General features: G+C 36.4%; 4 protein-coding genes and 1 long non-coding RNA gene across 5 annotated transcripts in view; 3 read left to right on the forward strand and 2 right to left on the reverse strand.

Moving 5' to 3' along the window:
• The first annotated feature begins 12239 nt into the window (after window positions 1-12239).
• LOC107820083 (putative serine/threonine-protein kinase PBL3) lies at window positions 12240-17072 on the forward strand. Its single transcript, XM_016646300.2, has 6 exons — window positions 12240-12538; window positions 14169-14515; window positions 14596-14731; window positions 15544-15680; window positions 15800-15923; window positions 16445-17072. Exons 1-6 carry the CDS (start codon window positions 12475-12477, stop codon window positions 16894-16896), a joined length of 1260 nt encoding a protein of 419 aa, XP_016501786.1. The 5' UTR covers window positions 12240-12474; the 3' UTR covers window positions 16897-17072.
• Window positions 17073-18964: 1892 nt separating this feature from the next.
• Window positions 18965-24205, forward strand: LOC107820082 (uncharacterized). Its single transcript, XR_001655854.2, has 2 exons — window positions 18965-19846; window positions 20084-24205. It is a non-coding gene; the product is annotated as an uncharacterized LOC107820082 (long non-coding RNA).
• Window positions 24206-47304: 23099 nt separating this feature from the next.
• On the forward strand, window positions 47305-51140 carry LOC107809953 (uncharacterized). Its single transcript, XM_075221810.1, has 4 exons — window positions 47305-47461; window positions 47575-48017; window positions 48779-49382; window positions 50547-51140. Exons 1-4 carry the CDS (start codon window positions 47372-47374, stop codon window positions 51006-51008), a joined length of 1599 nt encoding a protein of 532 aa, XP_075077911.1. The 5' UTR covers window positions 47305-47371; the 3' UTR covers window positions 51009-51140.
• A 3333-nt stretch (window positions 51141-54473) lies between these two features.
• LOC107769285 (SNF1-related protein kinase regulatory subunit gamma-1-like) lies at window positions 54474-58529 on the reverse strand. Its single transcript, XM_075221811.1, has 6 exons — window positions 58019-58529; window positions 56547-56755; window positions 56012-56454; window positions 55502-55768; window positions 55235-55407; window positions 54474-55045 (listed from the first exon to the last, which is right to left on the reverse strand). Exons 2-6 carry the CDS (start codon window positions 56710-56712, stop codon window positions 54763-54765), a joined length of 1332 nt encoding a protein of 443 aa, XP_075077912.1. The 5' UTR covers window positions 56713-56755; window positions 58019-58529; the 3' UTR covers window positions 54474-54762.
• A 12801-nt stretch (window positions 58530-71330) lies between these two features.
• The window catches only part of LOC107769286 (serine carboxypeptidase-like 46), a 10125-nt gene continuing 9366 nt past the window's right edge, over window positions 71331-72089 (reverse strand). The window contains exon 11 of the mRNA XM_075222350.1: window positions 71331-71527. Coding sequence (XP_075078451.1) covers window positions 71351-71527 — 177 coding nt within the window. The 3' untranslated portion in view covers window positions 71331-71350. The remainder of the gene's footprint in view (window positions 71528-72089) is intronic.

A 72089-nucleotide genomic window follows, 5' to 3' on the forward strand; every position in this document is an offset into this window, starting at 1 on the left:
CTTCACTTGGTACCAACACACTTAACTACATGCTTATGATTAAAAATAGTTCTTGGAAAGAAATAGCTCTAGTTAGTGACCTTTTGACTCTTGTATTGACTTAAGCAATCATCGAGTGGTTTAGTTGAACCATTAGTGATTTTCAATCTCGAATGTGGTTGTTGTGGGCCCTCGACTTTATCCTCTTGAACAATCCAGTTGTGTGAGAGGTGAGATGTTTTATTGCAAGTCTAAGTACCCGTGCGAATGGTCTAGAACTTGCCCCGAATGTGTTTCTAGGCGAAATTCTAAGCTTTGCTTGGCTTGAGAAATGATTGTAGGATCTCCTTGAACCGTTTTAAAATTTTCCATGACCCACCAATGTTGTTATCCCTAGTCAACCCTTTTGATCCTAAAACCTTTCTCATTTGATAACCATGTTACAAACCTTTACCCGTTTTGTAGTGATCCTAGTTTTGTAGTGATCCTCTCTTAGCACCAGAGGTTTCCTTAACACTCTTGAGAAATAATTGGCTAAAATATAAGTTTGGGGAAAGACGAGAAATTTGAAAGTGGTATCAAGGTACAAAAATAGAAAAGAAATGAAGAAAAGGAAAGGCAAAGAAAAAGAAAGAAAAATGCAAAAAGAAAGTGAATAAGTTGAAGGGATTCAAAGAAAAGCAAAAATGCAAAGCATGGAGAAAACAAAGAAGGAGAAAATGAATATAATGACCAAGAAAGAGTGATGTTAAGTCTCTCTAGTTCCCCTAAGGTAAAAGAAAATGACTCAAAGAGTCGGCAAAACATGAGTCAAAAAGAGAAAATGGAGTGCTTAAGTAAAGATGAACCCGTTCTATTCCAACATTTCCTACCTTAGTCCAAAAGCCTTCATTACATTCCGAAAAAACCCTACGTGATTTCAAGCCGAGTGAACTTACATCAGTGGTGATTTACATGAGGGGCAAACATATGGTACTTAGAGCCGCACTTGTGACATTCTTTTGAGAGAGATGAGCGAACTTTTCACAAATCCTTGAAGTGAGTGCAATATTATTAAGTGAGATATGCTAACGGAGAGTAGAGAAGGAGGAGTTTGGGATCCACAATGACTTATATGAAAGAGCGAACTTTCTTGATGAGTAAAGTCAACTCTTGATGCTCTAGTGTCACATTAGAACTAGTTGTGCTTCAAACTTCAAATCATTGCCTTGTTGATAATTCATATGTGTTGTGGGTAATTGTTGGTCCCAATTGATGTGTGTTTGATTTACCTTATATTAGCTGGAATAGCTCTTATCTTGTGGAGGTGGGAATTACCTTATTTGCTTGAGGACAAGCAAAACCTTTAGTTTGGGAGAGTTGATAAGTAGGAATTTTGACTACTAATTACCGCCTTTTAGCTTTCGTTTTAGTCCAAAAGTGTCTAATTATATTCCCGAAAACTGATGAAACATGCTTACCTGCAGGAGTATTGAAAAATAAGCCACTACGATGAAATCCAACTCAAGGAGGAGTGATCTGAACAAGGACAAAAATCAGACACAGAAGCTCAAAGTGCGGACCGCAGATTTCTATCTGCGGCCGCAGAATGTCAAGGAAAATCAATAGGGCCCAAGAGCAAAGTGCGAACCGCACAATTATTGTGCGGCCACAGAAGCTACATAAGAGCCAAAGTTCAGAGAGTTTCATTTCAAGCTCAAGAAGAAATGCGGACCGCACAATAATTGTGCGACCGCAGAAACAGCTATGCGACCGCACTCAGGAAATATGCGGTCCGCAGAAGAGCCCAGTGCGGCCGCACCCAGGATTGTGCGGACCGTAGAACATGAGAGATGCGGCCACAGAATCAACTCCTGTCAAGATCTGAAGAGAAGTGCGAACCGCACATATAATTGTGCGTCCGCAGAACCTTTGAAAGAGCAATTTTGTCCGAAAATTTCAGCTTTGTATAAATAGACTACTTTCATGAAATTAGGTCAAGTTTTGAATATTGAAAGTCCTGTAGCCGTTTTTCTTTACCCCTTTAGGCAACTTTAGCTTACTTTGGTGATTTAATATTGGATTTTTATCTTTTAATCTTGCAATATGAGTTTTATCATCTTTTCTTCTCTATTTTTCTCTATACCCATTATGAGTAGCTAGATTTTAAGCTAGGGTTGTGACCCAACCCTAGTGTGTGAACCTAATGGGTATTTTATTTATGAATTATTTATGGTTGGGTGTTTATTATTTAGCCTTGTTCTTGCCTTTAATTGTAGAATTAATGGTTGCAAATATTACTTTATGCCTATTTGACTTGGTCTCTACTTGAGAAAGTGAGACTTAGTTTAGAAAAACTTGGCTAACAAGAATTTGGGATAAAATCAAGAGATTGATAGTCCCAATTAAAGGGTTGAACCTAGAGATAGTAAAACCCGACTTGAGCATTTTATCAACTGTTTTGTTTAATACCCATTTGGACTTGAGAAAGCCAAATTGAGCAAAATCACTCTCTTACCGAGAGGTATTGAGTGAGTATTTGAGTGTTGATTGCTATAATATACCCGACCAACAAAACAAGCTTTAAACTTTACAACCCGTTAGGCAAACACATAGGTGAAGGTCATACCCCTAGCACTTTTTATATATTTGAAAACTATCCAAAAAATAATATACTGTAGTTTTATATCTTTAGAATTGTAATCCTTAACGTAATTTTAGAAGTAAAAATAAAATCATATTTGTGGAAGTGCAACCAAGATACTTCACGTGCTTTATCTAAATATATACCACTAATCCCATCTATGCTCTCTGTGGATTCGATCCCGACTCCTTGTTGGGTATTATTATTGCAATCGATTATTTCACAACCCCGAATAGAGGTATGACTTGGACAAGATCAGCCCATATACCCTCCATGTGAACCATTCGGATATTATATGGGTTTTGATAGAGGCATCTACAAGATGGTCACATGTGTACTTGTTGTCAATCCGAAATTTGGCATTCGCGAGGTTGTTGGCCGCATTAATACGACCGAAAGCATAAATTTTAAATTATGCAATTAAGACAATTCATCTTAATTATGTTGATGAATTTATATCCCAAAACTTTAATAATTATTGTTTATCAACTGAGATAATAATTGAGTACTCGATTACTCATGTTCATACTCAAATTGGTATAGCGGAATCATTAATCAAATGCCTCTAATTATTTGCTAGACCAATGCTTATGAGAACAAAACTTTTCATCTTGGTATAGGGTCATGCTATTTTGCGTGCAACAACTCTTGTGCGGATCAGGCTAACAAGTTATCATTAAGTCTCCTCATTACAATTGGCTTTGGCCAGGAGCCAAATATTTTTCATCTTGGAATATATTTTAGAATTTTTTGATGTATCGTATATATTTCAATTACTCCACCACAATTTTTAAAGATGGGTTTCTATTATAAAATATTTGAAACTTATGACTACAAATTTATTTATAACAAGATTTACTGAATGCCATTTTGATAAATCAATATACCCAACATTAGGGAGAGAAAATAAGCAGTTGAAAAAGAGATAGATTGGAATGCATATTATCACTATCTCTTTTTTTATCTTTTCTTTGCAAGACTTGAGGTTTTCTACCAAGGAGCCAAGTCTGTCCTTCTATATAGTTCACATTTTAGTAAGACTTATAAAATAGCTTCAAGAAAGAAAATCTTCTTGTGATTGCACTTTCGACGTCAAAAGCCCTAAAGAATGCTATAAAATAAACCTAGTCAACAAGGTAGCTAATTTGGTAATATAATTCATGACCTCGTCTTTATTCTATTGTAAGGTCAATTTCAATGTGAACGGGATTGGGAATGCTGAGAAATATTAGTTTACTTGTTAAATACTTTTTTTTCTTTTTCTTTTAGAAGGTTTGGTTACGTTGCCCCTTCAAAAAAGTTTGGTTACTTTATCCATAAGTTATCCCCTTTACCTTTGAACGCATTCTCATTTGCACCATTAACGTTACGTTTGATGGGAGATTAAGAAGTGAAACTACTAATTTAACTTTACCCGTCGTTTTTAAAAGTTTAATGCAACACTTTCTCCACATGGTTTATTCCAATTTCTGTTCCGAGTAAATATATTTCAATTTAGTTGGTATGAAAATTCAAGATCAATGGCCTCAAAAATAAATCAAATGAGTAGAATTGTTGAAACTACCACAATTTGGTGGAAAACTAGGAAGAGGATGAAGGGAACCTAATCTCACGGTTTAGGTGGTCCAGAAACAACCTTCAATGGTATCTATAATTGTCACCTCTTCGCCTTAGCCATTACACTTTGCTCCCGTTTGGCCATAGTTTGATAACTCTTTTTACTTTTTTTTGAAAACAATGTTTGTTCATAGAATATAATCAGTTTTTTTATAAAAAAAATCAAGTTCCCAAAAATTGGTTTAGGACAGTTTTGGGTGAAATTTTTTCTTTCTCTCACAAAATTTCAGCTTTTTTCAAATAAAATTCATGTTCAAACACAACTTCAACTTCCCAAAATTATTTTTCAACACAACTTTATTTTTTTAAAATTTTTTTTAACCAATTCTATGTCCAAACGTTAGCTTTATTGACGTAAAAGAATTTTAATATAATGAACAAAGAATTTCAACTTTAAAAAAGAAGAAGTAATTAATACGATTTGCACTTGCAGGCAGAATCAAGAAGAAAGCACGGGTCTAAAAATATGTATGGTTTGTATATATTGTTAATTTATAAATTAACATAGTCAGGTTCATGCACTTCTGGACATTACTGTAAGTCAACTGCCTTATAATATTTAACGTAAGAGAATGTTATTGGAGAAAAGATTCTAGCTTTTAAAATGGTCAAGAGCATAGTAATAAAAAGAATATATATTTAATTAGGTGGCCCTACTTGTTTGGTTTTGTGCCTAGACAGCTCGCATTTCGTAACAATCAAAAAGACTAGGGCACCCCCTTCTTTTCTTTTGATTTATGTTGCATCAGTCCCATAGAATGGGGTAGATAGGAGTTAATCAGTAATGGGAAGGCATTCATTTCAATATCTATAAACGGTGACAGTTGCTCAGTCTATTTGATCGAATTGATAGATATGAAAACCTCCCCATTCTTTGGATTTTATCAATCAGATGAAAAAAAAATTGGATTTGTTGTTTGGTGTATTTATTTATTTTAGATCATTGAAATCGTTGATGATTCAATTAAAAAAGAAAGACTTATCTTTTTTCCTAAGATGATCAAAAATGATCTTTAACTATCAAATTTTCTTCAAATAATGATGTCGAAAAGGGAACTTTCTAAATTTAGGAAATTTAGAAATATAAATAGTTTTAATATATATATATATATATATACTAGTCTTAGGGTACGCGCTTTTTCCCATCTCAATGAGTGATTTTTGTAAGAAAATTATATATTATTTCTAAAATTATGTTTGAGTTATAAAATAAAGTGTACGCTTCTGAAATTTATGCATATTGATCTCATATAGCTAACTCAATAAATGAAAGAAATTTATTTGTAAAACTCTTCAATCATTATTCAAAAATTTACCTTAAATTATGTCCAATATTATAAATTCATATGTTCAGTTTCACAAATTAACGTGCTTTCTTGTTAGTTTCAGTGAAAATATATAGCCCTGGAAGATTTAAGATTTAGAATTTTTCTGATACACATAAGCTTTTATTACAATTTTTAAAGATTATCAAATTTATGTCTTCTCAGTTTATCTCTTTTTAAAGGTTTCAATATTACCCATGTAATGAAATTTTAGTTGTTGAAATAAATAAATAAAAATGATGATTTACATAACTTTGTCGAAATGTGCGTAAGCAACGAAAACATTACTAAAACATGAAAATTTAATAGGGCGAACAAATTTCTATAAAAGTTATTAAATTAACTAACTCTATGTAATCATATTAATTTGAATTTTTTATATATGTAATTCATTTTAAAGTCCTAAATATTTGCACTTCTTGCATAGTTCAAATACAACAACAACAACAACAACAACCCAGTATAATCCCACTAATGGGGTCTGGGGAGGGTAGTGTGTACGCAGACCTTACCCCTACCATGAGGTAGAGAGCCTGTTTCCAATAGACCCTCGACATCCTTCCCTCCAATAACTCTCCACCTTGCTCTTGGGGTGACTCGAACTCACAACCTCTTGGTTGGAAGTGGAGGTTGCTTACCATCAGAGCAAAAAAATAATTGATTTTAAAATCTTGAATATTAGTAAAATATTTACACAACATTTTTATTCAATATAAAAATGATTTTTAAAGAATATAAAACCGATTGGCATTTCGTGTAGAGGTTTCGTGCTTTTATAATATAAATTTAGGCTTGTACGGTTTATTATAACTAAATATGACATCAAATAATTATTTTGGATGCCTAATTAAACATGGATTAATTACTTTGTATGATTAAAATAAGAACTTTTAAAGTGCATATATTGTTTCACATTAAAATATTTTTAATTTAGACGTTATTGTATTAAAAATTTTAATTGAATATGTGATTTTATTAGAAATCAAGTGAAGTCGCCATTGTTCTCATCCTGATTCCATCAGTAATTGCATGAAGGATGTATTGTCAATTAGCACAATCTATATAAGGCAAAATATTTTTTGATTTTGATTTCCTACATATTATGACTTTTTCCCTATTTTAATAAGGAAAGATTTAATATGCAAATTTTTAATTGATTTCAAAATCCTAAATAATAGGAAACTAACTTAAATTATAAATTTATCCCTTGTAAAAGTATTTTTAAATAGTAAAAAAGCGAATGACATTCGCTAAAAGTTTTCGTGATTTTAATATAGTACTAGTTTTAGTATACGTGCGTTGCACATAAATTTTGCGTCTATTAATAAAAGTGCATAGAATATTGAACAAAAAATAAATTTTGAATATAGACTTGAACTCATAATAAGTAATTGTTTTTCACCTCATAATAAGAATTAAACATTTAGAAAAATTTATTAGTTTATACATCAACATTACAATATACAGTAATTAGTTCACATGAGTTGGACAACATACCCCATTATTCTTCAAAGTTTACATGATATTTAAGTGCAGTTTATTTATAAAATTTTTTATAATACCAAACAAAAGTTTATTTATAGATTTACATATTAATATCAAATATAGATTCAAAAAAAATTGAATTAAAAATAAGGATTGTGCATATTAGAAAATTTTATTTCCTAACGACATGGTATACGTAAAAATAAATTATGAGTAGTTTATTTACTGTTGTCTAAATTTAATAAATGGGATATAACTTTCAAAACACAATATTATAAATTATTTTCATGCGCAAGGTAATTATATTAATTAGCAAATTTTTATATTACAAGTGAGACAACAAAATCTTGCACCACACCTTAAAAATAATATTCCGTGAAATAGTTATGATGATGAATGGGAAATAGTCCAAACGGGAATAATCATTTTTCATGAGATAATGAAAATTATTTGCCTAAATGGATGAATTTGTAAAAAATCTGGCTAGATGTAAGGACGTCAATTGCCAATCTCTATTCTTCGATTAACACGATTATTAATAAGATCTTTAATTGAGAGCTAAAATGCCTAATCAATTTTTTTGTTACAGAATGCAATTACTCTAACAATCTCTGTAAAATTTATAAATACGTCAACCTTTAAACTAATAAAAGTATATGAGATATGATAAACAAAAATCACAATTGACAACTTTTTAATTCACAAATGTCTATCAAAAATAAATATACGTATGTTATTATACAACTTCAAGAAAAAACTAAAGATTAGAAAATTTACCTCAAATCACAAGCAACTTCAAATAATGATACTATTAAAAGTTTACTACAAGAATAATAAATGCTTGCTCTTTTACAAAAGTATTCAACTCCTAATTCTGAATTATTTTAGTTTTAAATTCTAGATTAATTGTTGAATCCTAAACCTATAGAATCTAATTCTTCTGCTTTTTTTTAATCCAAAAACATTACATTAATTATGAATTCTAAACCAAAAATGATAATTTGAATTGAAAGTTTTAAATAAAATATTTATAAATAATTAATTGGTTAAAGTTTAAACAAAAAACTCCTAAACCTAAAAGGAGCTGAAAGTGCTCCAAAGTTTCCTAACAGGAAACCAACGTGATTTACTGTATAAGGAAAACTAACGTGTTACTATTTTCCTTTTACAAATCTGGTATATTACCAACTTCTAATAAGGAAAACTTTAATAACTCAAATTTTAGTTAATTTTAAAAACTTAAATATTAAAAAAATAATTAAATGACTATTTTATCTAGTGTGAACTTTATTTTTAAAGGGTAAAAAAAGCCAACGACATTTCGCTAAGGGCCTTCGTGCTTTTAATTTAATATATATATATATATATATATATATATATATAACCTAGACCAACAAGGCTGCAACAACAGTATAACAGTAACTCAATTGACTTGCATTTTAATACCAATTGTTTTCTAAATTTTTGTTTTCAATAAGATAAAGTATTAAATCAAGTGTGCGCGCGCGTATATATATATATATATATATATATATATATATATATATATATATATATATATATATATATATATATATATATATTATTTTTCACTTCCCCTCCCCTGAATTCCCTTCGAACCCCTTTGCTGGGGTTGTAAATTAGAAAATATTTTTTTTACTTCCCCAACCCTTCTTGCCGTGGAGCGCTGTAAATTAAATCGTCGAATCATAAGTGAATGAAATCTTCTGTTGTGCCTGTTTGCCTTGGTTATAATTGCTTAAGCAGCCTACATCCATGAGAAATATTTATAACTTTTATTTGGTATATGCACTAAACCACGTTAGATTATCATGATCATAATTCATAAGGAAAAAGATTGACAAACACAACGGTTGAAGAAAAAAAAAGAATGAGTACCAAATCAATATTACTGGAAAATCAAGTCGACTAGAATGTTTTTTAAAATTACTTGAAGATTTGACAGGTAGAATGGATGAGCATCAAAGGAGAATCATTCTTTTTAAATTTGATTGAATACCAAATTAAATCTTAACGAATGCAATTAAGGACCTTGATAGATCTATGGTTCCATTTGTTTACACTTTTAACATCAACTAATTTGGTGACCAGAACTGCCAGGTTTTGCATACTTGAAAGACTTTTCATGTTGAATGTAATATATAACGGTAAAGGGTCAAATATATTCCTGTACTTTCGAAAATGATCTAAGAATAACTCTCGTTAAACTATTGGGTTATCTATACCCTGCAGTCATACTTTGGGTTCAAATATACCCCTTATTTAAACGGAGGGACACGTGTCATCGTCCTGTTGGCCAATTCTAAATATCTTCTAATTAATTAAAAAAATTCATTACCCATACCCGAAAAGTAATTTTCTAAAGCTTTTTGTTTTTGTTTGCAAAAACTAAAAAAAACTGATTTTTTTTTACTAAAACTGAAAAAAACGAAAATATTTTTTTTTCCAGTTTTTACAAAAAAACTGCTTTAAACAAAAAATTAAAAAATATTTTCTAAAATAATATTTTTGTAAAAACTGAAAACAAAAACTGAAAAATAATTTTCTAAAGCAATTAAAAACAGGAAAAAACTGAAATTTTTTAAACTAAAAACTGAAAAAAAAAATATTTGTTTTTTTAGTTTTTACAAAAATATTGCTTTAGAAAATTATTTTTCAGTTTTTTTAAAGCAATATTTTTCTAAAAACTGGAAAATAATATTTTCAATTTTTTCAGTTTATAGTAAAAAAAACATTCAGTTTTTACAAAAATATTACTTTATAAAATTGCTTTTCAGTTTTCTTTTTTCAGTTTTTACAAAAATATAGTTTTAGAAATTATTTTTCAGTTTTTTTTAAAGCAGTTTTTTTTTTTGTAAAAACTGGAAAAAAAATATTTTCGTTTTTTTTTTAGTTTTTAGTAAAAAAAAAATTCAGTTTTTTTCCAGTTTTTACAAAAAACAAATTGCTTTAGAAAATTACTTTTCGGGTATGAGTAATGTGTCTTTTTAATTAATTAGGAGATATTTAGAATTAACCAAAATGACGATAACATGTGTCCCTCCATTTAAATGAGGTGTATATTTGAACCAAAAGTATGACTGCAAGGGTATAAATAACCCAATAGTATAACGGGATATTCTTAAATCATTTTCGAAAGTATATGATTATATTTGGCCCTTTGCCTAATATATAAAGGGCAAAATTAATCCAATTCATAAATACATCCTCTATCTTTCTTCTTATTCTGCACTACAAGAAACACCTTTTCTTGGAGCGCATTTCATTTTTTATTCCCATCCTGAAAAAGGAAATACCAACATAAGCATGTCTTCTTTTTTTACTTTTTTTTTTTTTTTATATTTATAATTTATCTGAAATTTACTAGGGATCAAATGGTTTTATTGGTCTTTACAAACTTATTTTTAACTTTATGACCTTATTTTTTGTTACATATGAAACATTTGATTTTACGTATAAAGGATTTATCTTTTATAAAAAAAATATTTTCTTAATTTCAATATGGTAAAAGACATAAAGGCCCATTCCTTAGTAGTATACCATCTCTTTTTTGAATGAAATACTCATTCTCGCAACTGGCCAGGCCCTTCAATAATGGGGAAACTTGTTGAAAGATACTGTATTCAGCTGGAGAGTTCGTCGGTCGGTACGATATATTATTTAAATATTTTAATTTGGTATTTTTGGTATTCGGTTTCGTAAAATACTATATCAATATCGTACCTAATTAAATTCTTTATGATTTGGTTTTTCTACTTTCGATTTCGGTTTATTCGATTTGGTAATTTCGGTTTATTCGATTTGAATACTAACTAGTGCATAGAGTCATAGACGGTAATATTCTTAATTAAAGTACTCAAAAATACAAAACTAAAAACGTTTGTTGATAAAAGTTTTATCAAAAACCAGTAAATACCAACCTAGAGAGAGAAAAATATCTTGTTACTTGCTTAGAATTAATTAATGAACTTAGAGAATAAAGAAAAGTAAAATTTTAGATTTCTTATATTTATGTAATAAATAATAAAATGTGTATTGTGTAATATAATATATATTTTGGTATGGCCTCGGTATTTCGGTATTTCATTTTAAAATATCAAATACCATATCTAATACTAATTTTTTTTAAAACTTAAACCAAATACCATACCGAATAACAAAATATCGAATATCGAATACCAAAATTTTCGATTTCGATAACACTAGTATTCAGGTAATAAACGCACGTTTGACAATGGATTAAAAAGCATTTTTGGAAGTATAGAGAAAAGGTCATTAAAGAACAGGGGTATTTGAGTATTTTCAAGAAGTAGTTAGGAGATATTATGGGTTGACAGGTTCAGACGGTAGGGGCAATTTAGGTAATTAGTGTTGTGACCCACACGTTATCATCATGGACACGAGTTTGTCGTTTTCTGGACAATAGTTTAATTTCAATAAAGACATTATTATTATTCTTATAAGTTTAAAAAGCACGGTACTGACTTATAACTATTTTGCGGCATACTAATGAATTATCAATTTTGATATTATTTATTGTATAAAAACACTTTTTATATAATGTAATATTATTCTTTTTTAATCAAACTCGTACTTGATCAGTCAGTGTAGATGATCAAGCTTCTATCAATCACCAAATAATAAACATCTCTTTCCCTTTTTCATTTATCGTCCTAGTGCATATATATCTTAGTTGCCCAGCTATTTTTTGATTGGTCAATTACTTATGATATATTTTTATAGATTTAATTGATTTTTTCTAATAATCGAATTATAAGTTAAATAATACTTTTTGTTTTCAAAATATCTCTACAACTTATGTACATCTCACTTTTTTCTTATCACATTTTAGTTTGAAATTTTGTTGGTACAACTACAACACAAGATTAATTTAATATTTGTACTAACGGAAAATAAAATTACTAGTATCTATAGTAATAGACAACCACACTTATGCCAGGTAACATATTCACAGTTTTTACATCAAATTATTTTAATTTATTATGATTAAGATATAGATTAAGGTGAGAATATGCTTTAATTAGGAATATAATTTAGTAAGAAGAGTATATATGAAAATGTTTGTCAAATATAGCAAATGTTTTCCTTTAAATTGTGTTATTCGAGATAGGTACAACTACAAGTCGTCCATGAACATTATCTTTATCATCAAAAGAACAATAAAAAATAGGGAAGTAGTCCATTTCTCTGTCTTCACATTCTCTTCCTTTATATAGAATCAAATTTTCGTCTAGCTTTTCCATTTACCAACTTTTACCCCTTTTCTTTTATTTTATTTTTCCTTTTTTTTTCTTCCATTGAAACATATCGATCTATATTTCTTGACATTCGAAGTATTTAAGGAAAGTCTGATTTTTTTTCAGACTTGTTTTTGGTCTGTATATTTTTTCAGATTGTTGTCTGATGGGTAATTGTTTAGGTTCATCAGCTAGAGTTGATGCCACTCTCAGTTCTCAAAACATTTCTGGTACTTTCCCTTTTTATTGTGTTCTTGTTCTTGCTATGCTCTTATCTGTGTTAAAGATTTTTTTTTTTTTGCATATCGTTATCTGCTTTAAGATGGGGGTGTGATTTAGTTTTTTCCCTTTTTATTGTTTGTGATATAATCTTGAATGGTTTTTAATTAATTTATGAGCAGCAGCAGCAGCTACTATTCCTCAAGGAGTCTATTATATGAATCCTCAATATTCATTCATTTTCATTTGAACCCGTTTTAATTTTCATACTCTTGGGTAAATTAGAGTTCTATGATCTGTACATGTTGTACTGATGTCAGTACATTTCTCTAAACAAACTAAAAAGACTCCTAAATGAAAGCTCGAATTTAGTAAGTACTCATTTAATCCCTCTTTATTGTGACTTTGGTTTAATAACTGGGAACTCAATGTTTTGGTGTATAAAGCACATATTTTTTGACTTATTTTGATTTGGGAAGATAATTAGGTACGGGATACTCTTAGGATTTTGATTGTTCATTGCCAACATTTGTTTGAATTTTGTATAATACCATTATTTGTGTTGGCTACTTGTGTGTTTCGGTTTAAACAAGACTGGGTTTTCTGTTAGCTATTTTGAGCTTCTTTTTTCGCTCTGTTTGTTTTTGGAACTTGTAGATGGCTTCATTTATTAGATGATTGCTTGAGGTGAACAATGAGGCTTTATAACGAGTTCTTACCTGCAAGATTGCGATAATATTGCCAATCATTAAAGCTGGGTGCTTTTTCTAGGTTATGTCAAGTTAAAATAAAGTACTTGTAGCTTTGAATGTTAACTGAAACTGATATGATGACGAATTCTCTGGTCTGTCGTCCCGTGTACTACCATAGAATATGGAAAGGGAGATTTTACTGCAGTTTTTGTTGCTACAAGAAAGTCTCAGTTGAGATTGTTAATGACATGTTCAAGTGAAGCTTTTAGAATAAAACTTAAAGACTTGACTGAATTTACAAGGAGATGGTCGGCAATTGTCAAAGATGAAAGCTTAAAGGAAAGGGAGAATTCACATTTGCTGCTTAAGTTGATAAATGCCAATTGAAAGCCCTTAACTTGGAAACTTTTAACTATCAGAAATGGGCTATGCTGCATATGTAGATGCTTGTGGAATAAGATGATTCTTTTTTAAGGTTACAGATGATTAGCTTTTCACTTTTATGGAACGAGTGATTCTCTGACTTTTGCATTTGCTCATGTTACATTTGATTACCGTGAATATATGTGACTTTATATGTCAGTCATAGTATCTTTGTTGATGAACACATAACTGCGGCCAGGCAAATTGTTTTCTCAATCTTTACAGTTATATGAATATCTCTTATCAAGAGATAGTTATATGGGAATCTTTCTTCCAGTTGCTAATTTTTGTTACACGTATGACATTTTACTACTATATAGACAAGATGCTTGTTGATAAATTACATAAACTAGCTTCAGTTGATTAGTGTGTAACTGTTGGCAAGCACACCTTTTGTCCAATCTATATAGTTTTATGAGTGTACTTTCTTCTGGTTACAAGTTTGAGGTTTTTCTGGGTTAAATCATGATTAGATTGTTACCACATGTGACTGAGCAATGCTATTTTCTGCTATTCTATCTTGCAGCTTCTGGAGCCTCTAGGATTCCCAGCAGAACCAGCAATTCCTCTGTTTTATCAAGTCTAAGTATTCCATCTTATAGTCGGAAAAGCAGTGTTGATACACTTTCTACTCCAAGATCTGAAGGCGAAATTTTGTTTTCCCCCAATGTTAAGTCCTTCTCATTTAATGATTTGAAAAGTGCAACAAGGAACTTTAGACCTGACAGTCTTCTTGGCGAAGGAGGTTTTGGTTATGTTTTCAAAGGATGGATTGATGAACACACTCTTACTGCTGCAAAGCCTGGTTCTGGAATGGTCATTGCGGTCAAGAAGCTGAAGCCAGAGGGTTTTCAGGGTCACAAGGAGTGGGTGGTATGTTTCCTCTGCAGATTTCCAACTTAAATAACTTATTACTCTTGTTGGCCTAGTAATTGACGGCAAATGCTTTGCAGACTGAAGTTAATTACCTCGGGCAACTTCGTCATCCAAACCTGGTTAAACTCATTGGGTATTGTATAGAGGGAGACGACCGACTATTGGTGTATGAGTTCATGCCTAAAGGAAGCTTGGAGAACCATTTATTTAGAAGTATGTGTGCTCACTACCTAAGCTTTCCCCCTTCCTTTTCTTTGGGTTTTCCGGGCTATAGCAGTTTCAAGTATGTTGATCTCTCTTTACTACCTTATTGCTGGATCTCCCTTTTCACTGAATCGATCCTTTGCTGCCAGCTTTCTTGGTTTTTCCTTAATTTATTTTGCCCTAGTCCTGGGTGGAGGGAGAAGTTCTCTTGGACAAGATTAACAAATGTAGGTTCGTCGTGTTTGATTAATTTTCTTTCGAAAGCTCAGGATTGTTTCATATATCATAAATTCGTTATACAAAGTCTTCTGAATTAGTATAGGAAGAGCTGTAACCTTTTCCCTCACAAGATTAAGATTTGGTCCTTCTGAATACCTTTTCCCTCCTGAGACTGTTTTTATCTACTGCTGCCTGTTTTAGGGCCGTAGGAGCTGTTTGCTATTAATCAAATGAGAGGCAAAAGTAAGAAACCATAAACTAAAAGAAAACCAAATATCTAATTCCATGTCTAGGACACTTTCTGTATTCCAACTCTTTAAAGTAGTGACGTTACAGGGAAATTGCCTCAAACCGTATTTTGATTTTGTTAAATTGGCTCCATTATTTCTTTCCGATGAATCCTTTTGTTGGTCTTCTTTGTGATATAAGTAGTCAAACAGTGTTGAGGAAACTTGGTTAACTCTGTGATGATTGTTGGTTCAATCCATGTGGTGTAAGTTACAGCTCTTGCATGAAATGGATAATATTGAATATCCAAGTGAAAACTTGTATTATATGTGGATATATGAGTTGGTGGTAATTCTTGGAATCTTGTTCAACAGGAGGGCCTCAGCCTCTGACTTGGTCAACAAGAATTAAGGTGGCTATTGGTGCTGCGAGAGGCCTTGCTTTCTTACATGACGCTAAAGAACAAGTTATATATCGGGATTTTAAGGCTTCTAATATTCTTCTAGATGCGGTAGGCATTAAGCTTTGAGATAAGCTCATAAATCCAGTTGCCTTTCTTTAAAATTAAATGTGTTAGGCGCGTTTAGAACTAGTAAAAGCTTAATATCATTCTGTGTTCTGTGATTGCAGGAATTTAATGCAAAGTTGTCTGATTTTGGTTTGGCCAAGGCAGGCCCAACTGGTGATCGCACTCATGTATCCACTCAAGTGATTGGTACACAGGGCTATGCCGCTCCAGAATATGTTGCTACAGGTTAATATTTTTGCTATTTTCTTAGCTATATTGAACATGAGAACATCACAATTTGATTGTCCTTGAGAGAGATAAAATTTTACAGGATTTTTTGTCTAAATCGTTGAAAAAACAGTGAACGTTTAATCTACATGGTTTTGGCAACTTCTACAAATTCAATGAAGGTAATGTTTTGCCAGTTAGGTGTCCCTCACAAATTAGTGGGGAAAAAAAATGCTATCCTCCCTTTTTTATGTCATTTTCAACTTGAATATTGAGAAAGGTAATATTGTTGGACATATATTGTAAACCTTTTTTGTGTGGAAGTACTAAGAAGTCCCCAATTTTACTAGTCCTTAACAAGTTATAAGAATGCTCCATATTCACAGAGGAGAACGATTGGTTTCTTGTCCAAAGTGAGCATAACTTTATGTAGTCACTTTGCAGGACTAAGCATGATGATTATATTCTTCAATAAATCTGACTGCTGGAATTCTGTTCTTGATATTGTTGGTTATGATTTTGTACTTGCTGTTCGCTAGGTCGATTGACATCAAGAAGTGATGTATATAGCTTCGGGGTTGTATTGCTTGAACTATTATCAGGACGTCGTGCTCTCGATAAAACAAAGGTTGGTGTAGAGCAAAATCTTGTGGATTGGGCAAAGCCATATCTAGGGGACAAGAGGAAGTTGTTTCGAATTATGGACACCAAACTAGGGGGCCAGTATCCTCAGAAAGGAGCATATACAGCTGCTAACCTTGCTTGGCAATGTCTAAGCAATGAGCCGAAGCTAAGGCCACGTATGTCTGAGGTGTTGGCTTCTCTTGAAGAGCTTCAAGCACCAAAAGGTGCTAACAACATCTCTCGGATTGAGCATCGATCCACTTCTAGCTCTGTTCCAGTTTCTCCATTTAGACATCGTTCATCACTCAGCATGACACCTTCTGCCTCTCCATTACAGGCCTATCACAAGTCTCCACGCGGAAGGTGACTCCAAGAGAATAAACTTGTATTTGGTTGTCATTGTAAATGTTTCCTATATGTAACAAATTTTGTTTTCTAGATGCTTTCACCTGTATAACTAACAGATTTTTCCATGTAAAATGTGGTTATCATCACTCTGTGACCTACTGATCCATAGAAGTTAGCTCTTGTGCTCTTTGGCTGCAACGGGTCTTGCTTTCAATGTGGCATATCACCTTCTCTGCCGACATGGAACTATGCAAACATTATGAGTTTGTTTACAGAACTATCTTATCCTCCTCCTATCCTACTAATCTGTACTTGAGAGCCCCTTGTTAGACACATTTTCAACTCTTTATTCACTTATAATAGGAACTAGCTGTTTTACTACCAAAATATGCTTGCCAGGAGCAGTTTTTCAAAATTGACGAGGTACACTGTCCTTAATAAAGTTTGAGGCGTGAAATGTAATATGCCCTTTAGAATATTGGGATCGAAATAACAAGGTGTTATGTAGAAGCTAACAAATCATACTTTAAATGACATAAATAAGATGACAAAACTGAAATATACCAAAAGAAAAGTTTATAATGTCATTTATTAAAACCTACTAATATAAATGAGAGTACAAAACTATCGAGAGAAAATTCTCCCCTTATACATAACTCTGAAAACTAAATATTGTGAATGATGCTGTATTGTTGTGTGAGAAGAAAAAATTCTCAATTTTTAAAAGCGTAAAAACTTTTCCTTTAAAAATTATATTCCAACAAGAGAACTTTTTCTACCTAGAAAAGTAATTTTAATTATAGTAAAATATAAGGACAAACACTAACAAATCTCACCTTGGCCGAAATTTTCTGTCAAAATTTGATCCGCCTTACTCACATAATCTTCTACATATGATTGTTGCTTACCATGCTTAAAAATATGGTTAAGAATAATATGGATTAAAAATAGTTAAAAATTGGTATTGGTTTAAAAATACCATTTCTTGGGTTTGTAATAATAAAGCGTCATGTGAAAGCTAACAAAGTAAATTTTGAATGACGATAAATAAGATAGATAAAATTTAAATATACCAAAAGAGAATTTTATAACGTAGTTTGGTCAATTGACCTACATTCATAAAAGCCTACTAATATAAAAGAGATAACAAAATATCAATAGATTTTTTCCCGCTAAATATGATTCTCAAATCCCTAAAAGGCTATGATGTAGATGTTGTTATGTTATTATGTGAGATGGAATAATCCTCAATTTACAGAAGTGTAAAACTTGTTTTCCAAGAAAAGAATTAGTCAAATATAAAAGACACCTATTTCACCAAGAATTCTAATAATGGTAGAAAGTCAAAGCAAACCCCAACATAGATAATATAGGGCAAATTACAAAATTGATCGGGCAGTCAAAACTAATTACATTCGCTAGCCAAAAAGTATGTGTATATATATAATACACATATACAAAAAAGATAAACTTTGTCGACTATTATTTTTGGGAGCGGCTAAAAGTATATATTTCACGATAATATATGACTGTCTCGATCATATGAAACTTCAAGTTGCTAATAGGACCTAATAGACAATCCATGTTTTAAAAAAAAAAATAATTTTCAACAATTTTCTATATACTCCATTTATTTCAATTTATGTGGCGTAATTTTGACTGGACATAAATTTTATTTTTTTTAAAAAAACTTGTTTGAAAAAATCTCTATGTCTATAAAAATGTGTCACTAATGGTAAAATAAAAAGTTTAATATTTTTAAATTATTTTCAAATATAAAATTATATTATTATTTTTGAAACAAACTAATTAGAAAGTATGGGTGAAGGGAGTTTTTATCCATATAAAAAAGATTCATAAATATCTTTAAATAAATAAATCTACTTCACCTTTTAATTTTCCTACTATCCCACGCATTAAGTGAATTGTGAAATCTTTTAGGCAGTATTCTTATTCCTAACTAATAAATTAATATATCCTTAATTTTTTGAAGTCTCTTCTGTGTTTTATTAGGACTATCATTCCTAGCTGCTAACATTGAACGAAATATCAAGGAAATAAAATACTTGTGTCGCACCAAAATTAATGGGCAAAAGATAATTCCTTCTTCAAATCTTCTAAGGAAAGACAAAGCATACATTAGGTCGGTGAGCATCGTAGGCCGTACTTCTCTCTCATGTTCTCGTTGCACGTTAGCTAACGTACGCTGGTGCAGCTGGCATGGGAGAGGTCAAGGTCGCGGACGAGGAAGGCCAAAAAAATCATCAATTATTGCTTTCGGCAGCTCAGTAAGTACTAGTTCTCAACCTAGGAAGATAATTTCATCTCAATCAAAAGAGGCGATACTACCGGAGCAACAAATGACAGAGATGATTACGAGTGAAGAAGGATCATCTTCAATTGCTATTGGAGTGAGCAGGAAATTGAACCTTAGTGCAGTGGTAATAGCAGGGCAAACGGATAATGTTGTTGCATCTAGATATGGGAAGAAAGCCAATGGAACAGTAGCCATGGCTAACCCTAATCAGAGTATTGACGACAGTGACTTAGCAAAGGTAAAGGGAAAATGCAAAGGAGTTGAACACAGATAAAAATAAACCAGTAGATCCTAAAATTGATACTGTGAATCCTAAGGAGCAGACTAATGTTACAAATAGAATTGAGCAAACAGTGTTACTGAAAAACTCTAGGAACAGACTAATCCAGCAGTACTACCCACACATAACAGAGAAGGGCCAAAAGCTTGGGTGAATTTGTTTCAGCAGAATCGAGTAGCTACGCATGGCATGACACTTCGATCATACCTCCTCAAATTCTTGATGGGCAATCAGTAATGCAACTAGAGCTTCAAGATATGGTGGAAGAAGAGGAGAAATGGAGTGCGGCTATGATTGCGTATATAATGAGGAGATATATTACACAACATTGGCTAGTTATTGCTGAGCCGGATTTGTTCTTACATGATGAAGGTAATTATTTGATTAAGTTTCAATCATTGGTGGATATGCACAAAGTTTTCTATGATGCACACACCATTAACAATAGATCAATAATCCTACAGCCATGAATACCTAACTTTGGTTTAAGCCAGGAATTCCTAGCTGAGATCCCTCTATGGGTTATATTTCCTAAACTACCTATGAGTTGATGGGGTAGTGAATCACTAAGCAAGATGGCCAGTGCAATTGAAAAATCTTTGTTTGCAGATAAATGCACTACCAAGCAAACAAGAATTTCTTATGCAAGGATGTCGATAGAAGTCAATGTAACAAAGACTCTACCTACAGATAGCTGTTATGGACCCTAGAAGCAGAAAATTCCAACAGCAATTGGTGTATGAGTGGAAGCCTAACTATTGTGACAAGTGCCAGATGATTGGTCACACATGCGCTTCTCAACAAGATCCTAGAATGCAATATAATGAATAACCAAAACGAAGAAGAGAGCCAAAGAAAGTCACATATGAATGGAGATATAAAGGGACAATGGTGAGAGAAAATACCAACAAAGTGAATCAGCCACAAGCTACCACAACACAAGAACAAGAGCAGGTTAGCTTATCAGTGGTGACACAGGAAGCTAACTTGTCATTGGTGACACAAGAGACTAGACAGATTCATGAGGCTACTGGATATGAGGCTACAAGAATAAGATCAATAGGAAAAGGCAAGGGGGTGGAAAGCCTAGTGATGAACTTTACTATCACCTCTTGTTAACATGAATAGCCTCCATAAAGGTTCAATGGGTACCAATGTGAGATCCTCCCTACCTCATGACATAGGTGGGGGCACTCACAAGACTCCATGACTTGGCTAATTTGGAATGTCAGGGGCATCAATAAGTGGTACAAGCAGAAAGAGCTTAAGAACTATTTAAAATCCAAAAACATAAAGCTTGCAGGTATCATTGAAACTAGAGTTAAGGAACATAATATAATGAAAGTGTGCTCCCACATTGCCCCTAACAGAGAAGTTTTGCACAATTATACCGGTGAAACTAATGGGAGAATTTGGCTAATGTGGGATCCCAACTATTATAAGGTTACTCTAATTAGAGAAGAAGCACAAGTTATTCATTGTCTAGTCAAAGGGATCATAGGATATCAGGAGTGTCTATTTATAATAGTCTATGGATACAACACTATTGAGCAGAGAAAACATTTGTGGGATAACCTGATTGAGATTGGACAAGGGATCAACAAACCATGGATCCTTGTGGGAGATTTCAACTCTGTACTGCAGCTTCAAGACAGGGTGAATGAAAATCCAGTAAGCCTCACTGAGGTTCAAGGCTTTACAAAATGTGTTCAAGACTTAGATATCAATGAGTTGGCATGGGAAGGAGCATACTACACTTAGTCTAACAAACAAGCTGGAGTGGATAGAATTTGAAGCAGAATTGATAGAATGTTTGAAAACTATGAATGGATGATGCAATGGGGACATATCACTACTGTCTATGATGTCCTTTTCATATCTGATCATGCTCCTATGAGCTTGAATTTCACAGTAGACCAGGGCAGCAGGAGAATACCTTTTAAGGTTTTTAATATGTGGGTTGAACATGAATCCTTCCCAAATATTGGTCAGCAAGTTTGGAATCAGAGAGTGTACAAGTGAAAAATGTAGGACATCTGGGTGAAATTGAATAAACTCAGACCATTGATCAGGAAACTTAATATTGAGGAGTTTAAATTTATCAGACAGAAGATTGATGCAACTAGGAATGAGCTTCTCATAGTCCAAAAGAACATGAATTCAAACTATACTGATGAGCTGACTGAGAAGGAGAACAACCTTATCCAAAGCCTAGAAAAATGAGATATGCTAGAAGAAGGAGCTCTAAGACAAAAAGCTAGGGAAAAATGGATAAAATTAGGTGACTCTAATACAAGGTATTTTACAACTGTGATAAAGAAAAGGAATCATAGGAAGCGGATTCAGGAACTTCATTCACTTGCAGGTTGCAGACTAACTGAACCTGAAGCTATAAAAGTGAAGATTGCTGATTTCTATAAATCACTGATGGGGACTGTTGATCATTCACTACCTGCAATAGGCTAGTTGGTGATGTAAAAGGGACAAAGACTTTCACAACAACAGAGAAGGTTTCTTTGTAAGGATGTAACCGAGGAAGAGATTTATGAAGGACTATGCTCCATTGGAGAAGATAAAGTACCTGGTGTTGATGGATACAATGCATGTTTTTTCAAGAAGGCATGGCCTGTTATCAAAGAGGAAATTATAGAAGTTGTGTTAGATTTCTTTGCTACTAGCAGGATATACAGAGCTATCAACTGCACTTCCATTACATTAATACCCAAGACTGCCAAGCCTAAAACTATAAAGGAGTTTCGACCAATTGCCCGCTGCACTGTACTCTACAAGTTCATCTCTAAGATTCTGACATCTTGACTAGAAGCTGTCATCACCACTATTATCAATGAAGCTCAAGTTGGATTCATTCCAAGGAGAAGAATTGCAGACAATATAATCTTAGCACATGAACTAGTGAAGGCCTATGCTAGAAAACACATCTCACTTCGATACATGATCAAGATAGACCTTCAGAAAGAATATGATTCTGTAGAATGGCCGTATATAAGACAAGTCATGGAAGAGATGAGGTTTCCTTAGTTATTTACCTCATGGATAATGAAATGTATTCAAATTGTTACTTACTCCATCATTGTTAATGGGGAGCCAACAACTCCCTTTAATGCTGCTAAATGATTAAGACAAGGTGAGCCAATATTACCTTTCTTATTTGCTATTGTAATGGAGTTCCTGAGCAGAAATCTTAATGGTCTTAAGTCAGTTAGAGATTTCAAATATCACCCTAGGTGTGCCAAGCTTGAGATAACTCATCTTAGCTTTGCTGATGATCTACTGTTGTTTACTAGAGGTGATATCAAATATGTAAAGGCAATACAGAAGTTTCTACAATTCACTCAGGTGTCTGGACTGTAGGCTAACATGAACAAGAGTGAAGTCTATTTTGGTGAAGTTCCTACAGAGCACAGGCATAAGATATTGTAACATCTAGGATTCACAGGTGGAGAATTACCCTTCAAGTATCTTGGAGTTCCATTGTCTACAAAGAAACTCAGTATACTGTAGTGGTAACCCCTTATAGACAAAATGACTGCAAGGATCACCTCTTGGACTACAAAGACACTGTCCTATGCAGGGAGGGTGCAGTTAGTTCAGAGTGTATTGTTTGGTATCTAGGCTTTCTGGGCTCTGCTGTTTGTGATACCTACCAAGGTGGTTAAGCTGATTGAAGGACTATGAAGATCATATATCTGGTCATGTGCCAATGTAATCACCAAAAAAATATTGGTTGTATGGGATAGTATTTGTCTGCCCAAAGCTGGAGGTGGACTCAATCTCACTAACCGAAGACTTTGGAATCGTGCAGCAATAGCCAAAACTTGCTGGGATTTGGCACAATGACAGGACAAACTGTGGATTCGATGGATTCACACATACTATATTAAAGGACAGCAGTTCACCAACTGAAAAATACCACAACAAGTTTGTTGGATGGTTAGGAAAGTCTTTGAGGCCAAGGAAGTTCTAGAGAATCAACAGTATATGCAGTCGCACAAGAAAATCTTAATCAAACAAATATACTTCACTCTGCTTGGTGATTACACTCGCGTGGAATGGAAAAGTTTACTGTTTAGCAATGCAGCCCGACCAAAAGCAAAATTACAATGTGGCTCATGATGCATGAAAAGCTATTAACCTCTGATAGGTCGTGTAAATGGGGACTCAATGTAGATACACAATGTGTACTTTGCCAATTGCAGGAGAAAAATAGAGAACACGTGTTTATGAAGTGTGAGTACACTAAAAAAATTTGGAACAAACTATTTCAATGGCTGCAAATGCAATGCCCAAGAGCCCGAGATGGGGAACAACATAACCAGTGGATCATCACATGCTCTAAAGGCAAATCTCAACAGGCACAAGTGTTCAAGATAGTATTTGCAGAAGTTGTGTATCAGATTTGGAATGAAAGGAATCTGAGAGTTTTTGAACAAAGAAGTAGACAGTGGAAAATTATTGCGAAGGAGATAACTTATATATGCAGTGCATGAGCTCTACCTGTATCCAGGACCTATCTGCATAGTCTCCAGTTTGTATAGGTTATTTCGTCCTTTTGTCATTTCTTTAATAGATAGATGTATGAGTTTAGTTGGGAATGGTTGTGTAGTATCCTTTAACCACTTAATGAGATAGCTAGTTGTGTGAGCTTAGCTATGGGATTGTAAATATTTTTTGGTGATTAATAAAATTATGTTAGTTACCAAATAAAAAAAATATACATTATATATATTTAGTTGGGAACATACTAAGAGGATAACATCAAAAGAAAGTTTTTATATCTTCTTTTCAATTTTTAAAGATGGAGAATTTCCAGCAAACTCACTCTATATATTGTTTGTATCGCAAAGCTTTCAAGCAAACTAAATATCCCCATCAAAACCCTACTTTACCATTTCATTATAATATAATCATTCAAATTCATTATTATTTCACAGACGTATATTACAACAGCCAGATGTTGATCAAGACGTATATAATTTCATAATTTCATCAAGATGGAAAAAGGTCCAACACAATACGCTGAAGTTTTTCTCGAGTCAGAGTACATGCTTGTGTCCGATATCATTTGTCGTCACAAAAGCATTTGTCGCTTTGAGATCAACGGTGATTTCAAAATTAGATTGTGTTCTTGTGCTGTATTATCCTTTGAATCTACAATTTTAGTTCTTTGTTAGTTATCCTTAGTATCCTAAGATGGGTGAGTGTAACAGCCCACCAACCGCTAACAATTGAATTCGAATTGGGGAAACGCTGTGAATCTTGCCTTAGGATATCCCAGATCAGACTTTGAGTGAAAAGTTAGAAGCCATAAACAGTGTATATAGCATTCAAGTGCCGTGGTGCCTTTTGAAGTTAAAGCCCAAGGAAGCAAAATTGTCAAGCCCAAAAGATTCGGTCAGAGTGGACAACACCTTGACAATTGAGTCTGGACCATTACACTCATTGCAAGCAAGGAGATGAAGTATAAATTTAAGTGAATTTAAAGATTCAAAATAAGAAGAAGCATACATACTCAAGCAAGAAAAATCAAAGCAAAAACCTTCTTGTACTTAGAAAATTCTAAGAGTTCACTGTGCTGATAGCTAGGGGCTGCAAATGGGCGTGTCGGGTAGGATATGGACGGGTCGAAAATGAGTAATATAAAGAAAGATAAATTTTTCGACCCGACCCATATTTAATACGGATAAAAAATAGATTAACTAACAGATAATATGGATATCCATGACTTCTTAAATATGATCACTTTTGGGAGAATTCATAGTCTCTCAAATTTGAGAAACCCCCAATTTGAGGCTTTACAAATGTAAAAGTTAAACTCATTAGTTATCCATTTTCTAAGTGGATAATATGGTTCTTATCCATATTTGATCCGTTTTTAAAAAGTTCATTATCCAACCCAATTTTTAATGAATAATATAGGTGGATAACTGTTTTCTTTTAACTATTTTGCCACCACTACTTATAGCCTATCTGGCTATCTACTTTTAAATTAGAGTTTACACTGTACTGAAAATAAGTGCTACTATACATGGTCCCCTTATTTGTTAGAAGAAAATTCCTAGATTTCTAGTGTGAGTAAGGTTAGACAATGATTGTTTATGGGGAGCAAGTTGAAAACTGTTTACCCATAAAATGGTACAATTGAATTTATATATGGTTTCTAGACAAGTGAACTAATTTGATCCTGAAATAATGCAATAATTAAAAAAATATATAATACTTAGCCTTCAAATGTAGATGAAACAACAGAGATGACAGTTCCGGGAACAAGGTTTCCGGGCACGGCAATGATGAGATCAAAAAGCGAAAAAGTAAGATTGTATTAAGCTTTGTATAGATGTAGTGTAAGTTTAACTAGAAAATTTGTATCCTTTACAATGATAACTGAGCTCACTATTTATAGCTATGTCTAGGAAATGAGGTCCTAGGATCGTGCCCTCCTTTAATGTCAATTATGAGGGTCATTAATGAAGATGTAACGGTGAATATAAATGCAAAATCTAGACGCCCGAAACTTATTTGTGGAAAGAACTGGCCCTTAAATATGTGTGGAAGGCCAAAAATCATGGTAATTTTAACTTACCTTGCTTCCATATTTTTTTGTACATGGAGAACTTGGTTGAACCCTTCTGACTTGTTCACGAAATTAGGTCTACCTGAGGGCTTTGTTGCTGTCCTCGAAGAGGACGTCTTGGCTGACCCTGCTAATGCAACAAGGCTACTTCAGGAGGCACTTACTCGAACATGTATCTATGGGCCTGTTTCGGGCGCAAATACTTATTTATGGAGTCCCTGGCTGGAGGATAAATAACTAAAGAGAAGACGTTCCTCCGCGGCCGAGGAAAAGAATAAGAGAGTAAAGATTGATGCCCCTGAGTCATCTTCGGTGGCGATGGTGACTGGTCCTCCTTCCGAGCTGGTCATAGACACCGTGATGGTTGATTATGATGAAGAAGCTTCTTTACATATAAGACAATGATCCTCATCATCTCAACAGGATGCTCGACTTGTTGAGAGAGTTACACCAACCGAGGACGATGCCTCGGCACTTTGGGGAGAGTTTAATTTGTTAGATAATGTCAACTCCCGTTTTTGGGCCCTAATTGCTATGCCCGGTACTTCAGGGCTGAGTACCGGGTCTTTTCCGTCTTTGGTTGGCGAGCATCCAACAACCAACACCGCATTTAATGCAGCTGTTTCTCACTCTTCAACTCCATCAGCTTCATCTCCATCTTCACCAATACGAGCAACTGCTACATCACTTCCATTTTCATCCACTCTTCCACCAGCAGTTGTTACATCACCTCCACCGGCCGTACCTGACCATAAAGAGGGTGTTCCTCTTCCACAATCCCCAATTCATGGGAATTTGGGGAAAAATTATGTTGCCCCTTCTGAAGATCCACAAAGGAGGAGGAACATTACTCTTTCGGTCTCTACCGGATGCAACTTGCTATCTCGGCCGGTGGAGCTTGCTAATTATCTTAAGACTTTGGCTTCAGAGAAAGACTGGGAAAAGATTCAGGTACTCTCGGGAGAGTGTTTGTTGAACAACTCCATGCACGACGCCGAATCAGTACGTTCCTTTCTTCCTTTGTTATTTCTTCTAATTTTTTATGAATGTGTTCTAAGTTTTACTTCTTCTTTTTTTGTAGGCCAACTTTCTTGCTTCTGAGGGTCTTCAGAGGTTGATTCATGGGAATGAGGAACTTACTTCTGAACAAAATTAGCTTTTGGGGGAACGAGATCGAAATGTTCTCCGCCTCTCGGAACTGGAAACCAAAGCTACTGAGGTTGTTATTTTGGAGGCTCATTTGTAGCAAAGCGGGCAAGAAGTGGTAACCCTTAGCCAAGAAATTAGTGCGCTGAGGCTTAGATTTGATGAAGCCAAGGCCAAATGGGCTGAAGTCCAGGACGCCGTTCTTGTTACAACCGAGTGCGAGGGTGCCTCCGCTGAAAGAGTGATTAACTTAGAGGCAGCCTTGAACTCCAAAATTGAAGAGCTTGCTGCCGTGGGGGCGAAACACGCCCAGCTAGAAGAGAAGTACATGAAAACTATCGAGCATAATAGGCTCTTTAGTTCAACTGTGCGCGACCTTGATGTCAGCCTCAAATCTGCTAGGTTCGCCCGGGAAAACCTTTTTGCCGAAGTAACCCAACTCAAAGAAGAACTCAAGCGCTGAGAGGCTTCCCTCATTGTTAAAAAAACTTACGCCATATACATCATAAGGAGAAAAACCTTAGAAGAGGCCAAAACTGGTGTCATTGACTTTGATGTCGAAATTGCCAAAGCACGTGAGCTTGAGTTAGTTGCTAAAAGTGGACTCCCATTGAGGTATGATGTACATGGCCCTTCTGGTTCTGGTTCTGAGTTTTCAGGAACTGAGGAAGAATCAGAAGATGATGATGTCGAAGGCCAAATTGATGAAAATATTGAGCCACCGGTGGACCCACCTACTTCTCCCATGGATGCAGACACTTTTCTTCCTCCTGGTTCCGGAGGCACTGCAGTTTAGCTTTTTTTTTCTTTTTCCCATTTTGTACTTTTACCGTTTTTGCACGTTCTTGTAAATAAAGACATTTTTGCTCAAGTATTGTTTGAGTCTTACTTTCGTTTGAATATTTGCTTAAGAATTATGCGAACGTTTTTCTGTTCGCGCTTTACTATGTGTAGTCTCGGATGCATTTTCCTCGAAGTACTTTGGTTCCAAGCATTATCCTTTTTATGTGAGGGTTTATACAAGTATTTGCGCAAGTTTACTTTTTGCGTCCTTTCGTGTATGTCTTCGGGTGCATTTTTCCTCGAAGGCATTTTGATTTCGGACATAAAATCTTCTGAAACCAACCCTTTAACGTGAGGGTTTTAATAAGAGAGGCCCCTCTTATGTTTACGGTGCTCTTGAAGAGGACGTCTCATGTTCATTACGGCACTAACATTTGAAGTACTTGTTTAACTTTCAAATAACAAAGTTATTTCATCGTTCAGACAAGAAACAAGATAAAAATAAAAGGATTTCTTTTCATATAATTCCTTCTATTTTCAAAAGTACACAAGCAACTATTATGCTAATAAATTGCCATTACTTGTGGCTAGCATTTATTATGATAAAAAGAAATTGCCATTACTTGTGGCTATCTTGTATAACTTATTTCTACGGGGCTGGCTGCGCAGTCCCCGGTCTCGGTGATGCATTTGGTTTCCGAATTTTCATTTCCCAGTTGATGTGGCAGTCAATGTTGCCGTATCCTCATATCATTTCCCCCCCCTCCCAGTGTTCGAATGCGAAGAATGCGAATTGGAACAATGGGAGTCTTGTGTCTTCAAAGAGCCCACCAATGAATTGCTAGATAATCCTTAACTCGGCAACATACCTTACTTCTCCTTAGGAATCCATGCCATCGAGCGAAAGAATATCTAACAATCCTCTAGCGGTTTGTGCTCGTGAACGGTCGGGTAACCTTTGTTCGGTAGCAAACTTAACTTCCCAGTGGTAATATACTATCTAACCAAAGATTATCTAACCGTCCCCGAGTGGAAACTTGTTTTTTTGCCTTGCTATCAAAGGTCTTATTGCTGCTATCTTCGTAGTATGCTTTCTATCGCTGCCTCATTAAAAACCTTGCCAGAAAAAATCAATTGGGACAAAAACTAAACGAAGGGAAAAAGAGTACATCACATATTTTTCGCTTGAGTAATGTTCATCAGCAATAATATCGTTTGAGGTATGACACGTTCCAGTTGCTAGGCAACTTGTCTCCATTCTGGTTCTCCAACTCGTATGAACCTTTTCCGGTGATAGCTGAAATCCAGTAGGGACCTTCCCACGTTGGATCTAGCTTCCCCGCGTTGAGCTCCCGGGTATTTTGGGTTACTTTCCTTAGAACAAAATCTCCTACTTTGAAATAACAGAGGTTGGCTCTTCGATTATAATATTGCTCCATTCTCTGATTTTGAGCTACCATTCTTACATGCGCTAAGTCCCTGCGTTCCTCGAGAAGTTCCAAGTTGATTAACATTGCTTCGTTGTTCGATTCTTCATTTGCCCGAAAATATCTCAAAGTGGGTTCACCCATTTCCACCGGGATTAGGGCTTCAACACCATACACAAGGGAAAAAGGAGTTTCTCCTGTGCTCGATTTGGCCATTGTTCGGTAGGCCCATAGAACTCCAAAAAAATTTTCGGGCCATTTGCTTTTTGCTGCTTCCAACCTTTTCTTGAGGTTTTGAATATTCACTTTGTTTGTTGACTCAGCTTGACCGTTTGCGCTCGGATGATAAGGAGAAGATGTGATTATCTTTATCTTAAAATCTTCGAGGAACTTTGTAACTTTTACACCGATAAACTGTGGCCCATTGTTGCATGCTATCTCTTTTGGTATTCCAAACCTACAAATTATATTTTCCCATAGGAAATCCAGCACTTCGCATTCTCCGATCTTCTGATAAGGACCTGCTTCCACCCATTTAGAAAAATAGTCAGTCAGAATTAAAAGATTCCTCACCTTTCTGGGAGCCGGTGGTAGTTGTCCGAGGATGTCCCTCCCCCATTTCATGAACGACCATGGGGACAGAACCGAATGTAAGGGTTCTGCCGGTTGGTGTACTAGTGGTGCGTAGTGTTGGCACTTATCACATTTTCGTACGAAGTCTTTGGCATCTTGTTCCATGCGAGGCCAGTAATATCCTGCCCGTACCAACTTCAGCACCAAAGAATCTGTGCCCGAATGATTGTCGCATATCCCTTCGTGAACTTCTCTCATGACATAATTAGCTTCTGACGCTCCTAAGCACTGGGCCAGCGGGCCTTGGAAGAATTTTCTATACAATTGGCCTCTCTTGAAGCAATAATGTGCAGCTTTTGTGCATAACGCACGTGATGCTTTGGGGTCTTCGGGAACCTTTCCTTGCTTGAGATAGTCGATTATTTCGTTTCTCCAGTCCCAGACCAGACTAGTCGAATTTACCTCATAGTAACCATCCGTATCCGGACTGAGTTCATCAGTTGCACTATCATCTCGGACTCCGATCCCTTTATTTCTGTCGACGATCCTAAGTTTGCTAATGCATCCGCTTCTGCGTTATTCTCCCTCGGGATATGAGTAATTGACCATTCCCGGAATCGTGCCAAAAGAGCCTGGACTTTTACCACGTATTGTTGCATACGTTCTTCTTTGGTATCAAAGATCTCGTAGACCTGATTTACTACCAGCTGCGAGTCACATTTGATTTCCATAACCTCGGAATCAAGTCCCCGGGCTAATTCGAGCCCTACAATTAAAGCTTCGTACTCTGCTTCATTGTTAGTTAAAGGGATCGTTCTGATGGCTTACCTTAAGGTTTCCCCCGAAGGCGTGATTAAGACTACTCTGAGTCCGAGCCCTTTTATGTTGGAAGCTCCATCCGTAAATAAGGTCCAAACCCCCGATGTTGATTCCGACACCATTACTGCCTCATTGGTTGCCAGAGGCAGTAGTCCCAGACTGAAATCGGCCACGAAGTCAGCCAAGACTTGCGACTTAATTGTAGTCCTTGGTTTATATTCTATGTCGAACTCACTCATTTCGACGGCCCATTTGGCCAATCTGCCTGAGATCTCGGGTTTATGGAGGATCTTCCACAAAGGGAAAGTAGTCACCACAACTATCGGGTGGCATTGGAAGTAGGGCCTCAGCTTCCGAGCGGTGACTACGAGAGCTAAGGCTAGTTTTTCCAAATGCGAGTAGCGAGTTTCTGCTCCCGTTAAAATTTTGCTAACGTAATAAATGGGAAATTGCGTACCTTTATCCTCCCGGACTAAAATTGCACTTACCGTAACTTTTGAAACCGCGAGGTAGGCTAGAAATGTTTCACCTTCTTTTGGTTTTGAGAGCAATGAAGGGCTTGATAAGTACTTCTTCAGGTCCCTCATAGCTTGTTGGCACTCCGGTGTCCATTCAAAATTATTTTTCTTTTTGAGCAGTGTGAAGAAGCGATGACATTTTTTCGACGACCGGGAAATGAACCTTCTCAAAGCTGTTAATCTTCCTGTGAGCCTTTAGACTTCCTTTATGTTTGACAATTGATCCGGGATATCCTCTATGACCTTGATTGTATCGGGGTTTACCTCAATTTCCCTTCGTGAGACCAAAAATCCCAGAAACTTACCAGAACTGACTCGAACGCGCACTTCTCGGGGTTAAGTTTCATGTTATGCTTCCTCAGGATGTCGAATGTTTCTTTCAAATGCGTAAGGTGGTCACCTGCATTCAAAGACTTAACGAGCATATCGTCTATATAGACTTTCATAGTCTTTCCTATTTTCTTTTCAAACATCTCATTTACGAGCCGTTGATAAGTGGCTCCGACGTTTTTCAACCCGAAGAGCATCACACTGTAACAATATGTACCGAAATTCGTTATAAATGAAGTCTTTTCCTGATCTTCCGGGTTCATCTTGATTTAGTTGTACCCGGAATAAGCATCGAGGAAACTCATTAACTCGTGCCCGGCTGTGGCATCGATCATTTGATCGATATTTGGCAGTGGGAACAAGTCTTTTGGGCACGCCTTATTAAGGTCTTAATATTCTACACACATGCAAAATTTATTGTTCTTCTTAGGAACTACTACTACATTGGCTAGCCAGTTCGGATATCGTACCTCTTGGATCGAACCGATATTAAGAAAGTGGGTTACCTCTTTTTTGACAAATTTATTCATGGCCTTGGTAATAAGGCATTTCTTTTGTCTTACCGGAGGTACGTTAGGATCCAAACTCAGCTTGTGCACGGCTACTTCCGTCGGGATACCTGTCATATCCTTGTGCGACCATACAAAACAATCGACATTAAATTTAAGGAATTCAATAAAACCAGACCTGAGCTCCGGGTGCAGTCCTATCCCCAAATGGAATTTTCTTTCTAGGAATTCTTCGAACAATGCAACTTGCTCCAGTTCCTCCGTCGTGGACTTCGTTGCGTCCGTCTCTTTTGGAACTTGGAAATATATCAGCACCTGATAATGTTCTGACGACTCTGTTCCCGGACTAACTTCTTCTAGCTTGGGAGTAAGTGTCGGCTCCTGTAATTGCTATGCCGCGTGCGCCTTCCCTTTGCTACTAGAAACCAAAATTACATTCATCTCCCTTGCTGCCCGTTGATCACCTTTTATTTGTTTGATTCCTTCGGGCGTTGGAAACTTCAACAATTGGTGATATATTGAGGATACAACTTTCATCTCGTGTAACCATGGCCTTCCTAGGATGATATTGTATCCCATGTCACCATCTACTACTTCGTAGAGATTTGTTTTCATTACTCCTTCAATGCTCGTGAGCAGCAAAATCTCTCCCCGGGTTGTCACGCTCGCAAGGTTGAATCTAGCGAGGAGCTTTGTTGCCAGAATAATTCTTCCGGTGAGTTTAGCTTGCTCTAACACTCTCCATTGTATGATATTAGCCAAACTTCCTAAATCCACTAGAACATCTTAAAATCCAACACATTTAAAGAAATTACCAGTGCATCGTTGTGTGGTAACAACAATCCGTCTACGTCCTCCTCCGTGAAAGTGATATCGTCTTCCCGGAGTCTTTTACTATGAGTTATTGATACTTTCATCTTCTTCGTTGCCGAAAAGGTGACCCCGTTAATCTCATTCCCTTCGAAGATCATATTGATCATTTGGCGTAGGGGTTCTTCTCCTGCTTTTGAAGGTTCCGCGTTGTCTATGTTACGACCATAATTGTTCTTAGCTCGGTAACTCAAGAATTCTCTGAGGTGACTATTCTTCAATAGTGTTTTCACTTCTTCCTGGAGGTGTCAGCAGTCCCCTATTCGGTGGCCGTTTGTCCCATGGTATTCACACTATAAGTTGGGATCCCTCTGGCTGGAATCAGATCTCATAGGCCTCGGGAATTGTGCCTCTTTAATGTTTCTCATGGATAACACCAACTCCACTATACTTACGTTGAAATTATATTCCGATAACTTGGGTTAAGAAGGAACCCGAGACCCCGACGTCTCTTTATCCTGAAGTGATCTATTGTTTCGACTACGATCGGTCCCTCTGTCAACAGTGAACTTGTTTTCTGCCCGGAAGCTTCTGCCACGGCCTTCGGTTCGTTCATAAGGCAAAAATTGGCCCCTTGAAGTCCGTTTGCCCGCGTTGTAGTCATCTTTTGATTTTTCTTTGCTCTTCTCCCATCCTTTGGCCGATGATGTAGAACTGACCTGTTCGTCTTTGATCCTTATCTTTGACTCGTACCGGTTGTAGACATCTGCCCAAGTTGTTGCTTGAAACTCAAGCATGCTCTCCTTCAGCTTCCGGGAAGCGTCTGAGCTTCTCGGATTCAATCCTTTGGTGAATGCTTCAGCTGCCCATTCATCCGGGACAACCGAGAGCAACATTCTTTCTTTCTGGAATCGGGTAAGGAACTCTCGTAATAATTCAGATTCTCCCTGTGCGATCCTGAATATGTCGGTCTTCCGGGCTTGTACTTTTCTGGCCCCGGCATGAGCCTTGATGAAAGAATCTGCGAGCATCTCAAAGGAATCTATGGAATGCTCGGGTAATAATGAATACCACGTTAGATCTCCCCTCGTGAGAGTTTCTCCAAATTTTTTTAACAACACAGATTCAATTTCGTGAGGAGCTAAATCATTTCCTTTTATCGCCGTTGTGTAGGTAGTAATATGCTCATGTGGGTCTGAAGTCCCGTCATACTTTGGCATTTCAGGCATTTTGAACCGCTTTGGGATTAGTTCTGATGCCGCACTCGGTTTGTACGGCAGTTGAGTAATCTTCTTCGAGTCCGGGCCTTTCAATACTGGTGGTGCGCTCAGGATCTAGTCCATACGGGTGTTTACTTCCCTCATAAATCGTAAAAGTTCATTCTTGAACGGGTCGTCCTCGTTGTTGAGACCAGATCCGTTCTCCCCAGCCTCGTCAGAGCCAACTTCACCCCTGGGAGTGTTGTTGTCGACTCTCTGCGTTGTTTGGTTTGCGGGAACACCGGGAGGAATTGGATCTCGTATGTTTGCATTATTTGAAGCCCCCGATAGCGCCTGCTTTAGCTCCTGTCATAACCTTATCTTGCCGCATGAGATGGTCTAGAATAATCGCATGTTGCTCTTGCAGGACCCTCACCGCATCCATGACATGCTTCTCATCAGCATCATCGGGAATTGTCTCCCGAACATGTCGAGGGTTCTGCCTGTCATGCACCAGCGTGGCGTTATTTCCCTCATTACGGGTGTCACTGATTGAATCCTCGAAATGAGGCTGATCCCCTCGAATTTCAGGGTTGTATGTGTTGTTAACGGTGTTATCTGCCATTTTTTGTGATTTTTTCTAAGACAAAATAATCAAATCACGTTAGTAAGAAAGGCAAGGATCAATTTAATTGCACGGCTGTCTAGGACCCATGGTGGGCGCCAAACTATTTACCCATAAAATGGTATAGTTGAATTTATACGTAGTTTCTAGACAAGTGAACTAATTTGATCCTCAAATAATGCAATAATTGAAGAAATGTACAATACTTAGCCTTAGAATATAGATGAAACAACAGAGATACCAGTTCCGGGAACAAGGTTTCCGGGCACGGCAATGTTGAGATCAAAAAGCGGAAAAATAAGATTGTATTAAGCTTTATATAGAATGTAGTGTAAGTTTAGCCAGAAAATTTGTATCCTTTACAATGATAAATGAGCTCACTATTTATAGTTGTGTCTAGAGAAGGAGATCCTAGCTAGGATTATGCCCTCCTTTAATGTCAATTATGAGGGTCATTGATGAAGATGTAACGGTGAATATAAATGTCAAATTCTCTAAAACGGGTCATCGCTCTTAAGGCTGCAGAATATTCCTTATTAAATGTTACCAGGCGCAGAGCATTTAATACACCTTTATGAACGTTATCTCTTTCGGTGACAAGCGGAATGACTGCGTTCGATCTTCGGACATCCCCATCAGGGTTCCACGTGTCTTTCCTTTAAATGACATATCATATTTCACCCTATACAAAAACCCATAGCGTAAGCCGGTCATGGTGATGAAAAGACAAAACCGCACGTTCCTGGTGCACGTGTAAGATCACTTGTTACTTGAGTTTGAGAAATGTAAAGGAATTTGGACGTATATGTCACATTGATCGAGCGAATATAAATTTGGAAGTGTTGTTCTTTCCATTTTTTAATTTCTGCACAGATTTTTCCAATTTAATTTTTACAGTTTAAACTATCTGATTCTTCACTTGTACATGTAAAAAAAAAAATTGTAGTAACTATTCTTTTTTACAAACTTATATCGAACACTTTCAGTAACGAAGTTAAGGTTTATAAGAAAACAACATTTTTATGAAAACTTAACTATTGGCCTACTAAAAGTTTGTGAAATTCGGAATTCTTTTTTATATAGGAAACACTTCAATTCACGCACTCTTGTGTGTTTTATCAGTTACATGACAAAGCTTAAAGTACATATGGCTCTAACAGTTTAGTCACTCTATGTTCTAATTTATCCTATACTGAGGGTCTGCTTGAACAAGTTTCCGGAATCTACTTTGTGTGAAATGACATATTTTCAAATACTCTAAGAAGAAGTACTTCGACAGAATAACAGTCACTGTGAATTAGCAAATCTTTGAGAAACACTTTTATTGTTAATATATAAATAATTTTTGTTTGGTTAATTTTTTTCAAGTAATGCTTTAATTAGATTGTCAAATTACAAAAAAGGACATGAAATGATTCGCATTACAAAATACAGAACTTTAAATATTTATTATGAGAGACTTTAATTAAGTTTTAAAATTTGATATAATTCAAGGCAATAAAGAGGAGTGAGAGAAAGACACCTTAAATGAATTAAAGAAAGATTATTTGACAAAGTTTTTGTTCAAGTAATTTCATCGTGAAAAATTATTGTTTTGCTTCTATTTTTGCATCCAAAGAGGATTTATAAATTTCTTCTTCTTAAAAACACCTTTTGTTACTATTCAGAGTCAAATTTTCTCCAAGAATTCAGTAAAATACTTTAACTTTATGAATAAGTAATTTTTTTCTTTAAAATAAGCATTTATACTTGTCAACAAAAACTTGGTTACTAATAAAAACTAGAAAGGTTGCCTTCCAAAAGAAGGCTTTTAGAGATGCCAAACAATAGTAGTGCAATTCCAGTCCTATTTCTAGCGACTCTATCCAAGCTATGTGATGTACGGACATTAGGCAATAGAGTTGCTCTTAGCATTATTCTCTAGTTGACATTTTTATGTGACTCTACATATAGACAAGATCGAGTAAGGTTAGTTGTTATTCAAGTCTGCTTGAAGTGTGAATTATCCTAGCGTCCTATATAATTTTGAGAAACCTTTTATTATTATTATTATTATTATAATTATAAAATACCTTGTGTTTGGTCAATCTTCTTGGAAGGTGGTTCTGAGTGGCATACAAAAAAGGACATGCAAGTTAAGTTAAAGAGAGATAATTTGATAAATATACATTGTTAGTAAGGACAATTTTCAGCTTCCGAGGAGGCATTACAAATTTCTGTTACTTTTCACAAATAGAAAAACTACTCCTATTTCTATTCGGATCCTTTTTTCTTTAAAGTTTAGTCAAACAGCTTAACTCTTCAAAATAAGCACTTTTTTTGAATATTAAGTATCTATTGTTCTAGAATAATATAAAAACTTGCGGTAAGTAATTAAAGTCTTCAATAGGAAGCTAGTCCAACCTCCGCAACTTGATGCAATTTGCGAGGTTACTATTGACCTCCAAATAAAATGTAATGACCTAATCGGTCATTTTAACTTTTAGAATCTCGTTCCCTAAAATAAAACTCTCCGAACATGCTTTTATTATTTTATGACTTGCGGGGATGGTTGGTTCGAGATTTGGAAGCGTTTGGGTTGAAATCGGAACACTTGGTTCCTTAAGTTAGCTTTAAATGGACAAGTTTGACTTCGGTCAACATTTTGAGAAAACGACCCCGGAATCAGGATTTGACGGTTCCAATAAGTTCGTATGATAATTTTGGACTTAGGCGTATATCCGAATCGGGTTTTGAATAACCCGGGAGCATTTTGACGCTTAATAGTAAAAATCAACTATTTGAAGGTTTAAAGATATTTTAAAATTGGTTTGGAGTAGGTTTGTGAGAAATTGAAATCCGTTTAGAATTCCGAGTGTGAAAATAATTCTGTATAGTGATTTAAGACTTGCACGCAAAATTTCGTGTCATTCTGGATAGTTTAAGTACGTTTCGACGTATTGGAGGTAATTTGAAAAATTTGAAGTTCTTAAGTTTGATTCAATTTGGTTTGGGGTGTGATTCTTAGATTTGATGTTGTTTTACGCGTTCCGAGAGTTCGAGCGAGTCTGTTTTATGATTTCAAACCTGTTGGTATGTTCGGGCGGGACTTCGGGGGCCCCGAGTGTTAACCGGACGAGGCTTGGATCAATTTTGGAATTTTGAAGAAGAGCTGAAGCTTCCAGCTTCTGGTATGATCGCATCTGCGCATGGTCAACCGCAGGTGCGAGCTCACAGGTGCGAGCCACCAGCCGTATGTGCGAAGGGGGAGGATCTGCCCGGCCATCGCAGATGCGAAGAATTGGGCGCAGAAGCGGATGCGCAGGTGCGGTCCTTTGGGCACAGGTGCGGAACCAGTCCAAGAAGAAAATCTCGCACCCGCAAGACTATTCCGCAGGTGCGAAAAACCTGTCTAGGCAGAATGGTTAAAAAGTCGGGGCTCTGACATTTTGAGCCCATTTTTTCTCCATTTTCGGGCGATTTCAGAGCTTTTGAGAAGGGGGTTTCAACTAGCAATTAAAAGGTAAGTTAATTCTACATCCCTTGAGTTAAATACATAGATTATAAGTAGATTATAACTAGCAAATCTTAGAAATCAAAGGTTTAGGTGAAAAATCTAGATTTTTATAAAAATGAGATTTTAACCACGAAAATAGTTATGGAATTGGGTAGAAATTATATATTTGAGTTCTTGAGATTATGGGTAATGTTTTCATCCGAAAATTTTCAGAATTCTGGCACATGGGCCCGGGGTGAATTTAAGAATTTTACCATTTTGGATAAGGTAATTTATTTAATAGATGAATTTTAAAATATTGAACATATATTAATTATTTTATATAACTTTTGAATAGTTTCGGATTTTTCGGTGTTGAATCGAGAATTTTACGCAACACGATAATCAGAGAGTGGACTTTGAGACGAGGTAAGTCTCTTGTCTAATCTTGTGAGGGAGAAATTATCCCATATGGATTAAATTGAATAATTATTGATAATTACGGGGGCTACGTACGCACAAGGTGACGAGAGTCCTGGCGTAGCTACTATTAATGCTAAAGTCCGGGTAGTTTAGGACTCAAAGTGTGAATTACTTGTGTAAATTATATTCCTTATTTAATTAATATTATTTGATATATATATATATATATATATATATATATATATATATATATATATTGTGAATTGTTAGATAAAAATATTAAAGAATGGAAAATTTTATATGCTTGATTTTCTGTTTAAAACAATTAATTGTTAAAAGAAATTGTTCTCCTCTCGAAATTATCTCATAATAAATATACTCTCCTTCCGGAGGTACATGAGAAAATGTCCTCCTTTCTTGTGGAGCGGGCCGAACGCCTCGGCAGGATATATACATCTATGGATCGCGTCGCACGTCCCTCGGCAGTGTACACGACACTCTGAATCGAGCCGTACGTCCTCGACAGAAATCGTGCTTAATAATAATAATTACACGATACCTTAATAATTTATTTCAGCTTGCGAAGCTAATTGATAAATTAAAAAATTCTTGGAATTTAATAAATTATTATTCTTGCTTGTTAAAGAATTAATTGTTATTCCTGTAAATGATATTTAATTGATAAATTGGAAATTATTTAAATTGGAGGAATTTAATTAATATATTGAGAATTGTTGCATGTGAAGGAATTTGATTATTTTCGTTGATTAAATAAAAATGATTTTAAACTCTGTAAATCATGATGATTTAAATATCCTAATTGTATTTGAATTATTATTATTGCCCCATAGTGAGTGTCAAAGTCGGCCATCTCGTCTCTACCACTTCGAGATTAGGCTTGATACTTACTGGGTACACGTTATTTACGTACTCATACTACACTTGCTGCACTTTTGTGCAGGGACTGATGCAAGTACTAGTGGGGGACCTATCGTCTTGCACCCACATTATCCAGGGACTTAGTGGTGAGCTGTTTCTCTGATCCGTTCTGCAGCTACGAGTGTCTCTCTTTGTATTTTAATACTGTCTATTTTTATTTCGGATATCATTTGAGGTTTTGTATAATCTACTAGATGCTCATATACTTGTGACACCAGGTCTTGGTACACACATTGGTAGAGTTTGGATTTTATTATATTTTTTTGGTTTTAAATTTTATTAATGTATGCTTAATTTGTTAGTTGGCTTGCCTAGCTGTAGTGTTGTGCGCCATCTAGACTTATAGGTGAAATTGAATCGTGACATAAAATACCACAAATTTACCTTTTTTTGTGTGTGTGTGTGTAGAGTAAAAAAGTACTTAGGGATGCCAAACAAATGTAGTACGATTCTAGTCTTTTTCTAGCAACTCTACTATTTAAGCTCTTTGTGACGTTAAAAAAAATATTAAAAAATGGTAATAAGTTGCTGTTTGCATTATTTTTTCTGTTTTCAATGAGGTGTCTGATATTTTTCCTTCCTTCCAGAGAAGAAAAACTTCAGTCACTACTCAAATCACTTGTTTTCTAGCCAAATACCTTAAAAAGGAATAATTTTGTAGAAAAATTAGTACTCGTTATAATTTTTCAAAAACTTACCCAAACAAGCTACTCCTATTACTTATTTGGCGAGCAAAAGCTTCGATAAGAAGGTTTTTAGGGAGCCAAACATATGTAGTACAATTCTAGTCCTTTTATTAGCGACTCTACTCAAGCTATTTGATATAAGGATATTAGAGAAGATAAAATATTTTACATTCGATTGACAACAAAATATCATGTATTTAGGATCTGGTCTTGCCATTGCCACACAAACATTAAAACTTTTTTGTTGAAAGTCTCGTTCTTGGAAGGTACATATCTGTATATGAAATACAATATAATGTCATCCGAAAGATAAGTACAAATAATTATTCATAAAAAGTGAAATTAATAACTTAAAAACAAAGCGAAAAATTCTTGTACTCTTGGTCTATATAAGTTAATCGTAAAGCACTATTGAGAATTATCAGCATGAGAGTAACCTAAGAATCGTAGTTATTGATCTGACGCCAAAGCCAAAGGCAACTTTTACGGAAAACACAGGCTACGAGGTATGATATTTGAATTCTGGATACAACTTGTAGATCAGCACTTAAAAGAAAACGCCTCTTCAGATTATGGGTTCAAGTTATGACCGTATAGAAAGAAATTGGGTAACACAAATAGGGAGTCCAGAACCCATTTCTGGTTCTTTTGGACAAGTGTGACGAAAATGTTTGTTTAAAAAAAAGAGTGACATTTTTATATATAGTAAGAGCGCTATATATATATATATAACGCCACTGTAAACCGCGCTATACAGGGCTGATAAGACAGTTATGCATAGCGCAGTATATAACAACGCTATATAAGCGCAGTTATATACCGCGCTATACATAGATAAATAAACGGCCCCCCTCCTTCTTCCCCATATTCGAACCAGAAGATCCCCTCCCCCTCCCCCCCCCCCCCCAAATTTCCTTTTAAAAATATTGTAGTGGACCCCATCCGTCACACAAAAAGATAAGATTGTAGGTTCCACATCCTAGCCAAGCCTTCTATTGTTGTGATCTCCTCGTTTCGGGCTCAAATTTTTAATTAATCGACTTCCCAAAAAATATAAACCGAGGTATTCCGATTTAGTTTATGTCGAAACTCGTATAATAATGCATATTAGTTGTTTTGAATGTGTTTTCATATTGTTTTGTATTTTTTTTTGCGATTAAACTAGTATATTATTTTTATCCGGACTAAGATATTAGTGTTTTGTGTTTGTTTTGTGATTAAAATGTATTTGTTGTTTTTATCTAGTTTAGATTATTTATTTGCTTAAAGACTAGTGCCCTTTTAGCGTAGTAAAATGTAGAGCCTTTTAGCGTAGAATCCCTGTAGTTTAAGTATCTTTTATACTGATAGATCAAACACAAACTCTGTCCAATTTACAAAAATTAATTATTTAATTTACAAAACAAACATACAAAATTATAAAAATATTAAAATTGACACACATAAGAATTCGGGATAGCTTGGTGCTACTGGGCCTCAAATATCGAGCCTGAAACCCATAGGTATATACTCTGTCTAATTAAATATGATAAAAATTAATTATTTAATTTACAAAACAAACATACAAAATTATAAAAATATTAAAATTGACACACATAAGAATTCAGGATAACTTGGTGCTACTAGGTCTCAAATATCGAGCCTGGAACCGATAGGTATATACTCTGTCCAATTAAATATGATAATAATTAATTATTTAATTTACAAAACAAACATACAAAATTATGAAAATATTAAAATTGACACACATAAGAATTCGGGATAGCTTGGTGCTACTGGGTCTCAAATATCGAGCCTGGAACCCATAGGTATATACTCTGTGCAATTAAATATTGTATAATTATAAAAAATAATTATTTAATTTACAGATCAAACATACAAAATTACGAAAATAATAAAATTGACACATACAAGAACTCAGGATAGCTTGGTGCTACTGGGCATCAAATATCGAACCTGGAACCCATAGATATATACTCTATCCAATTAAATATTGTATAATTATAAAAAATAATTATTTAATTTACAGATCAAACATACAATTAATGTTGTTTAATTTACAGTAGACAACATGAACATGCCGCCTATGCATCCTGAACCTGTCTCCGATGAGCTATTAGTGTTACAGGGCGATCATAAGTCCGCCTACGTTTGGGAGGGAGAGTTAGTGGCCCAGACTCTCCGCGTCAGGAGAGTAGACGACATGTGGGATTTTATGAAGGACAGAAATCTCCATCCCCGTGTAGTCCAGCACCTGCGGGATACGTGCTTCTATAGGATTTTGGAGATCGAGCGGCTGCAGCAATAGAGCGGTGGCGACCGGAGACGCACACTTTCCACCTGCCCATTGGCGAGGCTACCATCACGCTGCAGGACGTGGAGGTTTTATATGGGATGCTTGTTCATGGACTGCCCGTTGCACTGCCTCAGGCCATGAGAGAGATGACGCGTGGGCAGCATTTGGACATGCTGTAGCAGCTCCCTGGTTTCAGGCCACAGGATGAGACTGCACACTCAGGGGCTAGTCACATGAGCATGACAGCTATTCGACAACATTTAGAGATATTGCACCCCGACATCATCGAGGAGACAGATGATCTGCATATTCACCGGTATACGAGGTTGCTGCTGCTCCTTCTGTTTGGGGGGGGGGGTCGTCTTGTTCCCGAAAACTTCGGGGAACCTAGTCAGCTTGCGATTTCTTCATCATCTTCAGCTGCTAGATAATTTATCCCAGTACAACTGGGGTGCTGTTGTTCTCGCCTACTTGTACAGGCATCTGTGCCGGGCGAGCATGGGCACCCAACATGACGTATGTGGATTTTTGTCGCTTCTACAGGTGACAACATATTCGAATACTCTGCTCATTCCTTCCAATTCTATCTAGTCAAAATTTATCTTAAACTTTACGTCAACTTTGTATGTTAGGTTTGGGCCTGGGAGCAGTTCCTGCAGTTGCAGCCACCTCTACCACCATTACCTCCGGATATACCACCTCTGTTTCTCCCTCTAGCTAGGAGGTGGGTTCTCCGGCGTGGATATGTACGAGATTACGAGACTCGGCATAATCTTCCCCTTTGCAGGGATGTGTTGGATATGCTGGAGGGCGCACAAGTAAATGTGTACCTAAACTTACTTGGTATAGCTTCACATGTGTTGCGCATACTCACGTTTTCTGTTGTTATTTGATAGTTCATCTGGACGCCATACAGCGACGACTTGATTGGTGGCCTGCCCGATTATTGCTCGGCCGACCGACTGATTTGGAGCACTTTCGTCCCGCTGATGTGCCTCGATAGTTGGGCACATTAGAAGAACACTCACTACGAGCTTGATTACCACCGCTACCCAAACCAGCCGAAGAACATTTTCGACGGTCGTGTCCTGTTTGCGAGCATATACCACATTTGCGTGCATAAACGGTATCGCTAACATCCATTTGGTTTCGTATACGCTTTCTCTTCTGCACCTGTATTCGACGCAAATAGTCCTTGTTACACACCATTTTAAATGGTTCTGGCGGCCAATAATGCTCAGCACCCACTGGTTGCAACTGCCCACTATAGGTGTTTAAGTAAGCAGCAACACTATATTGTTTATCAACGTAGTTGGTTGACCCTAAACCTGTATGTTGAAAGTACCTGATGGCATGTGAGCACGGCATGTGGTAGATGGACCATTTCCCACAAAAGCATAACCTTCTAGATTCATTTATGGTATGTACATTATTCTCCTGGTTTTGATGGATAGCGGTGCAAACTTCAAAAACATTTCTATCGTGATCAAACTACAAAAATGAATGCCAATATGTTTGCCGCCTGCATTTCTCAAATCTCTTCATCGGCAGTGATATAAATTCAACACCCCTTTCCATCAATGACGTTGCAGCTGCAACCCTTTCAACAAACCTCTCTGCCATCTGCTTGAACGACATCCGCACCATGGCAGTGACAGGCAATCCTCTTGCCGACTTCAATAACCCGTTGAAAGACTCTGACACATTTGTAGTCAGAATTCCCCATCTTCTTCCACCATCAGCATGCAAAGTCCACTTGTGAAACTCATGTCGCATCAACCAATGATAGGCTCTCTCATCTTCCTGCCTGATAGATTCCATGTGCCTCCGAAATTTATGCTCTTGGTGGTCTGTTGCTGCCATCCACATCAAATCATGCAGATCCTTGTTGGGATGTGCCTTCTGGAAATTGGCCTTAAAGTGCCTCACACAGTAACGGTGGTAGGAATAAGGTTCTTGCCATGCAGGCAAGTTCTCTACAGAACTTAAGATACCACCATGCCGATCAGATATTAGACAAATGTCGGAATGCTGTTTGACAACTTGCTCTTTCAAATGGTTCAAAAATAGCGTTTGCGTCTCTTGGCTTTCATTGGCACAAATAGCAAAAGCTAGAGGAAATATTTATCCATTAGTATCCACTGCAACGGCTATCAATAACTTGATATCATACTTTCCATAGACATGAGTGCCGTCTATGGATATTACCGGCCGGCAATGCGAAAAACCATCAATTGCTGGTTTAAATGCCCAGAACATGTAATTGAATATATTTTCTGGTTTTTCTGGACTCCGCTCAAGCTTCCATTCAACAACTATTCAGGGGTTAAAGTGTTGCAGTGCGGCTATGTACTTGGGTAGAGCTGCAAATGACTTATCCCAGTTACCATAAATAATTTCAAATGCACGTTTGCACCCGAGAAATGCCTTTCTTTTGGTAATGGTATGGCTATATTCCTGGTGGACTGATATAATGCACTCTTTGATTTTATACCTTATGCACGCTTCAAGGTGTGGAATAAGGACAAGAGAAATCAAGTCAATATCCAAGTTGTAGTGATTCCCATTGAATGTGTCCATTTCACATATGTGGGTGGGAATGTATTTACCCACTTGCCACAAACCTGTTTTCTTCTTGCTCGCACGCAGCATCCAATGACAACCCGTAATCTATCTGCGGCAAACAACCTTGTACACCTCCGGAGTTGACTCCCATACCGTCATCTCACGACACTCTTTTACGTTATGCATTTTCGCCGCCCTGCTTAGGCACACTTTATCAGGAAAAAGCATGCCCTATGCCAGCACCGTTGGTCTAGAATCATCCCACATTGCTGTCCGAATTTCATCAAAATCCCTTGTGAGAGCATTCACATCCGGCATACTTGGCAAGTTATCAAGGTAGGAATCTTTCTTGAATGAAATGACACTTGGGACTCGTACACTCTTGGTCTAACGGGGGGTGGAGCATACTCCCTCGTCAAATCAGGTCCTTTATTCTCTTCCTCCTCATCACCATCCTCACGAGGGAAGGGTGTGTCGTCTCTGGAATCATCGACATTGTTGTCATAATCACTGTTCTCTTCCTCACTCTGTGAATCTGCCAGATCCCGATTTAATATGTCGTCTTCGGGCAATTGAGTGAGGACAGATGGTTCAACTTGCTCGTTTTCACTACACAAACAACAAAATAATAAGCTACTGAAATTAATAAATACTTTCCATATAGTTGTATCACTTCACTTACAAGTCATAACGTGTTGACATTCCTTGATGGACATTATCCTGTTGGTGATGACTCCCGGATGGACCACCATGATCCAACACACCAGAACTACGCATATTCAAACTGGGCGTGGGTTCATAACTTGTAAAAGTCATATCTGGCTGGTACTCCCTGTGAAATATATGAGTGTTAATACAAATTCAATACAACAAAAATATACATCGTAACACTAAGAAAAATTGAAGTTTACCACTCATCTTGTGGATTATGTAAAGCAAGAGAGAAATTATTTCCTCACTCCTCATTCGCCCGTGGTGATAAGTTTAAATCAGGGCAAACTCTTTCATCTGGAACCTGTCCGGCAAAAACTGCTCCAGAATAACCACCCGATGACTGAGGGTTATCCCTACTACGCGCAACCTCATTATTGCGAACATCTTCGACCTTGACGTACATTTCTAATATTTTTATCACAAGAAATTTTCGGTATTCATTTGGAGTCCTCAAAAAATCCCTCAAAGTTTCATCATCGTCGATGTTAAACTCAGCGTAACAAGCAACCTCTTGCGGAGTGACGGAATACGGATATCTTCAGGTTACTTTAAGGTTCACCGAACGTTTTCTCATACTCATTTTATTACATAATAACGATACCAATCTATCGTACTCTATTGTAAGTGGCAATTTAACATGACATTGTGGAGATAAACTATAGCTCACAGAGTTATTCGCCACCACAACCTCACCCCCTAACCCCCCCCCCCCCCCAATATAATGAAACCCTTACTTTTCGCTCTTCAGACATTATGAAAAAATGCTTGAGATTTTAACAAGAAAAATTTGAACGAGAGTTAGGAATATTTTTGAATGGATTTTTGTAAAATCCTAACGCCTTTAAATAAGGCAGTGCCTAGCTCGGTGGGCTGAATGTTTTTAGGTATAGCGCTCTTTTAAAGAGCGCTATGCCCATTTGAATTATTGTTATGTCAGTTAAACGCATGAGATTTATTGTGGGCCCACAAAACAGGTATAGCGTGGTTATATACCGCGCTATGCATAGTTGTATAGCGCGACCGTTAAAGTATAGCGCTTTTTAAAAGAGCGTTATACATAGAAATGTCACTCTTTTTTTTAAACACACATTTCCGTCACAGTTATCCAAAAGAACCACAAATGGGTTCTAAACTCTTCAAGTTATGACAGTACATTACCAATTGTTGTAACTGTATGCCTCTTCAGATTATGGGTTCAAGTTATGACAGTACACTTGCCAATTGTTGTAACTGTCTTACCTGATAGCGACACACATCTCAATCACTTTAGTCTAATAGATTTTCCTTTGAAACAAGAGAAAAAGAACAAACTTTTTTTGCATACATCATTTTCTAAATTAGTACTACAATAAGACAAAAACTGCCCCCTAAACAAGGTAAAAGGAGAATGATATGCTATAAATACTTCACGCATTCCTTTAAATTATACTAGTACGTAGTTTCTTGATCATTCACCTCTTATAAGCCTATGGCTTCAAGTTATTGGGGAGTCAACCATGGAAAACTTGTTTTCCTAATCATCACATTTTGCTTTATTATAGATAGTACAGCTGCCGAAGTATGTAGAAAATCATTTAATCTCTACCTTTTCTCTCTTTTTTGGTAATTTTTTTAATAGTCATTTTCATGACAATTTGCTTTTCAACTGTGTGTGCATGCTTGAAAATTCAGTGGTTGAACCACGGCGGAGACAGAAGAAACAGAAGGTCAGCTGTTGGGGAGGTTTTGATAAGTCCAAGAACAATAAACAGATTGAAACTAAGGTGGAAATTCTTGGCTGGATTTGACATTACAGCAACCCCAGCAGTGGCCAATGGAGTAGTTTATTTCCCTTCATGGAATGGGAATTTGTATGCAGTGAATGCATTAACTGGACAACTCATATGGCAACAGAATCTTACAAGACTCACTGGCTTGCCTGTAACAAGGACAACCGTGAATGTGACAGTGTCAAGATCAACTCCAGTGGTGGCTGATGATCTTCTACTTGTGGGAATTTATGGACCTGCTGTTGTGATTGCAGTGAGACGCTTAACAGGAACACTTGTTTGGTCCACTCTGCTAGATCCCAGGCCTCTGGCTCTTATCACTCAATCAGGAACAGTTTCCTTGGGGTTAGCTATTTCATTTTTGCTATGTTAATTGTTTTCAGAGAGCATAGATATTACTCGCTCCTTTCTATCTTATGTGATACTATTTCCATATTAATCCATTCCAAAAGAATGAACCTTTCTATATTTGGAAAGATCTTAACTTTAAACTTTTTATTTTGCCCTTAATGACATGCTTTTACAGCCACAGATATGTCATGGTATATTTAAGACCACAAGTTACAAAAGTCTATTTCTTTCTTAAATTTCATGCTCAGTCGAACTACGGCACATAAATTTAATCATAGTGAGCAGCTATCTGTTTCTCACTAGTATAAGTATCAACTAATTCCAAGGATTGTCCCAAAAAATGATGATGGAGCTATTAAAATAACTTATCAGCTTTATGTTTTTCAACATTTAGATAAATTTAGCCTTCTTAGTGATCTGTTTTAGATAAATTTATCCTTCTTACTGATCTGTTTGCATATGAAAAATTAGGTAGTTTTTTGAGCTACTAAACTAACTTATCAGCTAATATCTGGTTATGCCAGTAAGATTTAGTAAGTTGTAGCCATTTTAGCTAGATAAAGAATAAGCAATAATATAAATAGTATCCAAAATGTAGCACTATTTTGGATCCTTATCTTTTATCTTCTAAGTAATTACACTGCACATAAGAAGGTAACTTGAATAACTGAATAGGAAAAAACTGTCATGTCTATGTCATTGACCATAAATTAAGTAGCAACAAGACACTAAACTGGTTTCCAATTTTTTAACAGTGGATATTATGTGGGAGTATCATCACTGGAGGAACTACTACCAGCTACACAATGTTGTACTTTTAGAGGCAGTCTAGTAAAGCTAAATGTTCGAACTGGTGCAATTCTATGGCAAACATATACACTCCCAGACAATGGTGGAAGACTCGGAGGTTATTCAGGAGCAGCAATATGGGGAAGCAGCCCTGCTATTGACATAGCCAGAGGATTTGTCTACGTAGGAACTGGAAATCTATACTTAGCTCCACCAGAGGTGCTGAGATGTCAAGCAGCACAGAATAATCGAACAACGCCACCAACTAACCCTGATCAGTGTTTTGGTGAAGATGTTCATTTTAATTCCATTCTTGCATTTGATGTAGATTCTGGAGAAATTGCTTGGGCAACACAGCTTGGAGGCTACGACGTTTTCTATTTCACTTGTTTAGTTCCTAATAATCCAGATTGCCCACCAGGGCCTAACTTGGATGCAGATTTTGGAGAGGCGCCTATGTTGCTAACTATATTCTCAAATGGAAGACTGCGTGATATTGTGGTAGCTGTCCAGAAAAGTGGCTTCGCCTGGGCTCTTGATCGCAACACTGGCCATATTGTTTGGGTTAAGGTAAGTCTTTATAACCAGAATTTTCATCTTTCAAGTACTCTTCACATCATCAATAATGTGCTTCAGAAAGTATAGTATAGTATATATATATATATATATATATATATATATATATATATATATATATATATATATATATATATATATATAGAGAGAATAGGTAGAAACATTTTAACAATTTCTACTCTGCTTTTGCGAGAAGCAGAGTAGAAATCAAAGAAGTAATACTAATCAGATTGTTGTAACTAGAACAGACGAGTAATAACTTTTCAACGAGTTTAACTTTGGAAGGGATATTAGTAACTTAAGAAAGAATAGGAGTAACTTTACTGTGAACAAGCTGTTTTAATGTTGCAGCTGCATGTTTATTTGATTTTATTGTTCCGTACATCTGTCTTGCACACTTGCACATATATAGATACAATGGTGACCTTTTGTTCCCCCATACTCTAGAGTATTAAATAGACTCGTCAATTTTGAAACATCCATTTAATTAACACAAGAGCAAACTAATTTTGACAAGAGAAAGGATGCGTAGCGTTTGTTTGCTGGTAAATTTGACAAATAATATTTTAATGATTTCTATACTGAGTAAGAATTTTGTGAACCAAGAGCTTAATTAGCATGATGTAGCATTTTGCTTTTGGTTATTTAACTTTTGAACACTAACAATATTACATAGTCGTTTTACGCCATCGGGTTGAGCAGGGTTAGGGAGGACTAGGTTAAATCCCCTTCGCTGGAATATTATACTGTGTATAGGGTAAAAACAAACACTTCTGTTATATATTAACTGTTGAATCCCTTTACGTAGGAAGATTCTAGTGTAGTGGCTAAGCGGGTTAAAAAATGGCTTTTAAGTCATAAGTTCAAATCTATGTGCGACATTTTTGTACATTTTGTGCATCCCCTTTTGTCGCAACTGAGGTTAAGTGACATGCAACCGACATGCAACAACATGTAAAACCTATATTAAACTTAACTTGGTAACATACGAACAAAAGAAAATAATCTGCTATAACTAATTAAAATACACTATGGGCTAAAAACACTTCTTTAAGTTAAATCTATTGATCATTTAAAGTCGATGTCTTGATGAATCAACTTTGTGAACGTGAAATATTAGTACAAATTTGCTAATCTAAGAATTTTTGTGCGATGTAGAAAGCAGGACCAGGGAGCTTGGAGGGAGGAGGAGTATGGGGTGCAGCCACAGATGGGAGGCGAGTTTACACAAACATAGTCAATGGAAATAGAGTTCCTTTCACCTTAGCACCTTCGAATCAAACAACAACAGCTGGTGGATGGGTAGCATTGGATGCAAACACGGGCCAAATCCTTTGGACCACTGCAGACCCTAGCAACGACACGGCCCACGGGCCGGTCACCATAGTTAATGGACTTCTTTTTGCAGGATCTGTGGCTCCTAATGGCCCTCTCTATGCCATGGATGCCAGTAATGGTAAAATCTTGTGGACATTTAACACTGGTGCTACTATCTATGGGGGTGTATCAGTTAGCTATGGTTGTGTTTATGTTGGCCATGGATATTCAATTAGTTTGGCTAAGTTCCATCCAACTTGGACCAGTGGCACTTCACTCTTTGCCTTTTGCATTGATGTATGAAGAGTAAGCTGTGTCTTGGTAATAAACTGAAGAGTTCACTTTCTGATAAGAATTGTAATACTAATAAGTTTCCATACCTAAAAGATCATGTAAGATTGAATCAGTATATTTTAAGTAGAAAAATCTTGGAGGTAACTTGTTCAAGCTTTCTTCATGCTTATAAGGGAGATGGAAAAGTTGATAAGATGAAGTTAGCTCTAGTACACTATTTGGAAATGGAATAAAAGCAACAGCAATCTAAAGAAAATATATTAACCAGCTGAATGGCATATGCTAACTCATTTAACTATCAACATAACATAGGCTCACTCATTTAACTATCAATGCAACTTTAAAAAAGAAGAAGAAGAAAGAAACCACTTTTTATTAAAGCAAAAGCAAAGTACAAACTCATAGATCGAGGGGGATTAGGCCGATACCCCTGCAGATCAAACTTGGTAGAAACTGGCAAATCCTAAATTCTATACAATGGCTTTCTAGTTCCAATATTGCTCTTATAACCATGCAAAACAAGAATTTTCTATCTAGAAAGAGTCATTCCCTGCCTTAATTTTTCTTCGGTATCCAACTAGGAATTCCTTTTTCTTGTTCACCAAAGAATCCAAATTTAAATCCTAAAACATCTTTTGTTTTCTTTTCTTGAGGAGTTTGTTCTCTATTCTACTTGAAAAATATCCATATTCATCTCTATGTCATCGTCTGAATCATCTTCCTCAGATATAGAATCAAAATCTACTCCATAACCATTGGTGGGGTTTATCCTGAAGGAACTAACACATTTAAGGTCGATTTAGAGGATCCAGGAGTGTATTGAACTTCATCATTTGACTGTACTAAACAACTGCCAGGAGCTAATGGTGGAAATTTATTTTTTGAAGAAGGAAACTCTACCCATAACTGGACTTGATTAGTATCGTCACCTCTAGCTTCACCCGTATTTGTCATCTATATGATCTTCATCTTCCATATTATCATCATAAAAGATGGTAATATTATGCAAAGGATCGAAATAGTGTTGATTATGATGCTCATGATTCAAAGATTCTACAACCCCATAATCATAATCGTGAAATAACACCATATTATGTATGGAATTGAAGTGGCACATTATATCCTCTGAATGAGTGAATCATGTCTAACAAGAGAAGTGGAGAAAATTCTAGGAATCCCATATGGCTGCTCTCTAGTTATGCTCTATTGCATTTCTACAAACATCACATCTTCAGAGCTAACTATAGAGCTTTGATGCTCTAGGGTTCAATCAATTATGTGCCATTAGTAGATTTAAGACTCCCCGTGGTAATAACAACACTATTCACATCCTCAACTCCATTAGCTCTATTTTCAAACATCTAATTCAACACAAAAGGTGGAATTTTTGAAAAAGATTCATAAACTTGTTTAAGTTTAGCGATGTTACCTCTCTGAGAATTGAAACTCCGATTTGCAACTCTATATATGCATCCAAAAATTCGTGGTCTTTGACTGACTGAAGCATACCTGTTTGTGTTAATCTTCAAAATGGATGCAAATTAAGGATGGTATCATGGATCATTCATATGTGCAGTTGTGTTGATAGTGTCCAAGTGCTATAGCCATTGCCCTCGCGTTAGTCGTGGTTCAATGGAGTTCCTGTGCATTTGGAGATTTATTGCTTCCTCTCTCTCTCTCTCTCTCTCTCTCTCTCTCTCTCTCTCTCTCTCTCTCTCTCTCTCTCTCTCTCTCTCTCTCTCTCTCTCTCTCTCTATATATATATATATATATATATATATATATATATATATATATATATATATATATATATATATATATATATAAATTAAATATGTTTTAATCACAGTGATTTTCATATTTACATATAACGTGCGTTGTAGACTGGGAATACAAAAAAAAATCGATAAACTGCACCGAATCGATAATCCGAGTCAAACCGGGAAAAAAACTCGATTGTGGTTTGATTTGATTTGGTTTGGTATTGGAAAAGAAAACCCGACCATAACTGGTTTGGTTTGGTTTTAACTAAAAAAAGTCAAACTGAAACCAAACCAACCCGATAGTACATTTATATAATTTTTAAAAATATTTTATACATATAAATATTTATTGTAATGTAATTTATAAATATTTCTTAAACTTTTTCACAGTTTTATCTTTTAACATATTATTTCAAGTTTGGACTTAACATTCTTGAATGGTAAGTAAATTTTATAGCCCATAAATGTAGTAACTCAAACAAAGTTCAAATCAATACTAATGCTAACAAAAGAAACTCAATTCAACACTAAGAATGATGATAGTGTTGGATATCTATTTTTTAGTTTTACATTGGTTTATACTGAAAAGACATAACTTAGTTTATCTTTTTCTTTAGTGCTTAATTATGTAATTAGTAGTACTTATTAGCTAGACTTATTTTAGCATGACATATATATATAGTATATTTAGATTATATTAATTTTTATTATGACTTATTAATTAGCAATATTTGCTTTATGTAATTTTATTATCTTTATTATTGAATATTTTAGTATAATGCTATGACTGATCTCATATTGTGTTATTGTTTTGGAAAATGTAATATATAGTTGTATCTTAATAGGACTAAAGAAATATTTGGAGTACAATTTACATATTTTGTGCTATAAAGACTTTGTCGGAAAAAAACCCGAAAATCCGAAAGAAACCGAAAAATCCGAGATTGAAAAACCCGATTTTGTTGGTTTGGTTTGGTTTATAGATTTAAAAACCCGACACCATTGATTCGGTTTGGTAATTGAAAAATTTGAATCAACCCGACCTATATACAGCCTTAGTTGTAGACAACAATGTTGTAGTGACCTTTCAAGTAAGGTCCTTAAATTCCTGTTCTATTTCATGCCTTTTTGCTACTTCACTCCCAGCTTGTTTAGATGGTTGTTACTTGTTGTATTGTATTGTTACTTTAAATGTAATATTTATATTTATTTTAGTTGTTACTTAAATTTTATTATATGGTATCATTAACAACGTAATGACGAAAAGTGTTACTGTATGAAACGTGAAATTTGATGAGGTAGCGTCGTTACCTTACTTTTTTCTCTCATCTTACTCTTCCTTATTATTAAATAATCATATTTTATCCTTTACCCTACTCTTTTATATAATAATTCTACTTCATATCCTATTTTTTCTTAGTAATATTGCAAGTTTATTCTTCATATTGTTAGTGCTCATCATGAAACGACGGCAAACAATATAGTCTATCCAAACGTTGTATTCATCAAACAATACAATACAATACGATACATTATGAAACTGACATGTAACAACAATCCAAACAAACTGTGCTGAAATCACAAGCTTTAACAAAACAAACCAATTAATTTGAAGATATAGCAAGTGCAATACTCGGAAGAAACTCTTGTAACCAAGGAAATATGAAAAGACAACAGGCACACCAGCAATTATTTTGTAACTCGAGGCATATTCTAACATCACAGTTGAGCATTATTTAAACAAGATGAAATTTTGGATTCAATTTATCACTATCGATCCCTATTTGTAGTTAGGTAGTAAGACCGAATGACCTTAAATGAACTGGAGAAACAAAAAAACTCAAAAAACTACCAAGCGATAATGCTGCACGAGTCGCATAAAAGGAACATCTTGTACATGTTAAAGCGGTACACGAGACTGTTTCTTTGATCTTATGCCAAAGACCTTGTGCTGGTTCTTTTGACATCCCCCATATCCTGCTTATTCACCAACAGGAGTATTATTGCCCTAGCATTTCTTGTGCTGAAAATCCAAAATAGTTATCAAAGAAGTTTGGTGGTTCAAATATGAAGCAAGAAATGACATCTCTGAGTGTAATAACACCAATGACTTCATCGTCTTCCCCAGCCGTCACGTAGATCCTGTGAACCAACTTGGATGCAAGAGTGTCTATCACATTACCAAGAGTTGACTCATGCTTGCATGTTATTGGTGTAGAAACCTTTGTGGCATCATGAGTTGCCGAAGCAACTGTGTTCATGAAGCCCGTGACTGTCAGCTGCCTGCAATTCGGACGGGCAAAATTAAGTACTGATTCACATATTGAATTCAACTGTCATATATCAAAAATGGTGTTTTCTGATTTTCATGCATATGTTCAACCATGAGAAGGTCTCTAGAATTGAAACCCTATCTTGAAAGTTATCAAATATTCAGATCCCAGAGGAAGAAGCAAGTTATCTGTACTATACCTGAAATTGGAGAAGAGTTCAGGCTTGAGTAACAAGAATCTGATGTCTCTTATGCTTACATTGCCAACTATCTTCTTCTTTGTCCCTTCCACAACTGGAAGACCTCCAATATTGTTGTCTCTCATTTTCTTGAATGCTTCCAAAATCAGTTCATCGTTTTGAACGCAAATAACCTGTGTGTATGTGGAAAGACAGAGACTTGGCATCACCAAACTTCTGTAATATCAGAAGAATATCTAAAAGTGTCAGGAGCTACAAATTTCTGACCTCATCAGGGGACATGTAAGGGAGGCCAAGCTCTGATATAGGATGAGCAGAGATGCAGTCAAACCAATCCCTCCCTTTGCATCCTTCAAGACCCCGTATAACAGCCGATTGTGTTATGAAGTTCTTAAGGAATGGATTTCCTCTTTCAATCACCGGTACGTTCCGCATCCTATATTTTGATAGTAGCAGCAAGACACTCAACATAGAACTGTCTGTTGCTACTGGAACAAATGGTGCCCACCGATAGGATTTTATGATGGAGCTCACCTACAAATAAAATTAGTGGACCTCATCATGTGTATTCATGTCAAATTCTCTGAATACAGTTTAGTCTAGCTTCTGGTGTCCTCCAACTTGGTCATTTTATTTCATGTTTGAGAGTTTTTAAGACTAGATGACAAATATCGTAGACACAAACACCATGAAAAGGTAAAGTCTCTCTTGATCAATCAAACCGCTAGGGTGACTTGGAAGAAGCTTAAAGGCCAATCCTTTAGAAGGCCTGCCTACCTTCGTCGACTTAAAGGGCTCTTCTTGAAGGATAACCTTGTAGAAATCCTCACCCAACTTATCAGCTGCAGTTGGAGCATCCTTTCCTGCTCCTCGATCCGCAGCCACTCCACCTGCCACAGCTGCACCGACTGCAGCCACCGTTAGACCTGCAACTGCAGCAGGACCTGTTGCACCCAATGCCAGTGCTCCAAGAGCACCAACAGCACCTGCTCCAACTCCTGCCGCTGCTGCCGAACTTGCTGATAAGGCAGCTGCTGCTGCATCTGCGCCCTCCAGCACCCAAAGAACAATAGCTGAGTAATCTAGGATGCCTAAATATATTTCTCGCCAATCCTTACTATTCTGAGCAGCTGGATTCCTCACAGGAGCTGATAGGATGTTGGATTCAGAAAGAATCTTGACAGCGTCGCCTATGGAAGTGTCGGCATCTATTTCAATCACTGGAATGAGGTGTAAGTTAGCCGTTTAGGATTCAGCACTGGACATCAAACTACTTAGTACAACAGTTTAAAAACTTATCTAATTTAGATACCTTTGCCTCCTGGGACTTGAGGGAAGGATGAAACTGGAATTTTCGCAAATGCATCAGTCAAAGTTTCCTGTAAATTACGGGGCAACTTTTTTCTGCTCTGGACCATCTCAAAGTAAGCATCATAATTTGCAAGTTTCAAAGTCTTTTCTGTTTTTGCTTGTGCCATTTACTTCAATACTCAAAGAAGACGTGGCTGTAAGATTCTATTCCTGAGTAGCAGCAATACAACCATCAGATCAATAAATTTGAAACAAGATAGCCACTAGAATCTCCTACCAGATCAATAAGGAAACTTCACTGCTGCACTTAATTGAAGGATCTCGTGACTCATCCGAAACCTATTACAAATGTTTGTAACCCTGTAGCCCCATGTACCGAACATGTTTGGACTCGTAAGTAGCTATTCCACTTCCTTCAAAAAGCTGATTTTCTGTACTAAAAGCTCATACTTGCTAATTAAGAATAACTCGTAAGATTATTTTTTGGAAACTAATGTTAACACTAAAATTTTCTGCTAGGTACCACCATCTCTGAGAGAAGCATCATAGCATAAAACAGTTTGTTCCTTTAATTTATGGTTGTACTATAAACGTGGGCGTATAGTCAGAGATTCTCTTTCGGAGTAGCTCGTGGCTCCCAACCATAATCAATTTGACTACTTAGAAATTGGACAGTTATTACAATTTTATGCAGATTTCAATCCAGAATTTGTTGATACATCGAGTATAGAATAGGTTTAGTACTAACGAAAACATTTGGACGAAATTATGTTCTGATATTAGTTCTCTTCCATTATTAAAAATATTTTTCAGCAAATCAGAAATAACAACTGCCTTATCTCTATTAAAACAATCTCAACTTCTATTTATAATACCTTTTATGCGTACCAATATTGCCAGTCTTTACGACTGGCCAGATCGCAACTGTTCTACTCTCACCTACTTAAAATGCTTCCTATAAAATTCTCCCATTAATCCCAACTCAGATGACAATTTTCTCTTCTGTGATGTTCTAAACCATCCACTAATAATAAGTTTTGTACATTTTTTTCACAACTTTCAAAAATTCAAATTCTTTAATCATTCCAATCAACCCCTTAATATAATCACCTTTTTCTATTAAGCTAACTAGCCTAGATACCACGGTTATCAAAAAAAAAAAACCGCTAGATCATGTTATAAATTTTAACCTTCTAATCAACTAAACACCATCACATAAAATAGGTAAAAAAAAAAAATTCCTTTATACTATATCAAACACAGATGACGGAACACACCAAAAGCCGATATTCCTCACATCCACAGCAAAGTGAAAGACCGAATAAAAAAAACCCATCGAAGAGTTGGAGTAACAAGATTGCCGTAATTATATATATACTGATGGAAGAGGACTAGTTGAAGCGCACATAGATGAACCCTAAGGTCCCTAACAATGGATATAAAAAAAATACTACTTGTACTATAGATATGTACCTGTGCGCCTCTGCAATAGTTTACCGTGAAAAATGGAAGATCCAAGGGGAAGAATAAACAGAGAATTCTGTACAGTTTGAAGGGATTAGGAGTGGGAACTGATGGGTGTCTTTGTTGGTGAGAAGAACAGCAAAAGTTGGTTACTTTCTGGTTTCGGTGGCGCTGCCATGTGTTATAGTTCGTACCCTCCACTTGTCACTTGATTTACTCAGCACCGAGTGAGTGAACGATAAGCTCCTCTACTTTCTGCATATATTTTTGGTGTATGTAGAGGTCATCATAGAGATTACTTGCCTACTTCGCATCAACACCATAGGTGGATCTAGAGCTACCCGTTCATTTTTATCGGTTCGTCGATTTTAATTGAACTGCTTTGGCGTGACCTGAAGCTGTTTGAACCCATTTTTTGAGAATTGTCAAAGTTTTACATGTACTTTTGTTTTCTCCCTTCTTGTAAAAAGAATGAATTTGAAAATTATGTCATTCTTTGGGGAAAAAAGAATTGTGTCACGTAAAATGGAACATATGAGGTCCTATTTACTTTCAATTTTGCTAAAAATACTTGTCATTTTGACAAATTAAAGAAGAATCAATTGCAAAAATAATTGTATTTTTTTGGTAAACTGGATCCTAATATATATAAACAAAATAGTTACACCACAATTTGAGAGGCTATACTCTCAACAGTTTCATTGTAATTGTTTTGCACTACATTAGGATTACAACCCGTGACATTTCTTACAAATACAGTTCCTAGGATGTCTGTCCACAATGCCTTATTAACAAACACGGGAGAAACTGCCAAAACTTCTGTCCTTCCAAAAAAAAAAAATTCCTTGCTCCTTCCTTTGCGAGGAGGTGCGCTGCCTGATTATGCTCCCTGAAATTATGTCCTAGTGCTGGATTCCCCAACTGCTCCATAAATGATTTGCATTAAAAAACAATGAAGTTATAGTGGAGGTTTCCCTGTTTTATCAACTTAATAATTTGTTCAGAATTAGTGCTAATTTCTAGAAGGATGAAATTTTGGTCAAGCGCTATTTTTAGTCCCTGCCAAAGAGCATGGAGTTCAGCCTCAACACTGGTGGTATGTGGGATCCCCTTCATGTAGCCTAGCACCCAGTCACTTTTATTGTTCCTGAAAACACCCCCACCCCCTTCAACTTTTGTTTTTGGACAAACAACCACATATGTGCACTTGGTGGTGGTTCCCATTTGATGTAGATTACAGTTGTGTTTTTTCTGTCACTATATTGGATGCAACATGGTAGTACTCTGTAGCTCTAGCAATGGTTTGGGCAACAAGGGTGAAGTTTTTATCAAAGACGTTGTTCCTAGTGAACCAAATGCTCCAAAAACAGAAAGGCAAGAGTGTTTTTCAGTCAATTGAATCACTGAAATGTATGTTCTTAACCTTATTCCATATTTGTTCCCAATTGTTCATTGTAAAAGCAAGGTGGGGGTGGCAAGCATGGTTTGTACACTCTTGTTACAGTGTTATCTAGAAGGTTTTAGCATTGATGCATTCAAAGAAAATGTGGTTAGTGTCCTCCACTCCAGAGTTGCAAAAATAGCATATGGGGCTTACATTTAAGCCAATGTTGTTTAGATGTTTGCCAATTGGCAGCTTGTTGTGATGCAGAAGCTATATGAACATTTTTATTTTATTTGGAACGTTTAGTTTCTAAATCCAACCAAAATGATCATTCTGGCCATTACTGAAGTCCAGTTCAGATCTAATATGGTTGTAGGCTGACTTAGTGCTAAATATTCTATTATTAGTGAGGTTCCAGATAATCTTATCTTCAGTATTGCTTATAGCAGGGATGAATGTGGATTGGATAACACGTGTAATATCCATGGGAATGGGGTAATGAATGGCATTAAGGTTCCATTCCCTATTGAAAATGATGGAGTTGATTTTTAGGGCCAGGTCGGAGTTATGCCAAGGTCCATAAAGGATAGAGTTAAGAGGTTGCATATTGGGGATCCAGTTATTAGAAAGAAAGTTGATTCTATCCCCTTTATGGACAACCCATCTAGATGCTTTGATGCATACCTTCCATTCCTCTTGTATGCATTGCCAAGTCCTGGTCTTGGCTTTTTCCTTGCATTGCTTTCCACTACAGTGCTTCCCCATTAAGACCCTAGTCCAAATTGTGTCAGTGTTTTGATACAATCTCCATGCTAGGGTGATAAGACTGGCTCTATTTTTCATCTAGGTTGGGTTTGCTGCAAGCCAAGACCCCCCCCTGTTCTTTGGCTTAGTTACAATATCCCATTTGATCAGGTGCATTTTTTATTTCTGTTGTGGTGCTCCATATAAAAATTTTTTGAATTCTGTCAATTTGGTTGGTGATGTGTGAAGGCAGTTTTATATATTACATAACATGGCTGGGGATACTTCAGAGTCTTATCTTTGCCAAGGTTGTACGGCCAGCCATGTTTAACAACTTTGTTTTCCAGCTAGCCAGGTTAGTGTTCATGTTATTAATGATGAATTAGAAGTCTCTATTTGTAGGCCTTCTATGGAATATAGGGAATCTTAGGTACTTACCAAATTTATTATTTTTCTTAACTCCTAACCTTGGGCTATACTGGTTTGCCCAGTCCTTATTACAGTTAGCAGAAAAGATAACCTTTGATTTTTGGAAGTTAACCTTCTGGTCTGAACTATCATTGAAGCCCTCTAAAGTGGCCAATATAGCATCACATTTTTTCTTATTAGATCTACCAAACAAGGTAAGATCATCAGCAAAGAAAAGGTCGGAAATATTTAGGCCATTCTTACCTATACTAATGGGTATCCAGTCCTTCCTCAGGACCTCTTGGTCAATAGTCCTTGAAAGCCTTTCCATACAAATAATGAATAGATGGGGGGGATAGGGTCTCCCTGCCTGATTCCTCTAGTAGGGTGGAAAGACTTTGTTTGGCTTCCATTAACTAGAATAGAGATGGAGCTAGAAGAGATACACGAGAGTACCAGGTTGGTCAGGTTGGTTGGGAACTTAAAAAATAGTAGGGAGTCCCTAAGAAGGACCACTCAAGTATGTCAAAGGCTTTTTCTAGATCAATCTTTAAGACCATGTTGGCATTCTTACCTTTCATCTTTTGAAAGTGGGTGATATATTCCTGAACAATAATGGCATTATCAACAGCTCTCCTATTACAAAGGAAACTGGCCTAGGTGGGGCCAATTATGTTATGGAGAAAGGGTTTAATCTTGTTCACTATGATCATTGTGTCAAGCTCGTGCATTGTATTACACAACCCAATTGGTCTAAAGTTCTTTAACATGGTAGCATTGGGGCATTTAGGTATTAAGCAAAGTAGAGTCCTATTTACTTCAGGGGGCATTGTGGATGTGGAAAATACATTCTGACAGAGTTGGTAACCTGGGTAGAGAGGTTGTGCCAGTATTTTTGGTAGAAAAATGGGTGTAGTCCATCAGGCGTAGGGGCCTTAAAAGGTTTGAAGCAGTTAATGGCTTTCTTAATTTAAGAAGATCTAAGAGGGAGGGCCAAGGATGCCCTTATGCTATCAGATAGGACTAGTGATGTATCATCATTGTATTGGTTCCTGTAGCCAGATGAAAATGGGATATGGTAAAAAGGTTGCCAAAGTACCTTCTGATGGTTTCAGTAATGAGTTGGGGGTCCTTAACTTGGTTATCTACTTCATTTGTTAAACTTAGGATCATGTTTCTTCTTCTTCTGTTAATGATAGTGGTGTGAAAGAATCTAGTGTTGGCATCTTCATTCTTAAGGATAGCTGAGAATTCAGCTTGGAGGTTGGTTTCTAAATCCAGGAGGTATCTACTGAAAGGATAGGAATTTGACCTCTGTATACCATTAAGCCTGGCAAGAATGTGTTTATTCTTGTGGAAGATATTTCCAAAAATTCCAGTTGGTCATATTATGCTTTAAAAGGTTGGTGTCCCCCAAAAGGTCATTTGGTGATTGGAAGCTATTATGCACAATGGATGGGAAATCTGGGTGGCTACACCACATTGACTTAAATCTAAAGGGCCTCATATGATCATTGTGTTGCTCACTTGTAATGGTGAGAAGTAATAGGTAGTGATCAGAGTGGGTCCTAGGGAGGTGTGTTACTATGGATTCAGGGTATAACTCATTCCAGTCATCTGTAGCAAGACACCTAACTAGCCTTTCCAAGATTAGGTCTTGCATGTTGGTGGACCTTTTGTTATACCAAGTGTATTTTGATCCCTTAAAGCCTAGGTCCACTAGTCTACGTTGGTTCAAGCAATTCCAAAAATGGGTGTTCTATTTTTATTAATGGATTTACTTCCAAACTTATCTCTAGCTTTTAGGAATTTATTGGATTCACCTCCTACAAGCCAGCTACCCTTATAAACAGAGGTCATATCCTCAAGGAACTACCAAAGTCTAATTCTATCTTGAATATGACTACTAGCATAAATAGCATAGAAGAGCCACTTAAAGTAGTTAGGGGTTACCTTGATCATGACATGAACCCCTTATGGCATGGTACGGACTTCCTCCAGCTTAACTAGGTTATCTTTCCACATGACAGCAATACCCCCAAATTGCCCTAAGGCAGGGGATTAAAACTGGGCTGAGAATTGGAGCTCAGCAGTCAGGTGCATATGGTCAGCCATTCTTGTCTTAGGGAGAACAAGAACAACAGGGTTGTGCAGCTTGACCATGGAGGCACAGTGTCTGCGGAACTCAACACTGTTGGCTCCTCTCGCATTCCATATTATTAAATTCATCAATAAGGTATTTTAAGATGGGGTTTCCTCTTGAGGCCCTTCCCTTTTCCTACAGGGGTTGCTTTCACTCGTCCCAGCATTGGACTTAAGGCCACTGCCGAATTCCTTGAGTTTGGAGATAAGGGAACTCGGAGATTTAGTTTGCACCTTGTGAGTTTGCTGGGGCAGAGAGCAATAATCATTTCTCCGAACGACCCTTTGAACTCGATCTCCTGAGCTTCTTGCATGAGGAGTACTCTTGTCTTTGGGACTCCTAGCATTTTTAGTATGTTCTCTAGGTTTGTGTTGGACTCTTTGAGGTACACTAAGGTTTGGTTTTTCTCCTTGATTAGTTGATCCATCGCTAATAGTTGGGTCGGACTTGGGGGGATCGACTGGTCCACCTGTAGCCACAAAGTGAAGGCATGGGATGGGATTGGTGTTTCCAAGTTCATCATTGGGAAGAAAGGCATGGTCTGGCACAACTGGCCCATCAGATTGTTGATTTCCTCCAAAGACAGTGGTTGTTGGGTGCCCATATATTGGGCCTGAAGGAGGGTAGACAACCACAGTTGGTGGCCGAAGTTGGATAGGCCTTGGTGAAGGAGATGGGTTGGTAGTCTTGCAAGGTAAAGTGGGTCTTGGATGGTGATTTATATTGGGACTATACCAATCATCATCTGGAGTGACTGAGAGTGTCCCTGCAGAGCCATCTCCAGCTGAGATTCCAGCATCATTTTTGGTGGCAGTGGTAGGGTTGATAGCGTGAGAGGAGTGGTGTTTTAGTGGCTGTTGGGGTTATTTTGGTTCGCCATTGGAAGGGGATTCCTTGAATTCTCTGCCGGTTTTGCTTGAGGAAATGAGCATCCCTTCAGTTGCTTGGATATAATCCATTTCGTGACTGTTGGGTTTTGCACTATGATTTTTGAGATCTTTGCTCAATCTTGAAGGATTGACAACTAGTGTCACCTCACAACTGAGAGGGTGTAATTGATTTTTATCAAGCACTGATTACCTATATTATGAGAGGCATAGTCGGAGGAGGTGCCAAAATGGGTGGAGTGTGGGATTGGGGTATTGTTAGGTTGGGGCACTGTAGAAGAAGGTTCGCCCACATCAGAAAAAGCATGGGTTGTCAGGGCATAATTTCCCAAATCGGGGGTGCCTTCTAACTTTGGGAGATTGCTCAATCTGGGGGGATGGGGGGGACAGTAGTTAAGTTTGGTGTGGGGTCTGCCTCTTTACCTTCTCCCTGGCAGGTATCTTTATTCGGATTTTGGGAGATCCTATTTTCTCAAAAAAGGGTATCTTTTGACACTGGGTCAGGGGTGCGTAGATGCCTCTTTATCCCAGTGACTTTGCTTTGTGGGCTAGAGTGTGTGTTTTCTATGTTAATACTAGGGGTTGGGATGTTATGTGACAGGCCCGCTTTTAGGCCCATCTCTTTTTTCCCTTTTATTGGGTTAATTGACCGTTCATTGGGCCCCAGATGATTCACAGTGCCCCTCATTTTTGGGTTATGGTCACTGGAACCCGTGGCATTATTGGGGTTAAGGTCTTGGAACGTACCTGAGGAGGTATTGAACCTCTTTACTTGGGTGCTAATTCGTCTGTCGTTTCTCATGTTTATACCTTTGTGATTGACCTCCATTGATGTGGTTGTGTCTGTATTTGGAGAATGGGATAGTGCATCATTGGGAGCTTTGATCTTTTGTGGTAGTATCCCCATTGGAGTTGCCGATCGGTGTGGCCTGAGTATTGTTTTGGGTGGGAATGGTAGTAAATTCACAGTTCCTCAGTGTGTGGCTGATAAGTGATTATTTTGACTGCTTATTAGTACCTTTTAGCTTTCATTTTAGTCCGAAAGTATTGAATTGTGTTCTCGGAACTAATAAAATTATGCAAAATTACAGGAATGCTGGAAGTTTGGTCTCCCGAGATGAAATCCGACTAAAAAGGAGTGTTCTGAAGCACAAGGCAATAAAGGGTGCAGAAGCATAAATGTGTGGTCCGCAGAAGTAATTCTGCTACCGCGCAAGAAATTACGGACCGCAGAATTCCATCTGCGGCCACACAACAAGAAGAAACATGTAGCAGACCTTTCAGCAATATGCGGACCGCACATGAATTGTGCGGCCGCAGAACTGGGCTAGGAGTCAAAGATTAGAGATTATGCAAAAAGACCAAATCGAGGAACCTTTATGAATTGCGAACCGTACAAGAATTGTGCAGCCGCAGTTCAGAAATGTGTGGCTGGAGAACTCCACTTCTTGCTAGCTGAAGAAATCTGCGGACCAGACATGGAATTGTGAAGCCGCAGAACCTTCCGAGGGGTATTTTTGTCTGAGATTTTTGGCCCTGTATAAATAGACGAGTTTCACAAAATTAGGTCAAGTTTTGAACATCTGAAGTTGTTGTAGCCATTTTTCTTTACTACTTTAGGAAGTTTTATATTATTTTGGTGTATTTACATTAGATTTCATCATTTTAATCTTCCATTATGAGTTTAATTAGCTTTTCTTCTTTATTTTCTTCAAAATCCATTATGAGTAGCTAGACTCTTACTAGGGTTGTGACCCAACCCTAGTGTGTAAACCTTATGGGTGATTAATTTTATGCTTGTTTATGATTGGGTGTTGATTATTTAGCTTAGTTCATGCTTCAATTTTAGAATTAATGGTTGCAAACATTGATTCATGCCTATTTGACTTAGTCTCTACTTGAGAAAGAGGGACCTAGTCTAGGATAACTTAGTTAACAAGGAATTGTCTTAATTGAGAGATTGATTAACCCAATTAAATGGTTCAACCTAGAGATAATAATAACTCGACTTGAGCTCTGATCAACTATTTTGGTTGATACCCATTTGGACTTGAGAAATCCAAATTGGGCAAAATCACTCTCTGACTGAGAGGTATTGAGAGGGTAACGTAGAGTTGAGAGCTATAATATGCCCCAATCAACAAAACAAGCATTAACATCTTTATCCCTTTAGGCAAACACCTAGGTTATGGTCACAGCCCTAGGCCTTTAAGCTATTTGGAAAAACACCAAAAATACTGATTCGCTTCTAGTTTCTTTTCTTTAACTTATAATTGCTAGAGTAAAATTAGAATTAGAAATCAAAACTTGTTATGGAAGTGCAATTTAGTTATTCCTTTCGCTTTCGTCAAGTGTATACTCCTAACACCCCTAGTAACTCTATATGGAAATCAACCCCGACTCTTGTTAGGTACTATTCTTCCAACAACCGTTTTCACTCACTATTGATTGTGGATTGGACGTGGATCAGTGGCCAATTCTCTCACATCCCGTACATAGTATCTCTTCCCCTTTATACACGAGTGGTTGGTTGTGGTTGCCAATGGTGAAATTCGTGGTTACTAGGATCTCTAATGGAGTTTGTACACATATTCTAGCATATTTGCCCCTTAGTGTAGACGAGGTAGATGTATCAATCTATAGTAGTTTGCCCACTCTTGTAACGACCTGACTTATCGTTTTAAGAATTAACGCCCCGTTCAATGACTTAAGGTACCGGACAACTTCATAATATGTATTATGACCCGCGGGTGTGGTCGAGTTTGATTTTTGAAAGATTTAGAATTTAATTGAAAGAGAAATTCTCATTTTGAAGCTTAAGTGGAAAGAGTTGACTTTTGAGCAAACGACCTCGGAATAGAAATTTCATGATGTCAACAGCTTCGTATGGTAATTTCGGACTTAGGCACGTGTTCGAATTTGGATTTGGAAGTCCGTAGGACAATTCGACGCATTTTGGCGAAAGTTGGAAAATAGACGATTTTCGGAAAGTTCGATCGAAGGTTGAATTTTTGATAACGAGATCGAAATCTGATTATAGAAATTGAAATAGGTCTGTTATGTCACTTATGACTTGTGTGCAAAATTTGAAGTCAATCGGACTTGATTCGATAGGTTTCGGCATCGAATGTTGAAGTTGGATATTTCATAATAGACTAAAGTTTCTAGTGAGTTCGCACAAGACCTAACTTCAAACGAGCATATCTCTCTTGATATGAAGAGTTTTATGGTGTGTTACCTATCAAAATAGAGGTCTATGTGTCTAGTTTCCAAAGCTTCAAACCTTTTGTCATTTGGACATTCCTACAAGAAGTTATGACCAAATTACCAAAGGCTGGAAAATGTAATTCTGCGACCAATTATGAGATCACAAAACTACTTCTACGACCGCAAACTCGTCGCAGAATGGACCAGAAAAGCCCAGTTATGGGCACCAATTTTGCGATCAATTTTGCGGCCCGCCATTATGCGACTGCAGACCTGCTTTCGGAGGGTTAATTTTTTTATTTTTATAACCCAACCCCATTTTGATAAATAGGCTTTGGGGCTTATTTTGGGGTATTTTTCTGAGGGTTTTAGAGAGAGGTACGAGCATTTTAGAGAGAGAAGGAGAGAACCTAATATTCTAATCATCCAATCTTCAAGAATCAAGGAAGCTAATCACAAGATCTTCATCAAAGAGGTAAGATTTAACCCCTAGTCTTCAATTTCGAGTTTGGGATAAAAGATTGGTGATTGGTAGTATGATTCTTGGGTGTAAGAGTATTATGTATATATGCTTGTACCAATAGGATTTGTGGGAAGATTTTTGAGATCAAATAAGTAAATATTGGGTTGTGGAATGAAGAAAATCTTGTAGAAGAACCTTGTAACCAAATTTGCACACCTAGTGTTTGATAAAATGCTCAAATGAGCTGAAACCATGAAAATCTTCCTAATTATGGTTCAATTTTGTTATGTTTATAAATAGATTGAAGTTGCTAGGATTTCCGGAACCTCGTAGTAATATAAGGAAGGCTCAAGAAAGATTGGAGCCGTCCGGAGGTCAATTCACGTGAGAAAGTTATTTTGGAATATCGACCTAACTTCAAAAAGTTAAGTGTCTTGCTTAACCTCGAGTGGGGGAATTTCCCCTTATGCATTGAGTCTTATGTGCAATTTGTGTAATTGAAAATCATGTACGCGAGGTGATGAGTACGTACTTAGTTTATATGTGCAAATTTTATTGAGTTAAAGTCTTGAGCATATTGTGTAGTAAATTGGATAATTGTTGACATATATTTAATCATCTATTTGTCGTGCCTAAATCCTTGTTGTTGACTCTGTTGTTATATGACAATTTGATATGATTGTTATTTGATTATTTATTAAATTCCGTGAATTTGCTGGTTTGATAATTATTGAAATTTAATTTCATTTTTGATTTTTCCCTCTGCAAATAATTAATTAAATGAGATTAAGAAGAGGTGTTTATATAATTATTGAAAATTTGGAGTTAATGGAGACTTTGCTTTATGTTGAGTAATTTCTATCTCTGTTGATTATTTTTGGGTGTTGTACACATTGTGTGAAGCATTCGTCTATTTGTTGTGAAATTAATTAACTTGGTTGTATCTTTGGAATTTTGGTTGTAGCCATTGGGAAAATTGTGATATGAATTGATTTTGTTATGTTGTCGTGATAATTTCCCGTGTAAATTGTTATGTTGTGTTAATTATTATAATGAAGATATAAGGGTGGCATTTCACCATTGATATTATATGGGTATAAGGGTGGCATTTCACTGTGGTTGTGTTTGTTGGAATATTGTCTGGACGGAGCGATAAGGGTGGCAATAGGAGCGATAAGGGTGGTAATTGTTATTGTCTAGGCGGAGCGATAAGGGTGGCTATAGGAGTGATAAGGGTGGCAATAGGAGCGATAAGTCTGGCTATTGTCAGGGACGATATGTGATGATGTGGGGTTGTGAGGTTGATGATTTTCATATGATGTTGTGATATTCTTGTGTTTATATTTATACATTGTGTAATTTTTTTTGTTGTTGATAAATTGATGACAATCTGATTTATGTTTAAATTGAGAGCCTGTGGCTATTGCCATGCGAATTATAAAATGAAATATGGGCACGAGGTGCCATGAGTAAATAATGAGGATATTGGCACGTGAATTGTTCGTGCAGTTGTGATATGAATTGTGGGTACGAGGTGCTATGATTAAATGATAATTATATTTGGTACGTGAATTGTCCGTGCAGTTGGGATATGAAATGAGGGCACGATGTGCTGGGAAAATATGATGATTTAATTTTGGGCACAAGGTGCCGTGGAAATATGAAAAAATGGGTTGAGACCTGTGTTTACGAAAAATATGAAAATGGGTTGAGACCCGTATTTTTATGATTATGAAACGAGGTATCACATGGTGACTTTTTAATTGAAAGAATTATATTCAAAATATTTATTTGAAAGGATTTTTATGTAGAAGGTATTATATGAAAGAATTATATTTGAAAGGTAATTATTTGAGAAAATTATATTTGAAAGAGAGTTATTTGAAAGAATTATGTGTGAAAGACATTTATTTGAAGGATTTGATTTATTGTGTGTAATTGTATTTATTAATTGTTGAGCGATATTAATGGTATCCGTGTTGTCTGTTGTGCATATTACTGGTTGTTTTATATTTTCCTTATTGTTATCTGCTTCCTATTATTTTGTATATTATATTGCACATGCTATTAGACTAGTGAGTGTCTTGACTGTACCTCGTCTCTACTCCACTGAGGTTAGTCTTGATACTTACTGGGTACCGACCGTGGTGTACTCATACTACACTTCTACACATTTTTGTGCTGAGCTAGGTATTTGAGTTATTGGACTTGAGAAGAGTTAAAGCGGGATCGTAAGGATTCAAGGTAGAGCTGCTTGGTCGTCGCAGCCCCTTGGAGTCTTTTCATTTCATTGTACTATTAATTTTTAATCAAACAGTATTGTATATTCGGTCCTCGTAATCATTCCATGTATTCAGTTAGAGTTCGTAACTCAGTACTACCAGTCTTGGGAGGTTGTACATTCATATTTGTTCCGCTGTTAGTTTTGATTACTTATTTAATTTTATAAAAAAATGGTTCCAAAAATATAATTAAAATCGGCTTACCTAGTCTTAGAGACGAGGTGCCATCATGACGCCTGTGGTGGGATTTGTGGGTCGTGACAACTGTGTTGCCCACCTGCTCCAGTACTGATTTGTCATAGAATTCTGTTGGAAACTGTGGTAGCCTTATCCACACCGTTGTTATGTATAATTTCGATTCTGTTGGTATAAAGTTGGGTTCCCATATATGGATTGATAGAAAGTGACCAGCTACAAACCATGCCCCCTCGCTTAGGACTTTGCTCACGCTTTCTTCCGTATTGAATTTGGCAATAAAGAAGTCCCACCCTAGATCAATTAGGGTGAGTGGTTCAATTGGTTTCCACGGATTGGCGAGTTTAGCCTTCAATACATGATGTGGGATTTTCCCCATATAGTTTGATTATTAAAGAGTATTTTCAAGGTTTGTAGAGTCTGATTTTATCTTCATTCGACAGTGGAATTAGGATATTTCCTAGGTTTAGCACAAAAACTTAGTTTTGCGGCAATGATTGGTATGCTTCATAGTTGGTGGAAGAAACCAAATTTTTTCCTAGTAGGACTTCCTTGAAGGAATTCTTCACAGGGTTGTCCTCATCCATAGCGGAGTTTGGGTCAAGAGTTGGGATATCGGGGGGTTCCGGTGGTATTCCGATGGGGGGCTCTCTATCTGGGAGTGGGGACGTAGTCATTTCTGAGTGACTGTTTGGTTAGTACGGAGTTAGAGGGAAGTTGGTCTTTCTCTCTCTTAATTGTATTTTTTCTTAATTATATCTGAATACTCATAATAAGTGTTCTAAAAAGAAATAGAAGATTGAAAGGTTAAAGCATAAATAAAATCAATTTAATCAAATAACTCTTCGGCCATTATTAATGTTTAAGGGGGATACAAAACGCTAAAGTGACAAGTATGTTAGAAAGGACATACTATATTTGCTCAGTTTACTCGGCGCTAGTATATTTTGTAGGATAATGCAAACAGAGACCACACTCACTAGATTTGTAACTGTACTAGGGGCGTCAATGATTTGACTTATCCCAAAAAAATTTGTATATATTAATTTTCGCAAATTCTTGTGTATAACAAAAATTAGACTTTCTCAAACACTCTCAATCATCTCGGTTCTTTTCAATTTTGGTTCGATTCGATTTAATTTCGGTATTTTAATTAGTTTTCGAACATCAAACAAGAATACTAATATTATTAGAATTCTCATTTTATTTAACACATTGAATTATTTATTCATTCTTGAACTTAGTTGTTTGGTTGTTTGATCGACAATTAAACACTATTTACATATCTTAATTCAAACTTAAAAATAGAATTTTAAGATTGCGATAAGGTTGAATAGAGTAAGTTCATAACATAGGTAATTGCATCATGATGTGAATTAGGATAAAAATATACCTATTATATCTGATCTCGTACACTTATAACGCCTGGAATAATTTTGTAGGCGAATAGAACGTGAAAGGTTTCTATGGCTATAATTACCTCATTGCCTAGTAACCCAAATTAATTACGTAATATATTTAGGCAAATATAAGATTAAAAAAAGAGTACGATAAAGATTATGATTAAAACTTGAGAATCCGTTATCAAAGTCTTGAGAATATGGGAAAAGAACATCAGATCCATAGGGTTACGCAACTTGTGGGCTCAAATTTTGCTGTCCCTTATGTCCTCTCAAAAATACTCTAAAAAGTGTAAGAGCTTGTGAAGGAGAAGTAAAGGGTACTTCATGAGTTGCGCCCCTAACTGTAGCGAATGTTAGATATGTAACGTTTAGCCTTCCAAATGATTGACTCCATCCTCCCAACTGCAATTGATCAACAAATTATATATACACACATGTATTAACCGTTCGATTCCCGTTTAGAAATGGTGCTGTGTGAATAAAGTCCTACATAGAAAGTAAAAGAAAAAAATTCTACTTATTAGAAGTTGGAAACGTAAAAATTGCGTGACCTAGCCCTGCATAGGGCCGGTCTTAACGGAATGTCCTAGTAAGTGGTTGTATTTAATAAATGGCCCCCGCGTCCTTTCACTTGTGTAGGCTTCAACAAAGAGATACCAACATGATAGGATTTTGTACCAAATGCTATATAATACTCCCTCTGTTTCAATTTTGATGACACACTTTCCTCATCACTCTGTTCCAAAAAGAATTACATATTTCTGCAATTGAAAATAATTCAACTTTAAACTCTTCATTTTACCCATTTTACCCTTAATGAGAAGCTTTTATAGCCACAAATGTCATGGCCCTGCAAAACCTTTACCTGTAAATAGACCACAAGTTTCACTTTTTAAAATACTCCATGGCGAGTCAAACTACCTTATCTAAATTGAAACTTATGGGGTAATATAATATTTATAGC

This window comes from Nicotiana tabacum, chromosome 9, assembly GCF_000715075.1.
Source record: "Nicotiana tabacum cultivar K326 chromosome 9, ASM71507v2, whole genome shotgun sequence".
NCBI classification, from domain to species: Eukaryota; Viridiplantae; Streptophyta; class Magnoliopsida; order Solanales; family Solanaceae; genus Nicotiana; species Nicotiana tabacum.

What these genes read in the sequence shown, in the direction of transcription:
- LOC107820083 (XM_016646300.2), top strand. Translation starts at nt 12,475, where the DNA reads ATGGGTAATTGTTTAGGTTCATCAGCTAGAGTTGATGCCACTCTCAGT. An exon ending in AGGGTCACAAGGAGTGGGTG is followed by an intron (nt 14,516 to 14,595) that starts GTATGTTTCCTC and finishes AATGCTTTGCAG; the next exon opens with ACTGAAGTTAATTACCTCGG. An exon ending in TCCAGAATATGTTGCTACAG is followed by an intron (nt 15,924 to 16,444) that starts GTTAATATTTTT and finishes GCTGTTCGCTAG; the next exon opens with GTCGATTGACATCAAGAAGT.
- LOC107809953 (XM_075221810.1), top strand. Translation starts at nt 47,372, where the DNA reads ATGGCTTCAAGTTATTGGGGAGTCAACCATGGAAAACTTGTTTTCCTA. An exon ending in TAGATAGTACAGCTGCCGAA is followed by an intron (nt 47,462 to 47,574) that starts GTATGTAGAAAA and finishes TTGAAAATTCAG; the next exon opens with TGGTTGAACCACGGCGGAGA. An exon ending in GCCATATTGTTTGGGTTAAG is followed by an intron (nt 49,383 to 50,546) that starts GTAAGTCTTTAT and finishes TGTGCGATGTAG; the next exon opens with AAAGCAGGACCAGGGAGCTT.
- LOC107769285 (XM_075221811.1), bottom strand. Translation starts at nt 56,712, where the DNA reads ATGGCACAAGCAAAAACAGAAAAGACTTTGAAACTTGCAAATTATGAT. An exon ending in CTTACATGTCCCCTGATGAG is followed by an intron (nt 55,408 to 55,501) that starts GTCAGAAATTTG and finishes ACATACACACAG; the next exon opens with GTTATTTGCGTTCAAAACGA. An exon ending in GAACTCTTCTCCAATTTCAG is followed by an intron (nt 55,046 to 55,234) that starts GTATAGTACAGA and finishes TCCGAATTGCAG; the next exon opens with GCAGCTGACAGTCACGGGCT.